Raw genomic sequence first — 72,089 nt, forward strand, 5'->3', positions numbered from 1 at the left:
GATGAGAAATTACCTACTAATTGTACAATCTATGGAAAATAACTGGACAGATAGGAAATTGATTGGCATACACCATTTTCTTAATGTTTCATCCACTCTCTATGTAATATTGGAAGATGGGACAAAATAATGAAACAGCACGCTAGCTTTACATCTTTGTATATAATGAGTTCATCAGTTTCTGTAAGACTTTGATGTTAGACATAAAAGATCTCATTACCAGACCTAGAATCTGTCCATTTCAGTCCATCAAGGAAAAAGATGGCCCTGAAGCCTGCTGAGGAAAGGACCTACTGGAACCTCAGACTGTTAGAAATGCTGTTCAACCTTGCATACACAGATTCCAGTTTAAAAGGCTTTTTTCCCCTAGGGGTTTATAGGTAGCATATTAAGCCATCCATGCTAACTGTAATCAACACCTTTCTGCTTTTGAGTGAACAAACTTATATTCATTTCCTGTATGTAAGCCCAGCATGTGATTATTTTATTAATTTGTTATGATTGATGCTTGTATCAGAATGTGTTAAACTGGGAAGAAAAGAAATGAGCTGAAAGTTTGTAGGGAATACTTTGTATGCATGGAATGGCTGCAGAAGATGGATCTTTTCAATGACTGTCATGTATTATGCAACAACCATAAACCGAATGGTAATACTTTTAGCCTGAGAAACAACACTTTAAGTTTTTTTTTTTTTCACACAAAAGGTCTGAATTTATTTTCCAAGTGGTAGGCATCAAGTATCTGTAGAAAGGAGACAAAACCTAGTAAAATTGGGAAACAAAATGATTCCCTTAAGAATGGGTTTGGAACAGGTCAGGAATCATTCTCTCTGAGCTACACAGGTCAAAGAGTTTAGATTAACCCCCTGCCCCCATGCTTCCTCACCACCCACTTTCCATGGAAACAAAAGACCACTGTCTTTCCCCCTCTCCTTACCTGTCCCCCCCAAAATATTTAAAGTCAAAGTTTAAAAAGAGTAAAAAGGAACTAATCCAGATGGGTTGGGAAGGATCTCTCCCTTGATCCTGAGGGTCAGACATGAAGCCATCAGCAGCCTTGAGGGTAGGGCTCTCCCCAAGGTCAGCCACCAGGTTTGATTCATCATTTTAGCTTCCTTCAGAGACCTGCACAGAGTAGGCACTCAGGAAATTTAATGAAGTGGATAGAGTGGGTGAGCGTGAAGGATGATGTTTCCCCTAAGAGGGAGTGGGAGGGGACCTGGCTTCTCTCTGTCCTCCAGAGAAAGGGAGCCTCTTATACCCCACAGGTGTAAACCAAATAAATAATCTTTTGAATTGCCAAATACAGTAGAATAGGTGGGCCTGGAAGAAGGGAAGGTCCATGGTAGACAAAATGACAGGGTTTCCTAGGCTGGTGGGCTTGGAGTAGGGCTCTTAAGGCACCTCGGGAGGCTAGCCTCAGTCTGAGGTCCTCATAGCAGGGCCAACTTGCCCTGAGTACAGGCTTCCTCTGTGTGTGTGTAGGGGGAGGTGGAGGAAAAGGAAAGTCTGGGGAGGTCCACATGGCTTCATTGTTTCCAGAAGGGTTACTGTAGGGGGAGGGAAGTGGTCCTCAGGGAGAACGCTGCCAAGTTTGTCTCTTGGGAAGCCCAGGCTGCTTGCTTCTTCCTTTAGCCACTGGGCAAAGGGAATGGGACAAGGGCGGCTCTCAGGATGTGGTAGTTCCCTCATTCCCCTCAGGCCTGGAACCAGCTTCCTTGTCTGAGGTGCTTATCTCCGTCTGCCCTTCTGCTCCTTGGAGTGCCAGATCGCCCATGTTCCCCGTCAGCTTCCTCACACTCACTGCCGCCGAGTCATCCTGGATGTCAGGGACGGCATTCCTACGGCCCGTTCTGTCACAGGAGATGAAGTCTGTGTACGAGGATTCAACCTCCATCACGCCTCTAACATTGCTGAGCAGGGCTGGCTTAGTTCTCTTCTCTTCCCATCACGTCTTCAGATTTTCAGCTCCTGACCAACCACTACAAACAGTCCCCGCAGGTGCTTGGAGATCCGTCTCCGCTGAGCCTAAACCCCTCCTCCTCCAGGCCGGCCGCACTAGCTTAGTCCGACCGACGGGGAGAGGGCACTCGGGTCGGCGGGGGGCGCCCCTTGGGCAGAGCCTGGAACCGACTCCCACCCCTGTGCTTCTCAGGCGCCCGGCGGCTCTGGGGCCTCCTCCGCCTCCCACTTTAAGTTTTAAATAGTGTAACTTGCAATGCAAAGCCTCTTGGGATAATCTGAGTTTGAATTCAGGTAAAAGTGTTTATGCTGCTGAGGGGTCAGCCAGGAAGATGTATGTTCCTGGGGTAATTGGAAGGAAAACCTTATGAAGATAATGGCCAAAACCTCTTAATAATAATAGTTAGCATTTATATAATACCCATGATGTGCCAGGGACTGGGCTAAGTGCTTTATAAATATTATCTCCTTTGATCCTCACAACAACCCTGGGAGGTAAGTGCTATTATTATCCTCATTTTACAGTCAAGGAAAGTGAGGCAGACATTATTTAAGGGTGACACAGCTAGTAAGTGTAAGAGGCTGGATTTGAACTCAGGTCTTCCTAACTCTAGGCCCAGGGCTCTATCCATTGTACCAGCTAACTGCTTAGGTTGTTGCTGTGTTAGTCCTTTGTTGATGAAGAAGACCATGCCATCAGAGAAATGATGACATGACTTGCACTTGACTTTGTTTTGAGGGAGGGAGACCTAAGTGAGTTCCTGAAAAGACCTTGGCCTAAAGGGACCAAGGTCTCCCATTGCATCCTGAGTCATCTTCAGTCATCCTGAGGAATATTTGGTCACTGGATTCAGATGATTCCAGAGGAGAAGTGAGGCTGGTGACCTTGCACAGTCCTCTTTCACTCAAAACAAACTGCTTAGGCAGAATCTATATGGAGATAGCTTACATTAGATTGATTCATTTGAAAAAGGCCCATGATCCCTTGGATCTCCTGAGTTCAAAACAGTGCTCCTTAATTTTTAAATATCTTTCGCTTGACTGCTTAGACAATTTGCAGTCTGTTATTGAAACTGTAAAATTTAATCAGTATATTCCTTGCAGTTTTAAGTGTGAGGTATATTTTTCTGGTGGCAATCTGGATTTGAAGGAGAAATACTTTGTTGTTTGTATTCTAAAGTTTTAGGTAGGTGTTTTTTAAAAGTTATTATAAATTTTAGTATATATTCAGATATTTAAGAAAATCTTTCATATTCTCTTGGGAGAATTCTTATTCTTAGATTATCTGTGTACCCTGTTTTCCAGGTTGGTCGTTTTTGTGTGGTATAATGCCCATAGGTGTGGGGAGCACCTCACACCTTCTACCCTAGGCTTGTAGATACTAACTCTCTAGGTTGGCTTCTTTACTCCAACCTGTTCTTGCACTTGCAGATTTAGTTTCCCAAAGAAGTTCCACCGCCATGTGGTTACATTTTAAATTCTTTTGAGGTCCTGGGGTCCTAGGTTCCTGCTGTGGGGAAAGGCAATCCCCGTCTTTACTCTTTTAGCTTTTGAGGCTCTGCTGACTCATTTCCATTTATACCAACCAGCCACTCACAATATTAACTTAGAAGAAAGGCAAAAGAAATAAAAACAGCACAAATAGTCACTCAGTAAAGCAAATGCACAAATGTGAAAATATATCACAATCCACATATAAATCTGGGTCATATTCTCCCACCAATATGCACATTTCTATAAATCTAGCGGGGAAGCACATGGGGGAGAAAAACCCATGTGCTTGGAATAATTTATAACTCTAGACTCTTAAGTTTTGATGTCATTGGACCATTCAGGAAATCAATACCATATAAGGCTGATTCTCTACTGTTTGTCTGACAGCTGGGCAAATCTTCCCTACTCAAAGGGATGAGGTATTTATAGACCCCCCCTTATCTTGAATCATCCTGAAAGGAGAGTTAGAAAAGTATTTCCTTTTATTCATCTAGCAGTTCCTTTTAAGCCAGAGAACTGAAAAGTTCATTAGATTAGCTATCTCTGGGCAAACCCAGTTAGTCATTTTGCCATTATATCATATTGTTCAGTTACACAGCGGCAGACAGATATCACAGCAAAATGTCTCCAGTTGACTCTGGTCAAGGCAAACTATCCTGTTCTGATTATTTGTTCTTTGTTCTCAAAGAGGATCAATGGCATCATGAAAGTGATGTCAGACTAATACAAAGAATTCAGAGAAATATAAGGAAGGTATGTCCTAACTGATGCAGAGTGAAGGAAGCAGAGCCAGGAGAATATTATATACTTAATATTTACAATGATGGAATAGAAGATAACACTAAAAGATAACAGAATTTAGAGCATCTGTAATGATCAAAATTGGTTTCATATTATTAATTAAGAAGTGAGTGCAGTGCAAAAAGAAAAACCAAGCATAATGATTATTGAGAGATAAAAGAACAGATAAACTTTAGAAAAAGCACCTCTATGGCCTAGACTTTGTGGTGATTGGGGATTGAAGAAAGGGTGGGAGCAAGTTCTAGAACTGGTTTGGGGCAACAGCACTCATAGCAGATGAAATGGGAAAAGTGATAAGGATCAGGTGTGGTCAATGTCAGATCTTAGGAAACCAAGCAAGAGGCTCAGTGACTTGAATTGGTGCCCAGAGATGAGAAATTTAGTAAAGTTAAAGGTGAAATCTTTTCTCCTTTCAGCCGAATTTTAAAGTGTCCTGTACCAGTTTTAAGAATCTGAAATCTCCAGGAAACTAAAGTGGTTTGGTGAGGCATAAAGTCTAGGACTGGATTCTTTTTTTTTTTTTTTTTTTTTTTACAAATACTATTAGGGGTAACCTGCAAACTCAAATGGAAAAAGAAAACAAACTCAGCAGCACCAGCAGAATGGTAAGTGAATTGGAATAAAGACTCAGAGAATCTGAATAAGAATATAGGTTCTTCATTTACTTTCTGTATGATTTCAAATTGGTATTTCCCTTCTTTGGGCCTTTTTTTGGTTGTTTTTGTTTAGTCATTTCTGACCCTTTATGACCCAATTTGAAATTTTCTTGGCAAAGATACTGGACTACTTTGCCGTTTCCTTCTCCAGGTCATTTTACAGATGAGGAAACTGAAGCAAACAGGGTGAAGTGACTTGCCCAGGGCCACACAGCTAGTAAGTGTCTGAGCCAGATTTGAACTGGCAAAGATGAGTCTTCCTGACTCAGGCTCTGTACTCTATCCACTCTGCCACCTACCTGCCCTCTCTGGGCCTCAGTTTCCTCATTTGTAAAATGACTGTATGCCCATCCTTTCCAGATGTACATCCTATGATTCTGTGATCATGTAAATAATAGTTCTAAAATTTGTTCCCAAGATAAGCCTTGGGAGATTATTTGGGAGATTATTCTAGCCTTTGAAAGTGATCATTGCTGAGTACTCTTTTTTGCCCCTGTTAGAGGCAAACCTCTGTGCTGTAAACCCTCAACCACATCTACTTTCATTTCTAGGTCAGACTCTGAGGCTGTTTTCCATTAATTCTAGCAGCTTCTTGGCTTGTCCTTTATAATCTGTGTTAACTACAGTCACATCAGTAGCAGAGAAGTATCTCTCTTCCAAACTATTTTACATTTAACTCTTTTGCATATGTTTGTATGAACTTTATATTTATGTTATATGTAAATATACATATACATACATATATATGTGTATACACACACACATACACACACATTTATATGTACTTGTCCTCTTCATTGGAGTATAGGCTCCTTTTTTTATTTTTTTATTTTTTATTTTTAATGTTCTACAACCACTACCATAAAACTTAGATTTTTTCCCCCTTATTTAACCCCCAACATCCCCCTCCTTCCCCAAGACGGCGTACAATTCTATATAGGATCTACACATACATTCCTATTGAATACATTTTCACTATAGTCATGCTGTGTAGATGAACTAAAATAAATGGGAGAAATCATATAACAAATCAAAACATAATACACACACACACACAAAAATGATCTGCTACAGTCTGCGATTGAATTCCATAGTTCTTTCTCTGAATGTGGAAGGCATTTTGCCTTAGAAGACCTTTGGGAAATTTTTTTTTTACGTCCTTGTATTGCTATAAAGATCCAAGTCTACCAGAAAAAACTCTCGCACACTGTGGTCGTTGCTGTGCACAAAGTTCTCCTGGTTCTGCTTCTTTTGCTCAGCATCAGAACATATAAGTCTTTCCAGGCTATAGGCTCCTTTTGAATGGAGATTCTTTCACTCTTTATACTTGTATTCCCATGACCTAGGAGAATGCTTGGCGTATAGTAGGCCTTTAATAAATGTTTGCTGATTGACTGATTGATTGATTGTTGACCCCAAAGGGTCAGTTCTGCTGTTCTGGAGTCTCAGAATTACACAGCTTCTCAATTCAGGCCATTGGTTGGGACTGAAAGAACAAGGCTGGAAAGAATTTCCTAACTTCTAGTAGGAGGAGAAAGAAACTTAATCTTATTTTTCCAAACCCAAGCTCTAAATGGGAGGTGGTGGGTATAGGGAGTGGGGTTGGCAGAAGCACTATTTCTCAGTTCTTTGAACGCTTATTTACTCTTACCCTTCACTCATGTCCCCGTGAAGAAGCTTCTGATGACAGAAGAACTCTTCAAAGGAATGGTGAAGGAGGAAGGGTCAGGGAAAGGGGCAAGGGTCAGATCCAGGACAGAGGAGACTCAGTTAAACCCCAGCATGCCAGAGTTTCCAGTCAGTGTTGTGCATCACCCACAGGGAACTTCCCAGTTATAATCTGAGCATCTCTGGTCAGAAAGTGTTGAGAGAAGATGAGAGGCAGATGAGACAGAGAGGAGAGGGAGAAAGGATATGGAAGAGAGAGGGGAAAAGAGTTGTGGGGGTTGGGGTTATTTTTTGTTGTAATCCTAGCTCCTTTGCCTTCCAGAATAACATATTCCAAGTCCTCTACTCCTTTAACATGGAAGCTACTAGATCTTGTGTGGTCCTGACTGTAACTTTGTGATATTTGAATTGTTTCTTTCTAACTGTTTCTAATATTTCCTCCTTGATCTGGGAGCTCTGTTATTTGGTTGTTATTTTGGGATCTCTTCCAGGAGGTAATTGGTAGATTCTTTGAATTTTATGTTACACTCTAGTTCTAAGATATTGGGGCAGTTTTCCTTGATAATTTTTTGAAATATGATGGCTCAAATTTTGTTTTTATTATGACTCTCAGGTAATCCAAATAATTCTTAAATTATCTTTCCTTAATCTGTTTTTGGGTCAGTCATTTTTCCACTTAGATATTTCATATTTTTTTCTATTTTTTTCATTATTTTGACTTTGTTTTCACTTCTAATTTTATAATTATAATTTTCAAGGAATTATTTTCTTTGATTAACTTTTCCACATCTTTTTTCCTTGATCAATTCTCTTTGTTTGTTTTAGAAATTGGCAAATTATAACTTATGGGCCAAATCTGGGTCACTGGCTTTTTATATAGTCTATGAGTTAAGAATGATTTTTATATTTTTAAACACAAAATTAAATAAAGTTGATTTTAAAATGTAAAAGGCAATTCTCAATTCATAGACCATACAAAAATAGGCTGGTTCAAACCCCCTTTTCTCTAAGATTATTGAAACTCCTATTAATTTGCCTGCTTTTAGAAAGAAGATTTGCTAAGGATAAGTGATATAAAACACCCCTTCTCTGCTTGCTCCCCTTTCTCCCTTCACCTGCCTTAGTCTGTGATACATTCTGCTACAATGTATTGTAGCAGGAAAAGTGGGCTCAAGCTTAGAAAGCACATGCGGTAAAGTTATGGGTAATTCAAAGCTCTCAGTTTCTAAAAGTCATCTCCCATTCATGGCATGCTTAAGCAATTCCCCTTAGATATGGCTGTAGGTGGGTTCTTTTGTCCTTGTTTTTGTTTGGCTGGATTCTTTGTGAAGCTTTGAATCTATATCTGTAGTAGAAGCAGGTAGATGCTACAGTAGATAGAATACTAGATTTGGAGACATTTACTAGCTGTGTGTCATAACCTCTGTTTGCTTCTGTTTTCTCATCTGTAAAGTGATGGTGATAGCATCTGCCTCTCAGGATTATTGTGAGCATCAAATGAGATCATTGTAAAGTGCTTAGTGCATAATAAGTGCTATTTAAATGTTACTTTATTATTATTATTATTTAGTCTATCCTTGGCTCCCAGTACAGACAATGCTGTGAAATGAACTGACCAAAGAATGTTACTAGGACATTGATGGGAAGATGGGAAGTCCAATATCTTCTAGACCCTTCAAAGTTTATGGGAAGCTTTGGGCTCCTCTGGCCAAAGTAGGGGAGAAGAAGGGGGAAGGAGATTTAAACCACGTTAAATACAAAGGTCTCTTCTTCTTTCCAGGCTCGTCTTTGTCAGGGATTTTATTGGAATCACATTTACTTCAATCCTATCAGTCTCCCTTCTCAATTTGCTTGATAACTTATAAAATGATCTCAAGGATATGACCAAGTTTCCTCAAGTCTATCCAAAACTTCTTCCTGTTCTATGTCACCCCAGTTCTAAGTACTTTTCCCATCTAAAGCCTATGACTGATTGATTGATTGTAACTAAAGCCTATGATTGCTATTAATTGCTTGTTTTCACCTGAATTAGACATCAGAGCATGTTATTATTTACTTTAAATGGGATGGGATGACTTGATTAAGTGAATCAACTAGCACCACCCTTTACATGATTAAATGGAATTGGCTTTTAGTCTTTATCACATTGTTTTCCAAATGCTCATAAACTGTCTCTTTGTTAATCTGTTATAGAATTATACCAAATATGTAAGTAAAGCTAAGCAGCGGTTGTATCCCTAATCCAATATTTTTTCCCCTTCTTTTTTGAGCAGTGCAAATTTGCTCATTTTATCTCCTGAAGTCATTCTCCATTACTCCATCCCTCCTCTTTATTTATGAGCAGGGGCTATGAGATTATATGTCTAAATTCTTTTAATACTCTAGAATTTATCTCTACTTATAGACTTGAATTCATTATAGCGACGAGGTACTTTTTTAACTTGGACTACAACTCTCTCTTAACATTGTTTATACCTTTCCAATTTGGAGACAAGCAATTAGGTTTATAGGATCTCAGGTATTTAGAGGTAGAAGGGGCCAGTTACTATCTGTTTATCCCCATCATTTTATAGGTGTCAAGAGAGGTTAAATAACTTCTTCAGGGTCACATAGGAAGTTGATCCGATATACCTTTAGTGATATGAGCTGTTATTGTTATTCATGCTAATTATACATGATTTTCAATGCCTCAGTAAATGGAAAAACATTTTATTAAGCATCTATGATGTGCTGAGCATTGTGCTAGGTACTGGAAATATAAAGATAAACTGAGACAGTCTCTGACTTCAAGGGTCTTACATTCTAAAAGCAGGAGACAACACATAAGGAGTCATAGAAATGTTGAGTAGAACAGGATAATCCATTTAAAATGCCTTTTTCAGAAACTGCTGATATTGATTTTCTTACTCTTTCCAAAGCAAGGGATGGAAAGTTGTAGGGTAGGGGTGTTTAGTGAGAGAGAGGAGGGAGGGAGGACAAAATGTCTCAGGAGGTTCTGCTTGGTGGATAGAAATGAAGCATGTTCTGGACGAGCAGCTAGAGTGAGCCTTCTCCTTGAGTTTACATTCACCCAACAGCCAATTAACCTCAGTCCCAGTGTAAACAAAGTTCCTGGCTTTTCTACCTCCTATGTCCATGACCTCAGACAAGTCTTCTTCTTCCTCCAGGACTGATTCCTTATTATTCGTCTGTGTTTCAAGAACACATAAATGGTTCCAATTAGTGTTCCTTTTTTTTTTTTTTTTTTTTACAAATCCAAACCAGTTATTACATCTCTCCTCTCCTTTCCTCCTTTCCCTTCCTCTCCTCTCCCGTCCTCTCCCCTCCCCTCCCCAATTCTCCTCTCCTCTCCTCCCCTCTCTCTCCTTTTCTTTAAAGTTCTCAAGTATGCATGAACAACAGTATAGCATAGTGGGTAGGCACTGAACTTCTGAGTCAGGAAGACCCTGATTGAAGTCCTGCCTCTCACACATACTGTCATTCTGGGCAAGTCACTCAATCTGTCAGTGCCTCCAGGCAATTTCACAACAGGTGTAGATATACATTGTTAGAGGGAATTCCAGGAAATGTAGACTGGCATATATAGCTGGATGAAGAAGTTATGAAGGAGAATAAATTGTAAGAAGGGAAAAAGAAGGATATAAACATTTATATAGTGTTGTTAAAGAAAAACCCCTGTGAACTGTTAAATGGAAGAAACCACAGGTCCAAAACTAGAGTGATCACAGTTTACATAGATTATAAATGCATTTATTGCTTGAGAAGAAGCAGCTTTCAAGCTGCAACAGTGAGTCAGTGCTCTTGCTTGTTGAAAGGGTAGTTGGATGGAATGAAGCATTTATACTTTTTAAACAAAGGAAGGGGAAAAGGCAGGAATTTGGGCAGATCCTAGGCAGGAAGTCCCATTCCCAAGGGGGGGATCTAGGAAACAGGGGGAATGAGGAATTCTAGGTGCCAGATCTGTGGCTCTTTGATCCACAAATCAGAAGGCATTCTTAGTGATAAGTAGTCTACCATTCAAGTCTTGAGCACAGACAACAAGATTAGGGGATGTCTCCAAAAACTATTAAACAGGATGTGTCCAAGAGTCTCATAACCAATAGCCAGGAGAGTCTCTGAAGATAAGGATGTCTCTTGTAGGTCTGCTTCACAGCTTCATTGGTTTTAGAGTTGCTTATTTTCTGCATGTACACCTGGATTTACTTTTGGTCATCACAGAGGATTCTTGGTATGTCAAGCCACTCTGTATCTTAGCTAATACAGCCAATCCTCATACAGCCTTTCTCTGTTGCCTGGATCACTGGGGATTCAAACATATCAAGGTATCCATTTTCACAATGTCTACTACATACCAGGCATTGTGCTAGTCTATGTCTTTGCATATATCTATGTCTACCTCTATACCTACACCTACATTTAGAGCTGTCTATATCTACTTCTCTTTCTAAGTCTATATTTACTGTATCTATGTCTACATTTACTTCCATGTCTTTGTAGCTGTCTCTGTCTTTATCTACATCTCTATCTCAATCATTATAATCTATATTTATATAATCTATTCTTATATATCTATATAACTGTATTTATCTCCAACACCATTGCTATGGTTATACATAGATATAGCTAGATACAATATGTCCCAAAAATCTTTGCGTAGTTTTAAGCTTTAATAGCTTCAGAAGTGGTGCAGCTAGATGGAGCAGTGGATAGAGTGCCAGACCTACAGTCAGCAATACCCATCTTCCTTTCAGTTCATATCTGGCCTCAGACACAAACTATATGATCTTGGACAAGACATTTGACCTTGCTTGTCTCAGTTTTCTCATCTGTAAAATGAGTTGGAGAAGGAAATGACAAACCACTCCAGTATCTTTGCCAAGAAAACCCCAACTGGGGTCATGAAATGTCAGACATGAATGAACAACAAACTTCAGAAATATAAATGCTACTGACTTATTATAAAAATCATTTGAAAGTTTATTTACATTTCATTTACAGTTAGTTTTATTAATTTTGATAATAACCTTTAAATTTGAATTTTCACAAGATGGAGTACTTTGTCATTATGAATTACATGTTCAACCATTTCTGGATGACAGTTTATCAGACAAGTGGCTAGGTAAAGGAACTCTTCTTGCTTGGCTACCTTGATCACCTGATTTATCTTCATTAGGCTTTTTTTCTAGAATCACATTAAAACTGTCTTGTATACATCAAACCTCATTCTTTGGATGATCTGAAGATTAGAATTACAAATGTAATCTTTTTTGTAACTGAGCAGTAGCTAATAAAAGTTTTACAAAGTTCGAAAATCTGCAAGAGCAATGTATCACACAAAGTTATGCTGAATTTTAAAAAGAAATATATAAATATTTTTAAATTTACATAATTAATCTTTAAAGTTTTTATGAATGTAACAGGACATACACTATATGTAGCATTACAAACAAGTGGTATCTATATTGCTGAAGTTATTAAAGCATAAAACTGTACTAAGACTTTTGGTACACCCTTTAAAATGCAAGACTTGATGATTTGTTTGAAAGAATTGATTAGTATCAGAGATGTAAATTTACTCACCAAAGTTCAGGAATACTTTTGCATAATTGTTAGATGGGACTGAAAAATGAATTTCATGATTTAGTGAGTGCAATGAACAATACACTTCCTTGATCTACATATCTTTGTGAAGGATCTTTTTTATCTGACAGACATCAACCAAGTATGGAAATAAACTGAACTTAGAATAGACTTTCGATTTGCTGTATTACAAAGTGTTAAAACAAGACTTTTTTCTTTTGATTATAACAAGCATTTTTTTCTCTCTCCCATTCTCCCTTTGAACAGTTCAAAAAATAGAAATAGAACTCTCATCACATATGCACAGTTTAATGAAATAAATTCCAGCACTGGCCATGTCCAAAAATGTATGTCTCATTTCACATTTTAAATCGATTGCTTCTTTAACAGGATGTGCATAGCATGCTTCGTCTTTGGTCTCTGAAATGAAATTAAAAAAGATTTCTAAAAATAATGAAGCAGCACCTTGGTTTACCCTGTTGTTCCTTCCCCTCCCCCATGGGATGTTGAGGGAGGTGAGTAGGTGGGTTTTGCACCTGGTTTTCTTTGGGGGACCCTGCACCCCAGTTTCAGGATCTCTTTGTTCTGGGGGTCTGTGCACCTGGTTTACTGCCTAGATGTAAGCCTTCTCTCTGTCCCTAACCCTTTCTTCCCCTCCTTGAGGGATTTGCATTTTCTAGTCAGTTAAGTCTCAAAGGTAAAAGAGACAACCAACTACAGCTCCTCTCCAGCCAACCCTGGAAGGCTCTGGGTCCAGTGGTTGGAGACCATGGGCCTTGGCACACCTTCCAAAGCCCTGTCTGGAAGGGTAAGTCCAATTCCCTCATTTTTCTCATCGCTAGGGAACTGGGAAAACTGCAGGTGCTCCCTTCCCTCTGTACCCCAATACTCCCTGTCCCCACACCCATGCCTACAGGATTTCCCTTCTCTCCTGGCCTGCTGGCCACCAGATCCTTGCAGCTGGACTCAGCAGGACTTCCCTGAGAGTTCCCCCTCGGTTAGCAAAAATGTGAATTTATGGATAATAATATTTTCTTTTAAAGTGCTCAGTATTGGGCCTTAGAAGTTAAAATGTTGCCACTAGTGATTATGAATCCAGATTTGATTTGCATTTTCTTATTGTATAATTTTGTATTACCTATGTTAGAAAAGCAATTTCCCTTATAATCTAGATGTTATTAGGTATGATAATGTTTAATATAAAATTTTGGAATAATCTCTTTGTTCTCTCTGAAGCAAACTCAGAGAATGCCTCTTCCTATGTCAGCAAAAGCCAGCCAAAGCTGACTCTGCATTCCTTGGAGACCTTTAACCTATGACATATCTTGAATAATGGGTCTTTCCTTTGTATCTTATTATCTATAGACACATACTATGTTATGGCGTATTAATGGTAAAGAAAATATAAACATCTTAGGTCATAATTTCTATTGAACATTGTTTGCCCCTTCCTGTGTCAGTTATCTGTGGTGGGATTTCCTTCCTTGTCACCAAGACATATGTTTACCCAGCTTGGAATCCCAACATTTGATTGACATTGCTTTGTTAATTGTCTTGTCTTACTAAATTTATGATTTGTTCAACTGGGAGAGTTCCTTTCTCACGGCAAAATGTACATAAGCCAGAAGATTTCTGCACTGGGTAGCCAGAACATTTCTGGCTCCATAATGCATTATGTAACTGTTTTCTTTATGGGGAATTGATCAATTAATTAATTAAATCATAAAATGTATGCATTTAGCCATGTTGCCTTTTCTTCAACAAGTTTTCAGGTCAACAGGTAATTATCAGATTATGAGATTCTTAACTACCAGAATTTTGGAATCATCTACTCATAAAATCTAATCAAGCCTGAGTAGTCTTCTATGTAGTAGAGTTCCTTCTGAGAGAAATTTTAAAGGCCTGGTACACTTATCGTGATAAGGCCAGTTTGATTGCGTATGTTCTTGCCTTAAGAAAAAAAAAACTGAACTCCCTCCCCAAGATAAAACACCTTTTGGTATTTAGGAATTTGTGATTACTGAGAGTTTTGGTCTTATGGCATTTTGGGGATTTGTGATACTTAAAAAGATATTTTGCACCAACTTGATTTCCATAAATCCCAGTCTTCAAGGTTTCCAACTAATTTACTTCATGAAAATTTAGTCCTTATCCCTTTTAGCTTTGGGATGAATTGTGAGCTTTTTTCGAAAGGGAAATACTTTTTACAAAGAATTGCTTTTCTAAATCTCTTTGTGTGATTCTAAAGGCCTGCTAAATTCTATTTGCAAGCTAATTTGTTTCAATTGCTTGATACGGATAACAATTATATTCAAACCGACTGTGAGTTTTCTAAATTTCCCTCCTAGGTTTGTTGTGTCCTTAAATAGGTGCTTTCAGAGAAACAATCATTGGTTCATGCTTCAGGTATCCTGAGAAAGCCCACTCTTGTGAATGTCAGACTAAAAGGTTCAATGCCCCACTCTAAATTTTTAAGGGGTGAACATAAAAGTGAAAAGTTAGAATCTTAACATATTCTGGAAGTTTTGTTATTGATCATTAAGGGATTTTGAAACTTATTAAGGAGTTTTGAAACACCTCCTTACAACCCTAGTCACTCTCTTATCCCACTTCCTTCCCTTGAGTCAAGAGAGTGAGTGAAGGAGGATGGGCCAAGAAAAAGAAGTCAGTCAGTCACTGTCTGCACTTGGTAAAATAGCCCATCCTTATAATTTTTATATGATCTGGAAATGCAACTGATGTCATCTGAAGTTTATTGTTTGTGTTTACAGCTAAAACAATTTGGTTCTCACTTATGAAAGTTTTCAGTTTGCCAGTTACAGTTTTAATGCTAAAACCTAAAGCTGGTACACTGTGTACATATGTGTAGAAAGGAAAAAGTACAGCCCCAACAACTCTAAGGAATTTGCTTGATGTTGCTAAAGTTCCTAAAGAAGAAACTTATTTTGGTAAGAATTTGAAAATACATACAAATGATCTCTAGTAATCGGCTTTTGCATCGGGACTAATTTAAAATTTGAGATGTGAGTCCTGGTAAATTTTTGATTAGTGGAACTTGCCATCTGAGGTAAAAGCTTTTGGGACTATAATGAACTATGTTTTGAGTTATCTGATAGATCATAAAAATCTATCAATAGTCAATCTACCATCTGAGAGAAATGCCACAAGCTACTCAGAGACCATTATAGGTGGAGATCTTCCTCTGGAACAAGTGAGAGGACAATTCTAGTCTTTTCCTAGGATGGGATCCTCTTGGCTCAGTTTTCCTATTGCATTTCTTTGAAAAGAAATGTTTCCCATCTGAGTATTTCTGAGTCTGACTATGAGGTGGAATTGATACTACATGTTTGCAGAACTGTGATGTTCTATCTAGTCATGTCCTTGCTTTTCCTTTTTATGGCAAATTTCTGTCATCAAGGCAAGGGGTCAGTCTAAATGGGTAGTTATTCTATAGTCTAGTTGGGTAAATTAGTACTTCTTCATAGCCATGTGAAGAATTAAATCCCTGCATTAGAACAATCTTTCTGAACGATATGGAAATAATTAGACAAAGGGAAAAGAAGTTTGTGAAAAGAAGGTACAGACACAATGTTGAATCATTATCCCATAGACTTAAGGCTGGGATATATCTGAGCTACTACGTTAAAGTGTGTGTTTAAGCTCTGGGCTATTCAGTCTAAGATTATATTCCTTTTTATATCCTTAAACAACTTAATAAATAGGTATTTGGCCTAGTCATCTGCCTATTATTAGATATATGTACATATGAAATAAGGTCTTTAATAATTGTGTATTAGTACAACAGATTGAGGGACCTAGCTGTTATTCTATTAATTACTGAAACTAGATCAAAAACATCTTCAGTTTGAGGAAAAGCGTTTCAGTGCAATTTTCTTAGAGGGAGGTAATATGGAATATTTTTGTATTAATGGAAAAGTCAACTTCATTCAAAGTTTGTTACCATTGTAGAAATAATACCTGTTTATATTGTGTGTTCTGTGGTACAAACATGTTTTATTATAAGCATCTTCCTGATACGCACTGTTTTGGAACTGATTACTTATAGATTCTCCTAAGTCTTTCATGATAACTGGAGTTAAAGTCAGTCTCTTATAAGTAAATTCATCTGTATAACTATTAAGCTCAAGTGTGGAAAGGTTCTACCTGCAAAGTGTTGTTACTTATATTTACATGTGTAGAGTTTCTTGGATGTAAGACATCCACTCCAGCCTGATATCTCCCCCTACCTCCTCCTGGGGGTCATGGTTTCTCTCCCTTCTTTCCCCTCATTGTGACCCTGTTATTGGTCATTTTACTTGCTCTTATACTTAGTTTGTGCTTGTTTAACCTCCTGGTTCGATTTGTGTCTTCTCACCCACAGCAACTTTTAGGGTACCAACCCCTGCCCTTGATGTCACCAAGTGGCTTGCCTCTCTCCACCCTGGACTCAGTTGGCACTGCATTCTGCATCCTAGGCTGATCACCTCCCCCCAACCTATTCTGGCCCCTGAAGTGGACTCTTCACCCCGTTCAGCAGGAAGCAGCTACTGAAGACAACGACTTTCCCCCCTTTTCACCCGAAAGAGTTCTAGTACCTAGCTGTTGAGTGGGGAAATGATGTGGATAGAAACAGTGCCCTAAGAGTTAAAATAATATTGATCGACTTTGTGAAGACCTTGGTGCCCTACAGTCTCCCCTTATCACATCTTCCCCTTATCCTGGACCATAAGATTTCCTGTCTCCATCCCTCATCCTGAGGAGAATATAAAATTCCCCATCCCTACCCCTCATCCTGGGAAATGGGATTTCCTTATTTTGTGAGATTCATAGTCCTCACCCTATGCCTTTATCTTGCAAGACTTACCCTAAATCTCTAACCCCTATAAGGAAAGCCTAAAATCATCCTATATAAGCCTGGTCCTTTTCCTACATCATTGCCTTTGTTTAGCTCCTTGCTAAATCTCAGACCCACTGTTTTTGTGTCAATAAAGCTCCCAATGGTTACAGAAAAGGTCTAAGTGAATTCACTCACATTTTGAACCAGCTCTTTCATCTCTCTCTCTTCAACTGTACCACCTAGCTATCCCCAATAGAAGATCAGGACTAGATAAATAGATTTGAGAGTCATTTATATAGATATGCTGATTGGAGTCATAGGAGATGAGGAGATTATCAAGCAAAGATGGGAGAAGAGAAGAAGGTTGGGGACAGAGCCTTGGAGTTACCCACAGTGCACTGTTAATGTATTTTTGCTTAATTTGAAAATCTTTCCCATCCATTAATAGGCTCATGTGACCTGCTTAAATCACATGGAAGCCAAAGTCACATGTAGTGGGAGAAGCTTGCTGAATTGGTGGAATAGGAAAGATGGAACAGAGCTGGGAGGACGTTGGTGAGAGAAGTTAGAGCAGAGGGAGAGAGGACACAGGCAGGCACAGCTAGTATTGTGAGTGTTTGCTTGTAGGAAGGCCCCAGTGTGGGGTGGGGGGTGGGGCGAAGGCTTGGGAATGGCGTTGTCCCCTGCAGTGCTAATGTGTATTGACTTCTTGGTTACTATGATGGATTTGGGTTTCTGGTATTGGGATTTGTCTTCCTGGTGTCTGAATAAATGTTTTTCTTCTGCCTTCTATATGGAAAGTCTATTATATTTTGTGATTCAGAACTATACTGGCATATTCATGGGCACCATCAATGCTGTGAATGTTGTCTTGGTGAAACACACAGGTAGCAGCTGAGACCTGGATTGAGGACCCAGCAAAGGAGATTGAGGGGTGGTCAGATAGGCAGGAGGAGAGCCAGGAGAGAGCAATGTCTCAAACATAAAGAGAAGAGTATCTAGGAGATGGTGAAAGTGTCAAAGGTTTCAGAACCTATATTTGTTCACAGTGCTCCGTGGCTCTCTAGAACTTACTAAGTTACATACCAGTTTCACACCAGAAACTTCCCTCTCTCCCCGTTCTCTGCCCCCAGATTCTTTAAAGTGTGCCTTAGAACAATCTTGTGACAGAAATGGCACTAGTATTGTAACCCACATTTTATAGATGATAAAACAGGTTGAGGGAAGTCAAGAGACTTGAGAATCTTCCAGAATTAGGCCAGTAGTAAGTGTGTGAGAATTGGAGAGGAGAAAGGAAGGGAAGAAAGAAGAGATAAGAGGGAGAAGGAGAAAGGGATGGACCAGATTAGGAGTCCCATGAGGATTTCTATATTTATTATATAATTTTTGGAGGGGAAAGCAGAAACAGAGATAGGATGTACCTGGCTTTCTAGTCTCTTCCACCTCTTTGGATCTCATTTCCTCAATTATAAAATGAGGGCATTGGAATAGATGACCTCTGAGTTCCCTTCCGCTTCTAAATCTATGATCTTCTTATTATTGGTGTTGTCATGGAATGGGAAGATAGACTTGTCTACTCAGAGGGTACCTCCACCTTTGAGGTCTTATATTTTGAGAAATTCCCAAGGCTTTAGTGGATATTTCATATATATTTCTCTTTCTGTGTGTTTTGTGGGTCCTCATTCTAACAAAGGTCTCATTCTTATTCTAAGCCAGTCTCACTGTTGCCTCAGGTCCTGTGAATGTAAATAGTTTGGTTTGGTATTGGGGGAAGATAATTAGAATTCTAATGTCAAGAGACCTACATTCAAATTTTACAACAGACATTTTTAAGCTTTTTTGATTCTGGGCAAGACAGTTGCAGAACATCAATTTGCTCATCTGTGAAATAATTCTGGTATTACTTACTTTTAAGGACTGTTGTGAGTATTTTGCAAGCAGACTCCAAAACTGTAGACATGTGAGTGGCTGCTGCTTTTGTACTTTAATTTGAATTATTATGCAATTCATAGCTAAGGTGAAATGTAGAATATTGGTAGGCCTGCAAATTGCCTTGGATTCCTATGTTTATGACACAATATCCCTTTCATGTTAGCCTAAGAGATGTGACTCATGCACATTTGCCCAATTAGGTTAATTCTGAGCCCCCATTCCATAGCAAACATAGCAAAGCGTTTACACGTACTATCTCATTTGATTCTCAGAACAGCCCTGGGAAGAGATGCTATCATTATTCCCATTTTACACATGAGAAACAGGGGAGAGAGGTTAAGTGACTTGCCCAGGGTCTCATCACTAGTAAAGAGTCTGAGGCATGATTTGAACTCAATACTTCCTGACTTAAAATCCAATGCTTTATTGACTACACTACCTACCTTACCTTGCAAAACCCTGATTTTTCTCTGAATTTATTATATTTCATTCAGTTCTAGTCACATGGCCTTGATAAAATGTAGATTCCCTAGAGGAACAGAGAGGCATGCTTGGATACTGTATATACATACTATCTTACTCTCGACACAGAACTTCTAAAAGTTATAACATAATAATATAAGACAACTTCTCCCTCCTGGATGCATGCCTACAGTCCCAGTCTGTTCCCAGATCACATGTAGGGAGGATGTGGTTTGGTTGACTTAGTTGTTTAAGCTATCTTTCCGCTTGTCTCTAAGTTCCCCAAGTTACCTTGCCAGTTACCTTGACAAGCTCCCCCTTGAACTTATGAAATTTTTAAAAACTCATGTGTATACCAATATATCAAATTATTCCTGTTAACTATGAACTTCACAGAGTTTTAGATCTGTAAGGGACTTTAGAAGCAATCTACTCCGATGTTCCCATGTGGTTTGCTGGGTATTATAGTAAATCAGTAAATTAAATTAAGTACAGTCATTTTTTATTCCAATGTCATGGCCCAGACATGAGACCTGAATATCTCTACAATTATTTAAGTCATTCTTAATTTTTTAAAGGAGTGTTTTATATCTATACAAGGGATCATATCTTCACAAGTCTTAGAAGGTCAGATCTCAGAACAAGGATTTCACTAGATTTGAAGGCCACTTTTTTTTGAGCTGATGGTCTGCTGAGCACAGTCTCTTTTCTCCCCTCCTACTTCCCCCACCCCCCAAAAAATCCCCAAACAACTCATACACACACACACACACACACACACACACACACACACACACACACACACACACACACACACACACACACACACACACACACTCCAGAGCTTTTTGGAAAAAGGTAACCTCTAGGAGAATGACCCAAATCCTTGGCCCAGCTTGCTAGAAGATATAGGAGGGGGACAATTCAGAGCAGAGAGGATGAAGAAACTGGGGTCAGAAAAGCTAAAGGTCATTTTCAAGGTCACATAGCTAGTGAATTCAAAGGCTCTTCTTAGGAAGGGAATGAAATCAATTAGGTTAACATACTCATTTTATAGCTAAGGAAACAGTACCAGGGCCATTGGATGACTTACCCAACGTCACACAAGTAGTAAAGAGCAAAATTAAAAAATACCTTGAACCTAGGTCTGCTCAGGACAAGGCTAGGGCTCTTTTCACTACATTACCATGTTTCTATTTGTTAGTTTCTCTCTCTCTCTTTCTTTCTTTTGTAAGCAGTACTTTATTTTTTCCCAATTGCATGTATTTACATTTATTTTTTATAAGATGTGAAGTTTCAGATTTTTTGTCTTCCCTCCAAGAAGGCAAGTAATCTGATATACGTTATACACATGCAATCGTGTAAACATATTTCCATATTAGTCATGTTGCATCACCAACGTTTTTAATAAATGATTTAATTTAATATAATAAATGATTGCTAAAGTTCAAGAGAAATGAATTCTGGTGGTGAGGCAGAAAATGAGAATTGCAACGGGGTGGGGTGGGTAGCACAGGTAAAGATGGGGCCCAGGAGGAGGGAGAGACAAACTTTGAAGGGAAACCAACACTGGACAGAACCCAGCCTGGAGACAGGGAGAACGTCCCAAGCAGAGACTTGGGACATGTAGCTGGAAGTGAGACAGCTGGCTTGGTTTTTCTTTTCTTTTGTTCAACATGTTTTATTGATATCTTTTCCTTGATATCTCAGTACTTGTGGAAAAAAAATGAAAAAGAAGCTTCCTTTTCCGTTCTCTCCGCTTCCTCCTCTATCCCGCCCCCTCCGCCCCCCCGCCCCCCCCCAAGACGCGAGATCGGAAACCAAACAGTGTGAACTATTCACTGAAGGTCACGTTAGGAGAAGGAAATCAGGCCCGGGTAGGGCGGGGTTTGTGGCGCACACCCAAGCTCGCAGCCCTGAAACGTTGGGGAGCAGTTGCCTGGCCGCTATGCGGTCGCCGTGTCTAGCCTTCCTGCTGCTGCTCCCCGCGCTCTCTGAGGGATGGGGAGGAGGACTGGGTAAGGAAGAACTCCTCGGGGGCAATGAGGAGGACAGGCAGGGCAGAGAGGGGACCTGATGATTGGAGTCGGTCAGGGTGGGCAAGAGATATGTGGGGCATTGTTATTCCTTTTCCTGATCGCGGACCTCCCTCCCCCGACCTTTCCATACCACTGGGAAACTTCAGGGCAGACCACTCTTTCCCAGGCTTAGCTTCCTTTTTGGAAGGGAGGGGGATAGGGAGACAGGTAGTCACTGCGCTTCCTCCCCTGCCCCGCTTTATCGTTTCTTTCTGCTTTTACCTTTTCTCCACTTAACCTCCTGTCTCTTATCCTCCTTCCCCACAGCTTCCCAGGAGCCCCTCACCTTCCAGTGCCATCTTATCTCCACTTTCTTCAATCACAGCTGGGTTCAGAGCCTGGGCTCAGGCTGGCTTGGGGATCTGGAGACCCACAGGTGGGACCCGCAGACTGAAACCATTCGCTTTCTGCGTCCCTGGGCTAAGGGTCATTTCGATGCAGAGCGCTGGGAATGGCTGAGGAGAATCATAGAAGTCTTCCTGATCAGTGTTCCACGGGATGTGCAAGACTTTGTTAAGCTCTTCAGGCAGGGGTGTGAGTCGTGGGGGTCTGGGATGCTCACAGCTCATGATTTTCATCTGGGGAGTTTGTTGGGGGGAGGGGAGGAAGAGCTTGGGATAGGCATTGTGGGCCCTCAAGACTACTAGTTGAATTCTCCCCTTGTACCGCGAGTCCCTTTCCTTCTCCAAATATGACTTTTATTTCATCACTGAATCCTTGTCCCCACACCTCCAATCACAGTCACAAATTCTCTGCCCTGACTTAAAAAACTCCCAGGTTCCTCCATTGCTCATTCGATCTAGACTTTGGAGGAAGCCAAGAGAATCTTCTTTCACTTGATCTTTACTCTCCCTGCAGCTGTTCCTGTCATTCTTCATACCGTTTTGTCCTCATTGCAGTCTTACCTGCAGAGTAGTGGAAAGGGAATTTAACTGCCTCCCAAGTCAGACCTGCTTTCTGTAGGTCCCCTTAATGATATGACAAAGAAATTGGAAATGAGGTTCAAATCCTACCTTAGGTGGTTACTGCATATATGATTGTGGGCAGATGATTTAACCTCTCTCCTCCCCATTCTCCTTATCTACAAAATGGGAGGGTATTACAAGTTAGTATCTGAGGTCTTTTCTAACTTTAGATCTGTGATCTCATGAATACTTCTATTACATTAAGCAAGTAATTTGTCTTTTATGGACCTTCATTTCCTTATCTGAGGGGCTTGACTATGATTTCTAGGGTCTCTTCCCCATTAAAATCCTGTGAGTGCAGATGGGAGATTATAATTATCTCCCACACCCATCACTACCACCATCTCCCTGCCCCACATCCAACTCCTTCCATCTCTCTCTAACTAAACTTTTTCCTCTTTCTTCCCTTCATCTTTTCACCCTTAGACCCTTTTGTGATCCAGTTGAGAGCAAGTTGCTTCCAAAAATCCCCTGTGGGCTTCTTCCAGGTGGCATTTCAGGGAAAAGACTTAATGAGCTTCCAAGGAGATTCATGGAAATCTGCTCCAGGGGCTGAAAGTGTATCTCAGAATATCTCCAGCATTCTTAACCAGGACCAGGGTACCCGGGTCATGTTACAGAACTTACTCAATCACACCCTTCCCCAATTCGTTGGTGACCTTCTAGACACAGGACGGAGAGACATTGAACGGCAAGGTCAGTCCTAAGAACCAAAAATCTCAAGAAAACAGCCATCAAGACTGGAATTTAATTCCCTTATGTTTCCTGCCATATCCTCAAATTCCCATCATTTTTTTTTTGGCCAGCATTGTTTTTAAATTATTTTAAAATTTACTACATATTTTTGTTTTTAAAAATGACTTTATTTTCTCACATAGTCTCTCTTCCTTCCTTTTCCAGAGAGTGATCTGTTAATAATCTCTGCAGCGAACCAAGTTGTGGAGGTGCCTTCTCATAGCTCTACTTTGACTGAAGTTTGGTCATTGTTATTCCTCAGCATTTAGTTTCATTTTATGGCTGTTCTTTTTATCATCCTTGTAGTGATTGTGCATATTATTTTTGGCTCTGCTTACTCCTTCAGTTCCTATAAATCTCATTTTTCTCCACAATCATCTTTTTTAATGTTTCTTACAGTGCGATAATATTCCTTTACATTTAACTGTTTTCCAGTTGACAACCACCTGTGCTGTTCCTAGTTATAGCTACTACAAAAAATAGCTTTTATAAATATTTAGGTGTATATGTAGTCTTCATTTTTATCATTAACCTCCTTAAGGTCTATGCCTAGCAGAAGGGTCTCATGGGCAAAGGATGTGAACATTTTAGAAACTTCTTAGCATTTGAAAAATTCTTTTTATATTCTTTGTTTCTACTTCCTCCTCTCACTTATTTCTTAACTCTTTACTACCTTGCTTCTGACTTCCTCCTTGCTCAACTGAAACTTCTCCAAAATTACAAGGCATCTTTCAACTCGTTCTTTAATCTCTTTTTTGAGGTTCAAGGTGTGTTGTGGGGTCATCTCGAAAGAATTCACAGACTCAGATCATTTTCAACCCAAATGAAGATATTTATTAAGAGTTACACCTCTTAGAAAGCAGGCTGGGCCCTGAGAAGGAGCCAGTGGCTTAGCAGAGCAAGATAGGGATTTTTTTATACAGCAAAAGATACAATTATATCATTATACAATATATGATTATTGAAATATAAGAGGGATTTATTGATATGGGAGGGGCCTTAGCCTTGGTGCAGCTGTGTGTACGGTTCCCCAGAATGAATACAAGAAGAGTCCTCTGAGAGGCATTTATATATTATAATAAGCATCTCTATATCATAAATTCATCTCAGGACAGTTCTTTGCTGTTACTGTGATGGTGTCCATTTAGGCTGTGATTTAGAGGTGAAACATTGTGCTCTATGTCCTGTTGGTGCTGCTTTCTGATTGTCTGGTTATTGTGATCCTGTCTGGGGCAAGATGTTTGACTGGCTGTTGTGGCCCTGTCTAAAGCTAGATGGATGTGGTTGACACATTTGCTGTTCTAGTGAGACAGTGAGGCATGTGAGGGAGGTGGAATATTGGAGGTGGGAGCAGTGGCTAGACTGGGGCTGGGGGTACTGGCTAGGCTCCATCATCGTTGTTACACTTGACGTTATTGACCACTCTTTGCTCTTGGATATTTTCTTTTTTGTAGTCTTTTATGACACTATTCTCTTCTGGTTCTCCTCTTGCCTGTCCAACCATTTCTTCTCCTCCTTTGTTGCTAATCACCCACATCACACTCCCTAATTGCAAATGTGTCCCAAGGCTTTGTCTTTGTCTTTTCTTTATATATTCTCTTGTTGACCTCACCAACTTTCATAGGTTTAATGATTAACTCCAGGTTGATTATTTCCAGAGTTGAATATCCAGCTCTGATCTCTCTCTTGATTCTCATTCTTCATCACCAAGCATTTTCCTATGAAACATTTTCAAATTAGATATAGTTCCAGAGGTATCTCTAATTCAGTGTCTAAAACAGATCTCACCAAACTTACCCTGGTACTAAATTCCCCTATTTCTGTTGAAGGTACTTACCCTCATTCTTCTAGTCTCCCAGGTTTGGTCCATTGGAATTATGTCCAATTTATAATCTTTCCCTTACCTCCCTATATCTAATCAGTTGCCAAATTCTGCCATTATCTCTCTCATCTGACCCCTTACCTCTACTTATACCAACTGCCACCTTATTTAAGGTGATATAGAGCTGAATCTGGAGTCAGGAGACCAAAACCCAAATCCTTCCACAGACATTTACTGGCTGTGTAACACTGGACAAATCATTTAACTTCTGTCTGCCTTATTTTCCTCATGTATAAAATAAGAGTAATAATAGCACTTTTCTCCCATGGTTGTGAGGATAAAATGAGATATGTGAAAACTGCTTTGTAGACCTTGAAGCATTTGTATAAATGCTAGCTCTCTTATTTTAGATCCTGGTCTTTCCTGCCTGGATTACTACAATGTTCACCTAATTGGTCTCCCTGCTTCAACTTTCACATGACTGCAGTCCCTCCTCCACAAAACTGCCAATGTGATTTTCCTCACACACAGGTCTGACCTTGTTACTTTTCTAATCCAGTGGTTCCCTATTGTCTCTAAGACAAAACACAAACTCTTCCATTAGGCTTTTAAAACCCTTCACAATCTGTCCTCAACTTAATTTTCTTGTCTCCTTGTCTCCTTCCTGTACTTTATGGTCCGGTTAAACTCTTTTCCACATGGAGCCATTGACTATCTCCATGGTTTTACCCTGCTTGTTTCTGTGATCTAAAATGCATTCGATCTTTACCTCTACCTCATAGAATCCCTCAGTTCTTTCAGGACCCAGCTTAAGCATCCCTTTAACAATTTTCTGTTAACTACTTTGCATTCAGTTTCTGAGGGACAGCAGACTATTCTAGGAGTTAAGCTCTAGGTTCAAGTTTTACCTCTGACAATTACTGGATAATTGTGTAACACTGGGCAAGTAATTTAAAATCTCAGTGACTCAGGCAGTGCTCAACAAGAATAGATTTCAATTTTAATTTAGTAGATGAATTCTCTTTGCTAATGAAATCACAGGTTTGGCCCTAAAATTAATTTTTATTTTGTTCTCTGTATACACTGCATCTACACCATATATAGCAATATTCAGAGCTCATCCTAACTTGGTCCCCCCTACCTTTCTAGTCTTTTTACATCTTACTCCCAATCACATACTCTTCTGTCCCATAAAATTAGCTCCCTTGCTGTTCTACCAAGACGCTCCATCTGGTGGCTCTGGACATTCCCGCATGATTGGAATGCTCTTTCCTCTCATCTTTTGCCTTCCTTCAAGTTCCAACAAAACTATACCTTCTATAGGAAGCCTTTCCCAATCCCTCTAATTCTAATTCCATCCCTCTGTTCATGATTTCCTGTGTGTAAGTTGTTTGTACATCCTTATTTGTGTGTTGTCTTCCCCATTAGACTGTGAGCTTCTTGAGATCAGGGAGCATCTTTTACCCCTTTTTGCATTCCCAGCCCTCTAGCACGTTGCCCGACGAAGTAGGTGCTTAATAAATGTCTATTGAGTAACCAATGAACAGATATACATGTTATCTCCTACTATAATATGTAAAAGTTTTGAGAGCTGGCACTGTCTTGTTCTGCTTTATCCTTGGATCCCTGCATGCCCAGTACAGTGCCTACTATGTAGTAGACTCTTACGAACATTTGTTAATTGCTCCAAGTTGCTTTCCAGAATGGTTGATCCAATTCATAGCTTCACCAAAAGTGGATTAGTGTGCCTATTCTTTTACAACCCTGTTCAACACTGACTATTTTCATCTTTTGTGAACAACTTTGCCAATTTCCTGGGTGTAAGGTGAGTTCTAAGTTGTTTTGATTTGAATTTCTCTTATTACTAGTGATTTGAAACATTTCCCCATATTGTTATTAACAGTTTACAATTATTCTTTTGAGAACTGTTTGTTCATATCCTCTGACCATTTATCTTAAATATTAACTTTATCAATATTAACATACTTTATATATAATTTTAACATATATGAACATAAATATAACATACTTTATATATAATTTAACATAATTCTGTTAGTTACCTTTTATATTTTGGTGATATAAATCCCTTTGGGAGATATTTCACATAAATACTTTTTCCTAATTAAGTGTTTCCTTTCATATCTTAAGTGCATTAGTTTTGTTTGTTCAAAAGGGCTTAATTTCACATTTTCCACATAATCTATTTTTTCTTTTGTTATTGCCTCTATCCCTTATTTGGTTAAAGTTTTCTTCCTACCCAAAGCTGTGAAAGGTACTTGGTGTGATTCTACTCTAATTTTTGTTATGAGATGACCTTTAATAGAAAAAAAGAGGCACGTTAAGGCACAAAGAAACTTTAAATAACTGTAAAAAGACATAAATGTGAAATGTGTCTTTTACAGGCTGTAATATAATGACAATAGCAATAGAAAACACGTACCTAAAAGGAAACTTAAAAGCAAAATCCGAGAAAACTAGTGGGTCAAAGAACAAATAATAAAAAAAAAATAATGTTTATGTGAAAGATAATAGCAATGTGAAAGATAAGACAAAATGGACTGGAATGTTTGAGATATGTCTAAAGCTATCATCAGAGGAAAAAAAATTAAATCCTTAAAACATGTCTTTACATAAGAGAAAAAGGAAGAATGAAGAACTGAATATTCATTTAATAAATCATTAAAAAAACCAACAAATAACCCTAGAATTAGCACAAAAGATGAAAATATTACTTCCTTTACCTGCTATTATTTAAAATAGTTTTTGAAGTGCTAGCAATAGTTATAAGACAAATATATCAAATATATAAAGATAGGCAGTGAAGAGACAAAACTATCCCTATTTGCTGATGAAATAATGGTTTGTTTAGGAAATCTAAAGATTTACCAAAGAAACTAATTAAAATAATTAATGCCTTCAGCAAAGTTGAAAGCTACAAAATAAACTTACAAAATAATTGGATTTCTATATTATAACAAAATAAAGGAGGCAGTAATAGGTAGGGAAGTCTCTCTCATTCAAAATAACTACAAAACACATAAAATATTTAGAAATCAGTCTACGAAAGCACATCTAATACATGAATACAAAGGCATGCTTATGTATCTGACAGGATATTCAGTGCTCATGGCTAGGCAATACTGATTTAATAAATGTGACACTACCAAACTTAATTTATAAATTTATTGCTATACCAATCAAACTACCAAAAGGATACTTACTTTACAGACCAAAATAATAACTAGACAAAAATAATAGCACAATTTGCTTGGAGCAGAAAAAAGATCTAGAATATCAAGGGAAATATTGAAAAAGGGTAGGAATAAAATAGTGATTTTAGACCCCCAACTATTGCAAAATAGCAATCATCAAAACCACTTACGACGGGTTAAAACATTTTAAAACAAATTATTGGAGCCAGGTAGACAAGGAAGAATCAGAAATTATTGAACGCAGAAACTCAGCATTCTCCCCCAAACATAAATTACATAGGAAAATGCTCTGTCTTTGATAGGAATTTCTGGGAAAACTGGAGAATAGTTTAGAATAAATTAGATTTTAAGCATATCTTTATGTTGTATTCTACAATAAATAAAGATCATATAAGTTTCATTTCTTTGAGTAGAGGATAGTTCATATATCTAAAAAGGGATGGTGGCAATTTTAAGTGCTGAAATAGATGAATTTGATTACTCAAAATTAAAAAGCTTTTGCACAAATAAAATTAACGCATGGAGGATAAAAGAAGAATAAGTTGACTGAGGAAAGTTTTTGCTTGTGTGTTGTATACATCTGATAAGGATTTGATGTGCAAAATATATAGACCACTAACAAATGTGTAAGAGCAAATGCAGTTCCCTAAGACAAAAGTGGTCAAAGGTTGTGAATAGTGTTCAAAAGAAGAATTGCAAACTATTAACAACCATATTTAACATTTTCCCAAATAAAATAAATACAAATGAAAAGAATCTTGAGGTTTCACCTTACATCTAGTAAACTGAGATGACCAAAAAAAAAAATGATAAAAAGAGTCAACGATGGAGGGGCTGTGGAAGGATTCTAACACATTGTTTATGGAGCTATGAACTGGTCCTACCATTCTGGAAACGAATTTAGAATTGTGCAAATAGTGATCCTTTGACACCACTGGGCATCTATTTTAAGGAGTTAGTTGACACAAAGAATGTTTCTATATACATCAAAATATTTTGTAACAATAATTTTTGGGAATAGCAAAGAACTGGAAACAAAGTAGCTGCTTATCTGAACAAAAAGTGTTACAAACATATAATAGAAATTGCTGTTCTGTAAGAGACAGTAAACATGATACATCTATAGAGAAGCATAGACATGTATATGAGCTGATGTTGAGTGAAGTTTAGAGCCAAGAAGACAACATAAATAATGATGAAAAGCGTAAATAACAAACAAACAAAAGAGCAATCAAGCTGAATACTGTGAAATCCAGGAACAAGCTGGACCCCAGAAAAGGGGTTTGAGAAAATACCTTTCCCATGTTTTGTTGCAGGGGTTCATGTCCATTTTATGTGACATTTAAAAAAAATGTTGATTAGTTTCACTCAATTTTTTCTCTTAATCCTCTTTTGAAAACACATTACAAAGGATCATTCTTGGAAGTAATATAAAAAATAAATTATATTAAATTATCCTTTAAAAGTATTCAAGTCACATCCATTTTGAGTTTATTGTGGTATGTCATAAGACGTTGATATAAAACTTGATCTAAAGCCACCCTACTTTCCAGTTTTCCCAAGTGCCCATAATTTTTTAAGTAACAGAGGAAGAGGCAAGTAAGGATAGTTGGTGGGGGATAAGTGTGAGCTGGAGCAATGAAGAAACAAGTTTTGAGGACAGTACGGTTTGTATCTTGGCATGGTGAAAAGAGCTTGAAGTTTAAGGATTCTAGTTTCATATCATATTTATCCTCTCCTTAGTCACTGTGTGACCTTAATAAACCTTATTAGCTCTCTGGTCTTTAGTTTCTGAATCTATGAAAATTATGAGATGATCTCAAAGGTCAGTTCTAGCTCTAAATGCTATCATTCTGTGGTTTTATGAATCCTTACATGAATCTCTCTTCTCCCTATCCTACAGTTAAGCCAGAAGTTTGGTTGTCAAGTAGTTCCACCCCTGTTCCAGGGCAGCTGAAGTTACTTTGTCATGTCTCAGGATTCTACCCAAAGTCAGTGAGGGTGACTTGGATAAAGAGTGGACAGGAACAATCAGGAACTCAGACAGGTGACCTCCTGCCAAATTCAGATGGGACATGGTATCTTCAAGTTATCCTCAAGGTGAAAGCTGGAAAAACAGCCGGTCTGGCTTGCAGGGTAGAACACAGTAGTCTCGGTGGCCAGGACCTCATCAAATACTGGGGTGAGAAATGGGGAATGGGAAGAAAGTGGTTCTAGAGTGTAGAAGAAAGGAGTAAAGGGGATGGTCACAAAACTGGGAAGAGAAGAAAATGGAGAATCCTAGACTCAGGAGGGAGGAAAACATGGAAACTTGGACCTAGGAGGGATCAAAAGGACCTTGGGCCCAAAAGGGAAGGGGATGGAGGTCACAAACTTAGGATGGAAAGGGATAGGGTAGGCTCAGGATTGATGGGATAGAGGAAAGTTTATGGTCCTCATGTGCTAATATCTCCCATATCTAGACAGAAGCTCTACCTGGCCCTTGATGCTGGGGATCTCAGTTGTGGTCATAATTTTATTAGTATTTGGAGCCCTCTGGTGGAAGAATCAACGCAGGTAAGATTATGCATTTCCCCTCACCCCATTACCTTTACTTTTCTTTCTACTTTCTTTTTCTCTCAATCCCCTTTCTCCTTTACATTTTCTACCAATATATATTCCTGCTTAGGGTCAGGAGAATACTTTCACCTTGACTCATAGGGTTGCTTACCTGTGTTCTCCCTACAGGTCATATGAAGACATTTTGTGACACTCTTTTCCCACTATGTTTCTCCATTGGAGTCAGAGTCCTGGAATCCCAGAAACTCAGCTTTGTTTAACCCAGGAGTCATGGTAGTCTGGAATATTTTGCCTTCTTATTCTCCTCTTTCTTCCAGCGGGTATTTGTAATGTGTGAGCTCCCAAAGATATAAAAATTGGCTTTCTTTCCTCTAATAACTCTTGACTTTAACTTTGGCTGTGAACACCATTCCCTGTGATCCTTCCCCAAGTACAATGGAGGGGGAGTGTTAACTGGACAGTATATTTTTTAAAATGCATTTTGTGTTTCTAACACTACACTAGACATATGAGCATACTCAAGAATAAAACAGGGCCCTTGCCTTTGAAGAGCTTGAATCTCAAAGGGGGCTGAGCACAAGGGAATACCAAAGAAAAGATAGGTAGCCTAGTGAAGAGAAGACTTTTATATGTTAGAGAGGGGAATGATTGCTGTCTTCCAAGTGTTTGAAAGTTGGCCAAGTGGAAGAAGAATTACACATGTACTACTTTACTCCAGAAATCAGAATAAAGGGCAATGGGTAGAAGCTATAAAGAGGCAGATTTTGACTCAGTTCAAGAGAAACTTACTGACAATTAGATCTGTCCAAAAGAGGAGGAGACTGCCTTAGGAGGTCCTGAGTTTCCTTGCATTAGAGATCTATAAGTGAATGCTAGATGGCTACTTGGTAGGAATAAAAACAGCATTTCCATCCAAGTACAGACCTATCTACTTCAGAGATATTGTGGATTTGGTTGTAGAGCACTGGACTATTGCAACAAAGTGAGTGAATCAGTAAGCACCCCAACATACACAGAGCGGGCCTGCTACCACAGGTTCTTAGGTCTGTATTCATAAAAGGAAAGGCAACTTTTGAGGGGTTAACAATCACTGGAATCAAGCACATGTATCTTCCTTTAACCATGCACATATATCATTCATGTGGTTCTGGGTAGTCAGCACCCTGAACTTGAAAGAAAATACAGAGAAATCAAAGATCAACAGACATGGCTTCCTCTGCCTGAATTCAACAGACAGGTCCAACTGTCTGACAGTTACTAGAGAGAAAAGCATTGACATCTGGATTTTCAAAGCTGGGGGACTCCTTAGTGGCTTTCCAGTCCTCATCTGGCCAAACAAATACTTCCAGTAAGTCCCAAAGTAAATTTTCAACTCAGAGTATACCTTTCTTAGAGCCAGACGGTATCATGACCCTTCAGAACCAGTGCCTTATTAACAAAAGGCATGTGCCTTCCCACAAATCTTCCCTAATCAAACTCCCCTTAATGGGCAAGCCCATTAATGGGTGGGGAAGATCTTTTATCACATTAAAATAATTAACAATACAAATATGTGTGTGTGTGTGTATATGTATACATATACTGTTTCTAGTTAAAGAAACTCTTGTTTCTCTACTGCTTGAAAAGACTCTTAATTGTTAAAGACAAGATTCACTAAGAGGAACTTCATTATACTAAAACAAAAACAGCAAAAGATCCTATTTTACTTCCCATCACAGTGAGTCACATGAATTTTGTGGTTTCCCAGTGCATATCAAAGTTATATTTATGCTATACTGTAATCTTTTACGTGTACAATAGTATTATGTCTAAAGAAACAATGTATATACTCTAATTAAAAAATACTCTTGCTAAAAATTGCTAACTCTCATCAGAGTCCTCAGTGAATCATTATCATTTTGCCAGCGGAGCTTCTTGTCTTGATGTTGATGGCTGCTCATTGATCCGGGTTGTGGTTGCTGAGGGTTAGGGTGGCTGTAGCAGTTTCTTAAAATAAGACAACAATGATGTTTGCCACAGTAATTGATTCTTACTTACCAAAATGTGACACAGAGGTGCTATGTGAGCACATGCTAGTGGAAAAATGGTGCCAATAGATTTACTTGACCGAGATTGCCACAGACCTTCAGTTTGTTAAAAAACAAAACAAAAAACCCCAAACTGCAGTATCTGTGAAGCACAATAAAGTGAAACACAATAAAACAAAGAATGCCTGTAGTACTTGACTAGAACATTGACAATCCGAAGCATAGTTGGAGAGTCAAAGCATAGGAATTTAAACTAGAGAGCAAATCTATATAAGCTCCTTTGGTGAATATATCATTCTTTTCTCAAATCTTTATTTTGTTTAAATGTAATCATTAAAAAGATTTGGGGGAGAGAGAGAAAACAAATGAATAGATTAGGTAAATGATATACAGAAGTAAATAAAGAGTAGAATGGTGTTATGATAAAGCCAAAGAATCTAGTTACTGGAGGAGGAGGTATTCTCTCTCTGACAAAAATTGCAGGAAAAACTAGACAACAGTTTGGTACAAATCTTTTGTTTTGACCCACACCTTGCCATGTACAACATGATAAGGTACAATGGATACATGACTTACATGTAAAAGGACATGTTATAAAAACAATTAGAGTATAAATTATTTTTTTTTTCAGATCTACAATTAGGGGGAGAAGTCATGATTAAATAAGTGATAGGTTAAGATTAATTGGACAATTTTGATCAAATTAAAATAAAACTATTGCATAGATATATCTAATGTAAAAATTAGGAGGGAAAAAAGGTAGCAGAAAAAAAATCTTTGCAACCAGTTTCTTTGACAGAAGTCTCATTTTCTAGGAACTGATTCAAAAATTTAAGACTAAAGCCATTCTAAGGATATAACAGGAGGTTTTCAAAAGAAGAAATCTAAACTCCCACTAATGACAAAAGTTCTAATAATTAGAAAAATGCAAGTTAAAGCAATTTTGAGGTTTTACCTCACACTTTTCAGTCTGACAAAGATGACAAAAGAGGAAAATAACAAATGTTGGGGGAACTATGAGAAAATAAATGCACTAGTACCCTGTTGGTGGAGCTATGAATTGGTTTGGCTACTGTGGAAAGCAATTTGGAACTGTGTCCAGAAAATTATGAAAGTATACATGCCCCTTGGCATACCACTAGGCCTGGAAATTAAAGAAATTAAAGAAAATTGAGGTAAAAGAAAAAAAAGATAAAAGTGTACATATTCATAGCAACTCTTTAATAGGAGCTAAAAAATTGAAATTAAGGGATCTCTGCCTATTGGGGAATGATTACACAAATTGTGATGTATGAATGTAATAGAATATTATTGTGCCACAAATAATGATGAAATTGACAATTCCAAGGGAAATTCTATGAACATATACAGAGGCAAGTGGAACAGAAATAGAACAATTTATACAATGATAACGATATTGAGAAAACCAACTTTGATTATAAGCAAAGCCTAGCAAAGAGAGATAGTAAGAGATACCCCATTTAAAGTAACCATAGATAGCATAATACACCTGGGACTTTATCTTCCAAGACAAACTCAGGAACTACATGAACATAATTATAAAACACTTTTTATACAAATAAAGTCAGCTTTAAATAATTGGAGAAATATTAATTGTTCATGGGCAGCCATGGCAATTATAATAAAAATAGTTCTATATAATCTACTTATTCAATGTCATTCCAATTAAATTATAAACAATTTTATTGAACTAGAAAAAATAATAGGAAAATTAATTTGGAAAAACAAAAGGTCAAGAATATAAATAGACTTAATTTAACAGATCTTAAACTATTATAAGGCTATCAAAACTATATGGTACTTGTTATGAAATAGAAAAGGTTATCAGTGGAACAGTAGATATACAGTACACAGTAGTAAATGATTATAGTAATCTTATGTTGGACAAATATCAAGATTTAAGTTTGTGGGATAAGAATTCTTTATTTTTTTTTTTTGGTAAAAAATTGTTGGGAAAACTGGAAAGCAGTATGGCAGAAATTGGATATAGAACAATAAATATCTTACACCATTTACTAAGATAAGGTCAAAATGAATGCATGAACTAGATAAAAAGGGAGCTTAAAGTAAATTAGAGGAACATGGAACATATCTTTCAGACTTATGGATAGGAGAAGAATTTTAGGAATAAACAAGCGACAGACAAAATTATAAGATGTTAAATGGATCATTTTGATTACATTAAATTAAAAAGGTTTGTATAAATAAAAGCAATGTATGTTTGTCTTTCATTGCCAAAGAGGACCATGCCATCAGAAATAATGACATGACTTGCACTTGACTTTGTTTTGAGCAAGGGAAGGCTGTGCAGATCACCAGCCTCACTTCTCCTCCAGAGCCATCTGAATTCAGTGACCAGATATTCATTGGGATGACTGGAGATGACCCAGGATGAGGCAATTGGGGTTAAGTGACTTGCCTAAGGTCACACAGCTAGTGAGTGTCAAGTGTCTGAGGTGAGATTTGAACTCAGGTCCCCCTGACTCCTGCACTGGTGCTCTATCCACTGAACCATCTAGCTGCCCTAAAGCAATGTAGCCAAGATTCGAAGGAAAGCAGAAAATTGGGGAAAAATTTATAGTTTCTCAGATAAAGATCTCATGTCTCAAATATATAACTTTGTCAAGTTTATAAGAATATAGATCATTTCCCAATTGTTAAATGGTCAAAAGATATGAACAGGCAGTTTTTTCTTTTTCTTTTTAAGATTTCATCAATGTGCTTTAATTTTTTCCCCAAATCTGTTTTTAGTTTTCAACATTCACTTCCATAAGTTTTAAATTGTCTTCCCCTCACTCCCCATGATGGCATGCAATCTTATACGGGCTCTACACATACATTCCCATTAAACACATTTTCACACTAGTCATGTTGCATAGAAGAATTACAGGAATGGGAGAAACCATGTGAAAAACAAAACAAAACAAAAGAGAAAATAGTCTGCGTCATTCTGTGCTTTGACTAAATAGTTCTTTCTCTGGATATGGATGGCATTTTGCGTCATGAGTCTTTTGGAAATGCATTAGGTCCTCCCGTTGTTGAGAAGGTCTAAGTCCATCAAAATTAGACCTTGCACATTGTGGCTGTTACTATGTGTAATATTCTTCTGGTTCTGCTCACTTCACTCAGCATCAGTTCAGGAAAGACTTTTTTTCTGAAGTCTACCTGTTTGTCATTTCTTAATAGCACAATAGTATTCCATTACATTCATATGTTCAGCCATTCCCCAATTGATGGGCATCCCCTCAATTTCCAGTTCTTGGCCACCACAAAAAGAGCTGCTGTAAATATTTTTGTACATGTGGTTCCTTTCCCCATTTTCATGATCTCTTTGGTATACAGCCCTAGAAGTGGTATTGCTGGGTCAAAGGGTATGCACATTTTTATAGACCTTTGGACAAAATTCCAAACTCCTCTCCAGAATGGTTGTATGAGCTGATAGCTCCACCAACAATGAATTAGTGTTCCAACTCTTCCACATCTTCTCCGACATTTATGATTTTCCTGTTTTGTCATGTTAACCAATTTGATAGGTGTGATATGGTACCTCAGAGTTGTTTTGATTTGCGTCTCTCTAATTAATAGTGATTTAGAGCATTTTTCCATATGGCTATAGATAGCTTTAATTTCTTTCTCTGAAAATAACAGGTAGTTTTCAATGAAAGAAATCAAAGCTATATATAGTCACATAAAAATGATCTGAATTGATTAGAGAAATGAAAATTGAAACAACTTTGAGATATCATCTTACATCTTTCAGATTGGCTAAGGTGATAGAAAGAGAAAGTGACAGATGTTGATGGAGACATGGAAAAATACTGTGAGCTGATTTAGCCATTTTGGAGAGCAATCTGAAATTATGTCCAAAGAGTTATAAAACTTTGTGTACTGTTTGATCCAGCAATACCACTATTAATCTGTTTCCAGGTGATCAGGGAAAGAGGAGAAGAACCCATATTTTCTAAAATATTTATAGCAGCTCTCTTTGTAGTGGCAAAGAACTGGAAATTGATGGGATGCCCTTCAACTGAGGAATGGTTAAACAAGTTGTGGTATATGATCGTGATAGAACACTACTATGCTATAAGAAATGGTGAACTGTTTGATTTTAGAAAAACGTGGAAAGCATTGTATGAAATAATGAAAAGTGAAATGGACAAAACCAAGAGAACATTGTATACAGCAAAATTGTTCAAAGAATAACTGAATGGCTAAGTTATTCTGAATGTTATAAAAAGTCAAATAAACTACAAAGGACCTATAAAGGAAGATGTTATCCACCTCCGGAGAAGAACTGATAAACAGAAGTACGCATAGTATGGTTTTCCTTATATCTATGTCTCTATCTATGTCAAATGGTGGCCTTCTTTAGTGTGGGTTGGTGAGGGAGAAAGGGAGACAGTTTGGAACTTAAAATATAACAAAAAATTAATTAAAAAAGAGAAAAACAACTTTGAAAGACTAGAAATCTGAACAATACAGTGATAATCCACAAATCCAAAATAATAAAAACTAAATGTGCCATTCATATTTGGATGAGTGATAAGCTTAAGGTGCATAAAAATATTTTTTTCAGATGTGGTTAATATGGCAGTTAAATTTTTGGTCTTGTAGATATGTATTAAGGGATTTTTTTGTTTAATTTGCTCAAAGAGTGTGCAGGCAATGGGAGGGAGGGATGAATAAAGAACAAATGCTTGTTACTTAAAGAAAAAATATTATTTGTTACATGAGATGTCTCTCTGGGAGGAGCAGGAATACTGGGAAGAATTTAAGTGATGTAAAAACAAAATATATTTGTAGTGTTTTTAAGAAGTTATGTTACTACTCCTAGATCATATTGGTAGTATTTGAATCCAGGTTCTCCCACTTAGGCAGTTAGGTGGTACAGTGCTGAGCCTGAAGTCAGGAAGACTCCTGTTCATGAGTTCAAATCTGGCCTTAGACACTTACTTGCTGTGTAACCCTGGGTGAATCACTTCACCCTGTTTGCTTCACTTCCCTCATCTACACAATGGGCTAGAGAAGTAAATGACAAACCAGTCCTCTATCTTTGCCAAAAAACCCCCAAATGGGATCACGAAGAATTGGACATGACTGAACAACAACCACCTCCCACTTTAGTTAAAGGAAATAGACCGAAAAATTCACATTATCCTTTTACATTGCTATGTCAGTCTACAAGTAGCTGAGCCAGTTGGAAAGTTGAGTATAAATTGCTCAAGGGTATTATGGTTAAGTACATACAGTGTAATGGGGCAGGAGCAGCAACCCACCACAAGCACTGCAGTTAACAAAACATTATTGCTACTCAAAAGGGAAGGAGAAGAGAAAAGGCCAATGGGGAATGGCCTCAGGACATGGATCCATTGACCGTAGTTTGAGGGCAGCACATAGCGGAGCTGGCGGCTGTGCATTCTCTTTCTGGTAGAAGTCCCAAGCCCTTTAGGACTCAAGTTTATATAGAGTCTTGGACAAAGAGCCAAAGTGTCCCTACTAGGAAACTGACCCAACATCTGTGGGAGAAGGGCCAGTCCTCTGGTCCATTGAAATGAGGGCATTTTCTGAATTACCTTACAAGAAATGAGGAAGAAGGGACAAAGACCCTGTGCCACACAGGGGTTGGGGGGAATGCCTGGGCACTGGCATTTAACATGTATGTATCCTGGGGGGAACTGGAGCCATAAAAATCAAAGCAGTTTTCACCGGCTCACGTTATTCTACTCAGCTGGAAATCTCACAGATGTCTTTGGATGGGAATATTACTTCGATAAATATCCAAGGTCACATAGAAGGAATTGATTGATTCAATCCTGGATAAAACAGGTCGGATTAAGTATTGGTTGGGAACAGTTATGGATTAATGAGAATGGCATTTAACACTAACTTTTTTTTTTTGGTGTGTGTAGTCTAAATCTTGCTTTGTAGTTTTATTTTTCAAGTGATATAATTCTTGAATGTTTACACTATTAATACAGAATTCTATTTTGAAAAATTGCAAATAATGTTGATTTTTTCCTTTCTCTCTGTCTCTGTCTCCCTCCTGTCTTTCCTCTCCTTCTCTTCCTTTTCCTCCCTCTCTCTCTTCTGTACCTCTGTTTCTCTCTTTCCCTTTCCTTCTTTTTCTTTCTCTCCATCTCTATCTCTCTGTGTCTGTCTGCCTGTCTTTTTTGTATTGCCCAGGCAATATTAACATGACTGAGCGTGGCTATGAATATGCCAGCATAATTCTGACTTGCTAAGTATAAAAGACTCTCCATATAAAAGGCAGAAGAAAAACATTTATTCAGACACCAGGAAACCAAATTCCAATACTAATAAGCCAAATCTGTCGTGGCAGCTGAGAAGTCAATACACAGTAGCATTGCAGGGGACAAAGGCATTTCCAATCCTTGTCCCCTGCCCCATCTTCCCATAAACAAAGACTCCTGAGCCTAAGCTGTGCCTGCCTGCCTGCATCCTTCCCAACTCTAACTAGCCTGACCAACTTCCTTCCAGCTCTGCTCCACCCTTCCTGTTCCACCTGTTCAGCAAGCTCCTTCCACTACACGTGACTTAGGCGTCCATGTGAGTTAAGCAGGTCACATGGGCCTATTAATGAAAGGGAAAGATCTTCCCATTTAAATTACCATTATAGTTATTCAGACCATATTACTGTTACCAGGGCACTCCTTCTTTGCCCTATCATGGCACCTATATTAGTGTGTAAAAAGGGCACACACTCTAACAAGTCTCATTGTGCTTGGAATTCTGAGGAAAAACCTAGCTAGAGTGAAGAAGCTCATCACTAGTTGGTGTAGGCTGGCTTCTAGGTGATGCAGTGTTTGGCCATGGCAACCCATAATACAATGATAATATGAAGTGATTTTCAGTTCTTTGCCATCCCTTCCCCTTTTGTAGTAACAGTGAAGGGGTGGGAAAAGTGGTGAAAGGTGCCAGGTTGTTGGTTTTAGACCATCTATGTATATCATCTATTGCTTCTCTAAATGTGAGATCTTTTTCCAATGGTCATCGAAGATGCATATTCATATGGGAACTGAATTATGTACATGCTGACATTTGCTATAAATAAATCCAGAAAACTAATGGCACTTGCCGCTAGATGGAAGAATAACCTACAAGTTTTCCTTGGCAAGAGTATCTATAGTGTTCTGTGTAACAAATTTTAAATTGCAAGACTGTCAAGATGGAATTTGGGTGAAGGACAAAGTCTCATACCAGGCCATGCACAGATAACTTGGGTGTCCACGCTTGGTTAAGAAGTGATCAATGAATTGTTTTATTTTGGAGTGATGGACAACATACTTGTTCTTTCTCATATATCTTTCAGGCCACACATATTTTCCTAATCTTATGTGTATACATGTTCTGTTCTGCAATTAGTTTCCACATTCTGTTGTATCTCTTTATGTATGTATGTATATACATATATAAACTATATAGATATAATTTATATACATAAGCATATGAATGTAATTATATACCCTGCATGTAGTGAAGTCTACATGCCATTGTTTGTGCCTTTCTCTCTGTCTCTTTCTGTCTTTGTCTTTCTCATCTATCTGTCTCCTCTGAATTTGTGTAACTTACTGAATTATGCATGCAGTGCAGAGGAGTTCAGATGAAGGGCAACAGAACCACAAAGAAAAAGCTTTAAACAATTTTATTTCTGTTCAGAATAGGAGGAGGACAGATGCCAGCAGGAAGAGTCTCAATGTGGGAGCCTGTGGCTGAAGTAGGCAGCACAGCACACAGGGAGGGGAACTGATATCCATGCTCCAGTCCATGGTTCAGAGTCCTTCCTAGTTGTTGCTATTAAAATGCCTATCATTTTTGGTGAGTGATATTTCTCTTTCTCCCAGACCTGAGCTTGGTTAGATCACAGATGCAAATAAAGAAGTTGGTATGATTTTAATGTGTCCAAAGATAAGAGAGAACACAATTTCGTGGGATATTACGTTATGTTGCATTATGATAAAATTTTGTAAAAAGGACATTTATAAAGAACATCATCATGGATCCAGAGAGTTAATGCAGAATTTAATGCCTCAGAAGGCAGGATTTGAACTTAGGGCCGCTACACTCTTAAGTCCACTGCTATTTATACTGTGCAACACTGATTTTTTTTCTTTTTGCAAGCTTACATCTCAAATCAAATGAAAATACAAATCAAAATCAATTTCACCGGATGAAGAAATTAAGAAATTCTATGCAGAACTTGATACAAATCCTCTATATTAAATCAACAGGGTAGAGAAAATCAGAGTCAAAGAATTACAGAACTGGAGAACTCAGTTACACATAGGCTTTTCCCTAAGTACAGTTTAGCAATCAAAGACCTCTAAAAAACTTTCAAGAAGAGAAAAGAGAGAAAAAAATGAACAGATGACACAATAAAAAACCCCTCCTTACAATTCCAGTTTTCTCATACATTTCTAGCTTATCATCTCTTTAGTAGTTCTTACCTGATTATAAATATTTTTCCTTGAGAGACTGGATAGAAAAGGCAGGAAAGCTAATCTCTTCCCTGTTGTTCCTTCATGATTTCACATTTCCTTCAGTCAGAGCTGTGGTCTCCACCTTATGGAATACCCTGTATTGTACTCCTCTTCTCCCTCCATCCTGGGAGTGAGTCAGTTAAGCTTGAAGAAAAATATCCTCAGAAAGGTATTTCCTCAAAACAAATTTCAGATTTCTGTTGAAATGAATTTAATCAAACGTAACCATGCTGCCAATTAGTTTGCCTTTTTGATGATTGTTTTTATGTTTTTTTCTTACAATGCAACTCACATATTCTTAATGAGTTGTTTGGAAATAAAAGGGTGAATGTTTTTATACCTTTACAAACTTTCTGTTGTAGAGTCATTTCTGTTGTGTCCTATTCTGTGACCCCATTTTGGGACATCCTCAGCAAAGATACTGGAGTGGTTTGCCATTTCTTTCTCCAGTTTATTTTACAGATGAGGAACTATGACAAACAAGATTAAGTGACTTTTCCAGGGTCACATAGCTAGTAAGTGTCTGAAGCCAATTTTGAACTCAGGAAGATGAATCCTCCTGACTCCCAGCCTGACACTATCCACTGCACCACCTACCTGCTCCTTTTATGGACTTATTTCACTTTAATTATTCTTCTTCCTGCATTCTATGTTCTAACTAAACTGATTTACTCTTACCAAATTCAGTGTTCCATCTTTCTTAGCAAATAGCCTATTTCCCATGCTTGGAATACACTCACTCCTCAATTCAATTAAATAAACATTTATTAAGTGGGAAACATGTGCCAGGAACCATGCTAAACACTGAGTATACATACAAAAAGAGGCAAAAACAGTCCCTGCCTTCAAGGAACTTATAATATATTATATTATATATAATATATAATGGTGGAAAAAACATACAAATAAACGTATAAAGTAAGCTATGTCCAAGATAAAAAGGAAATAAAACAGGGAAAACACTGGAATTGAAAAGATTTAGGGAAAATTCCTCACTGCAGTCTTCCAGAACACTTAGCATCCTTCAGGTTCTGTTGAGGTGCTTTCTTCTCCAAGAACAGTTAATTGGGACCCAAAGTTATTAATTCCTCCCCTCTCCTCTCCTCCCCTCCCCTCCCCTGCCCTCCCCTCTCGTCTCCTCCCCTCCCCTTCCCTCTCCTCTCCTCCCTTCCCCTCCCTTCTCCTCCCCCCTCCTCTTCCCTCTCCCCCCTCCCCTTCCTTCCCCTCCCTTATTGCAAGGCAGGAAGCATGTCTACGTTTCCCTCCAGTTAGGAATTCTTAACTTGGGGTTCATGGATAGATTCCATGGGGTCTGTGAACATAAATGAGAAAAATTATTTCTTTATTTTCCCTAACTACCATCTGAAATTAAGAATTTCCTTCACTAATTTTAGAACATTATTCTGAGAATGGGATTATTAATCAGATAACCCTTTCAAAATTCAAATGCCATTAGAGTGATTTGATGACAAAGGCCATATCTCCCAAATAATGCCTATTAGATAGGAGTTTATATCCAATTGAAATTATACTGAAATTTACCTGATGCTTCTCCTCTTAGCTGATTATGACATTGGTCTTATAGCCACCAAGATACTTGAGTTTCTTACAGAAAAGTCTTCATTTAGGGTTTTTCCTGCTAGATAATAATAATGACAAGGATAGGTTCACTTATATGAGCAGCAGTATGGCACAACAGATAGATGGTAGCCTGAGCTTTTTTTGGATTTTTAAAAGACTGCATCTGCTTATGACTCTATTGTTAAATCATAGTACTATTAAAAATAATAGTACTAGATGACACATAGGGGCTTTAAGTTTTACAAACTGGGAGTGGAGCCAAGATGGTGGAGAGAAACCAGGAATAAGTCTGAACTCTCTCCAGTTTCCTGTGGAAATGTTAAATTAAGCCTCTAAAAGAATACTGGAGTGTCAGAACCCACAAAAAGATGGAGTGAAATAATTTTACAGCCCTAGATAACTTAGAAGGCTTCCAGGAAAGGTCTGTTTCACTTGGGTTAAAAGGGAGTGCAGCCCAGCAGAGATGGTGCCTGGGCAAGCCAGCAGGAGGCTCTTAGCCACAGCACAGATAAGCAATCAGGGTCCCATGGTCCTGGCTCAGCAGTCCAGGGGCACAGTAGGCCAGCTGTGAGACCTCCGGCCCCTGCACAGCAGGCAAACTGTCAGCTCTGGAACCCAGGGCACAACAGGTGAAACTAGGCGGGGCCACCTTAGTGCAGTGGGCAAGCCACTAGCCCCAGAGGGCCCAGCACATAAAACCAGTGACCAGACCCCTGACCCCAGTGCAAGAAGCTTAGCACAGTGTTCCCTGTATTCCAGGAACAAAGTGAAAAGGATGAAAAAATGGGAGAAAATGTAAAATAGCTCATTGGAAAAACAACTTACCTGGAAAATAGATTCAGGAGAGACAATTTAAGAATTTTTGGATTACCTTAAAGCCATGATAACCACCCTCCCAAAACCCCAAAACACCTGAACAGCATCTTTTAAGAAATTGTCAAAGAGAACTGCTTAGATATTCTAGAACCAGAGGGTAAAATAGTCATTGAAATAATCTGCTGATCACATTCTGAAGAGATCCCAAAATGAAAACTCCAAGGAATATTGTAGCCAAATTCTATACCTCTCAGGTGAAGGAGAAAATTCTTCAAGTAACCAGAAAGAAACAATTAAAATATCCAAGAGCCATAGTCAGGATTCTGCTTCTACATAAAAGGATCAGAGAACTTGGAATATGATATTCTGGAAGACGAAAGAGCTTGAATTACAACCAAGGATCAATTACCCAGCAAAATCAAGCATAAGCTTTCAGGAGAAAAATGGACATTCAATGAAACAGAGGACTTTCAAATTTTCCTGATGATAAGATCAGAAGTGAACAGAAAATTTGATCTTCAAATACAAGATTCAAAAGAATCATAAAAAGGTAAACAGGAAAGAACAAAGCTACCAACAACAGTTGTATTCAATAAGGTTAAACAATTTGCATCGCTACATGGGAAGATGATACTTGTAACTCTTAAGAACTGTATCCTATTAGGACAATTAGAAAGAATATACTTAGAGGGTGTGGGTATAAGCTGACTTGGATATGATAAAATTTAAAAAAAAAATCAAGGGGAAAAAAGGATTGTACTGGGAGAAGAGGAAAGGGGGAGGCAGAATGGGGTAAATTATATCACATGAAGAGGCATGAAAGACCCATTACAGTAGGGGGAAAGAAGGGAAGAAGTTAGCATTGTTTGAACTTTACTCTCATCGGATTTGGCTCAAAGAAGGAATAATATACATACTCAGTTGGGTAGAGAAATCTATCTTACCCTATATGGAAGTAGGAGGGGAAAGGGGAAAGAAAAGGGACCGAGGGTTGACAGAAGGGAGGGTGGAGTGGGAAAAGAGGTGATCAGAAGCAAAACACTGGTGAAGAGGGACAGATTGAAAGGAGAGAGAAAAGTATAAAAAGGGGGAGAGAAGATGGAGGAAAATATACAGTTATTAATCATAAATGTGAATGTAAATGGGATGAACTCTCCCATAAAATGAAAGTGAATAGCAGAGTGGATTAAAAAACAGATTCATATTATATATTGTTTCCAAAAAACCCAACAACAACAAACATTTGAAGCAGAGAGACACAGACAGAGTAAAGGTAAAAGCCTGAAGCAGAACATATTGTGCTTCAACTGAAATAAAAAACAAAACAAAAATGGGGTAGCAATCCTGATCTCAGAAAAAAAAAATCTAATTAAAAGAGAGAGGTAAGGAAACTGCAACTTGCTAAAAGGTAACATGGACAATGAAATGATAGCAATACTAAATATCTTTGCATCAAGTGGTATAGTATCTAAATTCTTAGAAGAGATATTAAGTGAGTTACAAGAAGAAATAGATAGGATAGCAAAACAACATTAATGGGGGACCTCAACCTCCCCCTCTCAGAACTAGATAAATCTATTCACAAAATAAACAAGAAAGAAGTTAAGGAGTTAGAATTTTAGAAAAGTTAGGATAGACCTTTGGCAAAAATTGAATGGGGATAGAAAGGCATATACCTTTTTCTCAGTGGTACATGGCACCTACACAAAAATTAACCATGTATCAGGGCACAAAACCCTCACAATCAAATGCAGTAAGTCAGACATATTAGATGCATCCTTTTCAGATCATGATGCAATAAAAATTACATATAATAAAGAAAGGTAGATAAAAAATTAATTGTTAACTAAATAATCTAATCCTAAAGAATAAGTGAACCAAACAACAAATCATAGGAACAATTAATAGTTGCCTCAAAGAGAATGAAAATGTGACAGCATACTAAAGTTTATGGGATGCAGCCAAAGCAGTTCTGAGGGGAAATTTTATATGTCTAAATGCTTACATGAATAAAATAGCTAAAGAAGAGATCAATGCCATGCAACTAAAAAAGTGAGAAAAAGAACAAATTAAAAATTGTCAATTAAAGAACAAATTAGAAATTCTGAAAATCAAAGGAAAGATTAATAAAATTTAATTTGATCTAATATTGATCTAATAAAACCAAGAGCAAGTGTTTTGAAAAAACCCAAATAGATAAACTTTTGGTTAATCTGATTAAAAAAAAAGAAAGAAGAAAACCAAATTACCAGTAACAAAAATGAAAAGGGTGAATGCACCATCAATGAAGAGAAAATTAAAGCAATAATTGGGATCTATTTTGCCCAATTATATGCCAATAAATCTGACAACATAAGTGAAATGAATGGATATTTAGAAAAATATAAATTGCTCAGATTAACAGAAGAGGAAATAAAATACTTAACCTCATTTTAGAAAAAGAAATTAAACAAGTCATCAATGAACTCCCTAAGAAAATCTCCAGAGTCAGATGGATTTATAAGTGAATTCTACCAAACATTTAAAGAACAATTAATTCCGATACTATACAAACTATTTGGAAAAATAAGTGAAGAAGAAATTCTACCAAATTCCTTTTATGACACAAATATGGTGCTAAACTAGGAAGAGCCAAAACATAGAAAGAAAATTATAGACCAATTTCCCTAATGAATATTGATAAAATTATTAGGAAAGAAATTACACAATTTATCATCAGGATAATACACCATTACTAGGGATTTATATCAGGCATGCAGGGATGGTTCAATATTAGGAAAACTAGGAGCATAATTGACTATATCAGCAATAAAACTAATATAAATCATATGATTATCTCAATAGATGCAGAAAAGACTTATTGATTATCTCAGTAGATGCCCCACCCATTTCTATTAAAAAACTAGAGAGTATAAGGGTAAATGGAGTTTTCCTTAAAATGGTAAGTAGTATCTATTTAAATCCACCAGTGAGAAATATCTGTTATGGGGATAAGCTAGAAGCCTTCCCAATAAGACCAGGTGAAACAAGGATACCGATTATCACCACTATTATTTAAAATTGCACTAGAAATTCTAGTATTAGCAATAAGAGAAGAAAAAGAAAAGGAAGGAATTAGAATAGGCAATGGGAAAACAAACTATCATGTAATTTCTTTTTTTGACCATAGATTTCAGGTAGTCTAATAACTATAAATTATCTTTCTTTGATTGATTTTCCAGGTCAGTTGTTTTTCTGGTCAGACACTTTGCATTTTTTTTCCATTTTTTCATTCATTTATTTTATTGTTTATTGATGCCTCATACTGTCATTAGCTCCCACTTGCCCAATTCTAATTGTAATGAGTTATTTTCTTCAGTGAACTTTTGTATGTGTTTTTCCACCTGGCCATTTTTTTTTAAGTAGTTCTTTTCCTCAGTGGTTTTTTCAAACTCCTTTTTCATTTGATCTATTGTGCTTTTTAAAGAAGTTCTTCAGTGAATATTTATGCCTCTTTTTATTTTAACCAAGATGTTTATTCTCTTTTCATAATTTTCTTGTATCACTCAGTTCTTTCTCCATTTTTTTCTCTTTCACTCTTATCTCTTTCCTTAACTCTTCCAGAAAGTCTCATTGGGCTTGGGTCCAATAAGTATTTTTCTTTGAGGCTTTGAGGTGTTTTCTTTCTTTGAGGTATTTTTTCACATTATTGTCTTATTCTGAGTTTGTCTTCATCTTTCCTGCTACCGTAGTAACTTTCTATGATCAAATTCTTTTTTGCTCATTTTTCCAGCCTATTTCTTGACTTTTTATGGAAATTGAACTCTGTTCACCTGAGGGTAAGGAGGCACTGTTCAAAGCTTCAGGGTTTTTTCTCACTATTTTTTCAGAACCAGTTCTGTGGGTCTGCAAGTTTTTGGTGCTTCTAAAATAGTGGATTGTGGGGGGGAAATATTGTCACTGCTATCCTAGTCTGTGCTCTCATCTTTACTCCTGGTCTCTTGAAGCCACAAGTGTTAGTGCTTCACTTTGCTTTGGAAGTATGATCAGGGTCTCTGCCACTTTGGTATGGATCTCTAGAACTCCTCTCTACCCTGAAACTGAGACCTGGAATTATATAATGGCAATAGAGTTGCCAATAAGTATTAACTGTTCCCAGTGCCAGAAAAGGATTCCCTCTAATCTCTTTCTGACAGTTATCTAACCTCCTCACCATCTTTGAACTAAGAGCTCATGTAGTGCCAACATGATATTCATAGTGCCTACAGCAGCTATGAATATCCTGGCACAATTCTGAATCATGAAATACAATAGACTCTCCACATAGAAGACAGAACCAAAACTTTTATTCAGATGCCAGAAAACCAAATCCCAATACCAGAAAGCCAAATCCATCATAATAACAAAAATCTATACACAATAACAATGTAGAGAATAATACCATCCCCAAGTCTTCCCTTTGCTAGACTTCTCACAAAGCAGCTCCCATAAACAAATCACAAGCAGATTCCCTTAAACAAAATCACAAATGTTATCTTACTCACACTAGTCAACTGCCTGCTTGCCTGTATCCTTCCTAGCTCTGATTGCCCTCATGACTAACTTCCTCTCAGCTCTGCTCTAGCTCTACCTCTTCCTGTTCCATGCTCCACTCTTCTTGTTCTACCCTTTCAACAAACTCCTCTCACCACAAGCTCAATGTGACTCAGACTTCCATATGACCCAGGCAAGTCACACAGGCTTATTAGTGAATGAGAAGGATCTTTCCATTTAAATTACCACTACATCTCCCAAAGCTTCTCCTCTTGCACAGCTATTACTGCCACTACATGTGTTGGTTCTGAATAGGCCTCCACTCTGGTGTCACAAATTTGTCCTGCCAGTTTCTTAAGTTTTTTTGAGTCTAAAAAATGTCTTACACCAACTCTTTGTTGGCTTTGCCACTCCAAACATTATTTTAGCTATTTGGAGGGGAATGTTGAGAAGGTTAAACCAATATTTTTGGTTTATAAATAATAAGGTAAATAATCAGGAAAATAATAAGCTTTTTCTGTTTTGCTGTGGCAGTGTTTCCATCTTAAGTATCCTTCCTCTTGTCCATTTTGTTAAAGGTTCTTCAAAATAATTAACACAATTCTTAATAAAATGGTACATAGCAGCACATCACATGCACTGTCAGCAATAGGTAATTGAAGGCTGACAATGTAGCTACATATTAATCCACACAAATCCTATTAGTTGAATTTTGGTTTGCATTAAACGTAAACTGTAATTCTCACAAAATCCCAGTTTGTATTATTCCAACAAACATTGATAATGAATTAGATGTGTTTATTTTGTGGAGAACCACACTAATAATACTGTTACAAAAGAGAAATGAGGTTAATGTGGTATGATCTCCTTTAGAACCCATATTACAAACTTTGTGGCTATGACTTCTCATTTTCATGTTCCCTCGTTTTCATGTCTCAGTTCTCATTTCTCAAGCCATTCTATTAATAATACAAAATGGTAGAATTTTATCTAGAATCAATGACAAATCCATGAGCCTTGGTTTAAAGAATCTACCTTCTCTTTTTTGAAAATTGGAATATTTGCTCAGTTCTGTGATAGTCTTAAAATTCTCCATGATTTTTCAAAGGTTACCTATATCATCTAAGAAATCTGCCCAATCTTTCTATACTCTGCTGTGTAGCTTGTCTTATCCCAATGGTTTGAACTCAATGAGAGTAATTAGGTATTATCTTAATCCCCTCTCACTCATCTTGGCTTTTAATTTCTTGCTAATTATTTTTTGTTGTATACTTCACAGAAGCACAGAATTTCAGATATAGAAGGACCTTCAGGGGCCATCTTTAACTCAAAACGTAGTTATCTTTACAACATGTATGACAAGTTGACTATCCAGGTTTTGTCATAAAACTTCAAAGAGGGAGAGCCTATTACTTTTAGATATCTTTATTAAAGAATTGTTTTCTTATATCAGTCCTAATTTGACCTCTTTTCAGCTTCTACTCATTGCTCCAGGTTCTGTCCTTTGGAGTCAACAAAATAAAATTAATCTTTGCACATTTTTTTTTTCAAATACTTGAATTCAATATTCTTCCTTGAGGCTTCTCTTCTCCACTGGCAGATATCTCTATTCCATTTAATAATTTTTTTATGTGGCATCAATTTGAAGTCCCTTACCATCTTGGCTTGTTCCTCTGAATACTATCTTCCCAGTGTCCTTCCTAAAATATAGTCAGTTAGATGATCTTGGTTTGAGTACTGACTCTAAAGTAGTTATGTAGTCTTGGCTATTTCATAGATGGCTCTGAAGATCATTTCCCTTGGCATAGGAAACAAAACTTAAAAAAAAATTCCTATTCCAAATTCATGGTTTTCTTCTTTCTCTATGAAGTTTTTCCAGATAAAATTGATTTTTCTCTCTCCCCTTCCTGACCTCTTTCCCAAATTATTCTATTCAGTGTATTCATTAAATACTGCCTTAGACTGTTCTTTAATTTTGCATGTATAAAATTTATGTCTCTGAAAAGATTGTAATCAAATAAAATTATGAATACAAAGTGCTTTGTAATAAAAGTTTTATTATATTGTAAACACCATGAGTGCGGAGACCATGTTTTTTTGCTCTGTGGTTAGCAGAGCATTCAACATATATTACTGTAACAAGATACAACCCTGTAACAAAGACCAGGCAGCCCAAGTATAAGAAATGGACTTTGTAACAAGTATTTTTAGATAGATTTTTAATTCTTATTGAAGAGAAATGGAGTTTCACCCTGTGGTAAGCAGGAAGATGATGCCTGGGTGATCTTTCCCTTACTCTCCTATATTCAAAAGAAGTACTAGGCTTGAAATTATACCTATTACACACAGATATTTGCTGTCTAGAAGTAGGATTCTTTTAGGGGCATTCAGGTAAAAGCCATTTTACCTGGTCACCGGGGGAGAGGGGAAGTTATTCTACTCCAGACCTCAGAGGGTAACTTTTAGCTTAAACTTTTTTGGTCTAACTTCCTCTTTTCATTATACACTTATTACATAAAAGATAATCACAGATATTGATCAAACATTTTTATAGAAACAAACAAGTAAAAGAGAAAGAAGAAAGCTATGCATATTAGTTTAATGCAAAGAATACACAAGAGTAAAGGGAAGGTTCTGTTAATCGAAGGGAAATAAAATCTTAGCTCAAGGGAGGCGAGTGCAATCTCAACTGAAATATCCACTCTTAACAGTTTCTGGGAGTGCAGGCACTGGGAATCAGGGATGTTTGGGGGTCGTGGCTTCCTTTGTCTATGACTCCAAGGAGGCTTCCATTTGCCATTCAGAATTTGTGCCTTCTTTTCCTCTCCAACTCTTTCTCTTTCCCCTTCTCTTCCAAACATCTTACCCAATGAGGAATCAACTCTCTCTGCACCTACCCAGCATTATGAAGCTTTCCAGAGAACCTTCAGAGCTAGTTGGTTGGAGCCACCTTAGGGAGAGTGAAAGTTTTGATGAACTTCAGTGAATTATAAACCCCTCAAAATCAGAAAAGTCTTATCCAGCAATTTGTTGCTCTATAATTCAGTACATAGGAGTTTGATAATTATATATTGAGAAGAGGGGGGGTCAGTGGAGGGAGAAATATGAACAAACTTTTGTGTGTCAAGCTTTTGAAGTTAGGATGCAGGATGGGGGGAGGTAGGAGGAGAGAGAGTGTTTCAGGGAGGTTATTTTCTCAAAATGAGACCTTGAGAAATTCTGAGAATTTGAGAAAATGAGAAATTCTACTTGGCAGAATTGTTTTCTCTCCAAAATATTAGCATTGAGAGTGGGCTATGGAATTAAAGAGCAAAAGAGAAGAAGGAAGAAGAAAAGAAAAAGAGGGAAAAAAGGAGAAGGAAGGGAGAAAGAGGAAAAGGAAGAGGAGAATAAGGAGTAAAAGGAGGAAGAAGAAAAGAAATTATATTCTTCTATGTAATTAACTAGGTTGGACTTCAGGAAACAGACTATTTTGCTGAGACCACACTAGAAACCTTTTCAGTATGGTAGACTTGCTAGAGACTTTGCTATTTTGGTGGTTTTCAGTGAATGCCAGATTACCTCCAGACCATTATGAAGTATCAGAGCAGGACTTTGTGGAAGGTTATAGTATACTGGAAGGAGATGAAATACATTCAAATCCAGGAGGAGAAGATGCTCTCTTAGTTTACCAGGGACCAAAGCCTGAGAGGAAGTGCCCCTTTCATTTTTTTCTGAAAGAGCAAAATCACTTAGTTTTCTGGGATGGCATACCTTTCCTCCAAAAATGTACAAATATTAATACTCCCATTTTTTTATTTAATAAATTAAAAAAGCCCTAAACTTAAACTAGAAAATTGTCCTACATTGCTTGAAGAATCTCTTCATTTTTCTGGTTTCAAATTAATATAAAATGTGACTTAGAAATGGTTAAGTCTAGGATTGTTTGATGAGCAGGGGGAAAGCTCTTAAAGGATCTGTCTCCAATTGGAACGCTTATACATTAATACAAACGTATATCTGATGGGTTGGCTAAAATACAGGGTGTTACATATTTTTCTTTTTTGCTATGTAAGTTAAAAGGAATATGGATTGAACAGATGGTGAGAGTGAAGCATCATAAATGAGTAGTGTGAATCCTGTCCTGATGTTCACCAAATATTGTAGGTAAGGGAAGATTATTGTAGTTGTAGGAATATAGGGCAAAGGCAAAAAAAACTCCACCCCTCCTCCTCCAGTGTAGCTAATGTCTTACTGAGATCTATCAAAGATGAAAGGTTATTGGCACAGTCTGGGTATTAACTGACTGGTGATGATGGAAGTGAAAGGAGTTCGACCTTCTCCTTTCAGTCAGGAGTGAGGACTGAGAGACTTTTCAATGAGGGAAGGGAGGAAGTTGAGAAGAAAAGTTCTTGACAGCCACCTGAGATGATAATTTGTTGGTTGTGGAGTGGTGAGTGAGCCTTTCTAAGGAAACAACAACAAAAACAACAACCTGAAGAAGTATTGATCAGTCTTTGGTAGTGTTGGCCTAGGGGAGTCTCACAAGAGTGATAATGCTTTTTTCTCTTCCCTTACAGAAGAAGAAGCTATAGAAGCCCACAATAGCTTCATTGAAGTGACTAAATAGAGCTTTGAAGATGGAGTAGAGTGGCAATGATGAGAGAACCTACAAGGCCATGTCAATGAAAGGAAGCATGAAGAAGTGAAGCATGCAGATGTTACCTGGTCTGCTAAGCTGTACTACACTGATTATTTTGTGATGTTTGGTTTGTGGTTTCGATTATCCTTCTGATAAAGATATGTTTGCTTCTTAAAATTTTGTAACTGCAAGTACCATCCTCCTTCTGGAGGAATAAAAATGAATAGCTAGTAAGTGACTACATCTCCCTTGGTCTCAGTTTCCTCATGTGTAAAGTTAGAAGGTGGGACTAGATGACCTCTGCTATCCCCTGCTGCTCTGCATCATATGATTTTCAGGAAATGCATGGATCTATTGTGAAATAATACAAATCAAGGCCATATTTTTTTTTTAAAACTATTGTCATAAGTACAGAGAGGGCATTGCAAGCAGAAGGAATGGTACAAGTAAGTATTAGGAGGTGGAAAAGGGAAAAACGTGTCAGGAGCAGTCAGTATCCTATTTTGTTTATAGTGTATAGATGGGAAGAATAGGTAATGGGGTTGGTTGATGTCAGATTGGGGAAGACCTTGAGTATTAGACTGAGTTGTTTCCAAACTACATGAATTGTTACCAAAACAAGTAACAAAAACAATTATCTCATGTACATATGAATATACTTCCTCACTTTGGAGATACACACAAGGATCATGTGTGGACATGGAACACACATGAAAGAATATACATGTAGTAAACACATATGACCAGGAGACATGTACAGAAAGATATGGCTTTGATGTTATAGAGCAGAGGCTGACAAATTATGACCAGATCTTGTCTGCCACCTGTTCTGGTTTGGCCCTCAAGCTATCTTCTTTCCCTACCTCTCCAAGTTGCAGGGAAAGCAAGAGCCCAGCCCTCTGGTCAGATAAAACACATCAATTGGAGTTTATGAGCTAAGATTTTAATGTGGATGGTATGGATGATGACTCATGAAATGCCTTCAACCTGGGGTAACTTTTTATAAAGCTATGAGTGAGCAGTGTCCTGAATATACTAAATATTAGGGCCAGGAAGATATTAGAAATCATCTTTACCAAGGGAGCAGGGAGTGGGTGGACCTTCACCACCAAGTTTGAATGAGAAGTTCCAATAGAAAACTGGTGAATTACCGAAGCAATGGCTTTCAGGGAGTGATCAAATAGAGCCGATACTGAGATTCTCTCTACAACTGAATTTCATAGACTTGGAGGTCTGAAAGGGCTTGTTACTACAGGGTCAGCTAAATCATTAAAGGTTCCAGATGAGGACCACTTTTTGTACTTTTTTTGTTGGTTGTAATGGGATTATTCACACCCAATTGCATAAACGTGAAATATCATTGCACCTGGCTCCCCAATGGGGATTTGCAAAGCCAGGGGTGGAGTTCTTAAAAGAAATGAATAGATTGCATCTGTATAGCTCCCTGATATCCTGTTAACTTATAGGCTTCCAATTAGACACCATTTTTGGGTGGAGCCCTATCAGAATACACCTCCCTTGCTATACAAGTATACTTGCTACAGGAGTAGGCTGCTCAACTGGGGAAATTTGAGCAAGAGGCTGGGATCTGTATGGCTTAGAGTAGAGAGATACTGCTCTGATTGTGAATGTTGTTCATCCTTCATGTAGAAAAGGACTAGTGACATCCAGCGGTTATGTCCATACGCATATGGATTGAATTTAAATGAGGCAAAGTTGCATGAAGTCATCAGCTTCACTATCTTCCAGACTCATCAAAATCCAATGGTAAAGCGAAAGTCAAAAAGAACTGGTGATGGCTCAGGATGCAATTGATGACGCTGACATATTTTATGTATGATAAAGCCATAAATGCCCCACTGCTCTAGGTAGTCTTCATGGCCATTGGAACAAATAATTCTCTTCCACTCATTCTGCAGAGGAAAGTCTTCATATACTTTGGGTAGATGTCTCCCTAACATGTTCATGGATTTGAATGTTTCCTGAAACCAGATTAAAATGGAACTGGGAAGTATTTAACAAAATAAAACATAGATGACATTAATTTATGGTTTTTCTAAATCAATATGTTGCTTAAAGGGAGCCTTGTGTACAATTCAGTGGCCCCAGTTTCTGTTTGAGTTTGAGCCTTAGTTGCAACTGAACTAATGACGCATGATTATATGATCACTCTATGTACAGAACTGACTATTATAGATTGGGTGCTGCAAGATGGTCTGTCTAATAAACAGGTTAGATAGAACTCAAGAGACTTCTATTACTAAATGGAAATAACATTAACATTTATGCTTGTCTTGGTCATTCTGGTGTTAGTGCCGTTTGCAAATAACTAGTACCTATGCCAAAGACTAAGGCCTCCAATCTAGGAAATGAAACTCCTCCTCTTCTGGTTGCCCAATCATCCCCACCTATAAAGAGGTGGCTCCTGAGGGCAACAAAGGATGATCCACAGCCTGCTAGTAGTCTGAACTGCCCCAAATGGGGACCCAGCTGGCCAGTTCTAGTTGGGCAACTCAGTGTGTCCCCTCCTCTTCCCTCCTCCTCCCTCTTCTCCCCATTTTCTCTTCCCCTCTTCCTTTCTCTCCTTCCCTCTCATTCCCTTCCTTCCCCTTACCTGAGAATGTTCTGCCCAAAGGAAGGTTGATTTTGATGACCAAGACCTACCTAGATAACTTGGGGTTTACTGGCTAGATTTCTCTCTCAAAGACCATACTTTTAACCCAATTCACTCTGGATCTCATTGATAGGACAACAATAAAGTCCTGCCCAAGCACTGCTTAATACTTTTCTTTGGGGGGCCTCCTGGCTTAGAGTGAGGGTAAATAGTAACTGTTTCTCTTTTGGCCAGCAACCCTAAGTGTCCTCCCCTCCCAGTTTGATTTTTTTTAGGGTTAAAGGAGCTATCCCTTGACTCAATGTTTAAAGGCCTGTTCACTGAATGGGCATTGCTTCAATCAAAGTGAAAACTTGAAAAGATCTTTGCCTAAAAAGGCTAAGGTCTCCCACTGCATCCTGAGCCATCTCCAGTTGTCCTCATATATATCTGGCAACTGGACCCAGATGGCTCTGGAGGAGTGAGTGAGGTTGGTGACTTTGTACAGCCCTTCTTCACTCTAATCCAATTCAATTGCAAGTCATATTATCAACTTCTTGATGTCATGGTCCTCTTCAAGAAAGAAGGTTGAACAATAATACATAACTGGACTTTATCAGCTACTAATCCAATAATAGAAGATATCCTAGAGAAATCCTGGCAGATTCTAGTGAGTTGAACTCCAGTCTGAATGACCCATATGTGAAAGAATCTTGAAAGATAGGGGAGAGGAAATCTTCACCTACGTTAATTCTTGGATGGTGGCCATGGGACTGGCCAAGAAGTCTGGGGCCTGGATACCACAGGATAGGACAATCAAAGGCTCTTCTTTTTGGAGTCACAACCAGTTGAGGTATTTTGCTATTGTCTTAATAGTTTATGTTAAGTCAGTAAGCATCAGAGATATCATATGATGAACAAACAGGCTAGAGCCTTTACAATAATAACAGAGGTTAGGAAGTGGGTCCTTTTCTTTTTTTCATATTTATTTATTTATTTTTAGTTTTCAACATTCATTTTCACAAAATTTTGAGTTCCAAATTTTCTTCCTATCTCTCCTCTCCCCCCACCCCATAATGCCTTGCATTCTGTTTACCCATTATCTCAATATGCTGTCCCTTCTATCACACCCCTCTATTCTCTTATCCTCATCTTCTCTATTTTCTTGTAGGGCAGGATAGATTTCTATATCCCATTACCTGTATTTCTTATTTCCCAATTGTATGTAAAACCAATTCTTAACATTTGTTCCTAAAACTCTGAGTTCCAACTTCTCTCCCTTCCTCCCTCTCCATCCATCCCCACTGAGATGGCAAGCAATTCAATATAGGCTATATATGTGTAATTTTACAAAAGATTTCCATAATAGCAATGTTGTATAAGACTAACTATATTTCCCTCCATCCTATCCTGCCCCCCCCATTTATTCTATTCTCTCTTTTGACCTTGTCCCTTCCCAAAAGTGTTTACTTCTATTACTCCCTCCTCCCATTTGTCCTCCCTTCTATCATCCCCCCACTTGTCCCCTTCTCCCCTTCTTTTCTGTAGTGTAAGATAGATTTTCATACCAAATTGAGCGAGCATCTTATTCCCTCCTTAAGCCAAATGTGAAGAGAGTAAGCTTCGCTTTTCCCCTCTCACCTACTCCCTTTTCTCCTCCATTGAAAAAGCTTTTTCTTGCCTCTTTTATGAGAGATAATTTGCCCCATTCCATTTCTCCCTTTGTCTTCCTGATATATTCCTCTCTCACCCCTTAATTTTATTTTTTAGATATTATTCCTTCTTATTCAACTCACCATGTGCTCTCTGTCTCTCTGTCTCTGTTTCTCTCTCTATATATATGTATATATAGATGTGTGTGCTCGTATAATCCCTCTAACTACCCAAATATTGAGAAAAGTCTCAAGAGTTACAAATATTATCTTTCCATGCAGAAATGTAAACAGTTCAACTTTAGAAAGTCCCTTATGATTTCTCTTTCTTTTCTGTTTACCTTTCTATGCTTCTCTTGATTCTTGTGTTTGAAAGTCAAATTTTCTATTCAGTTCTGGTCCTTTCATCAAGAATGCTTGAAAGTCCTCTATCTCATTGAATGACCATTATTTTCCCTTGAAGTATTATACTCAGTTTTTCTGGGTAGGTTTCTTGGTTTTAATCCTAGTTCCTTTGACTTCTGGAATATCATATTCCAAGCCCTTTGATCCCTTAGTGTAGAAGCTAATAGATCTTGTGGTATGCTGATTGTATTTCCACAGTACTTGAATTGTTTCTTTCTAGCGGCTTGCAGTATTTTCTTCTTGACCTGGGAACTCTGGAATTTGGCTACAATATTCCTAGGAGTTTTTCTTTTTTGGATCTCTTTCAGGAGGTGATTGGTGGATCCTTTCAATATTTATATTGTCCTCTGGTTCTTGAATATCAGGGCAATTTTCCTTGATAATTTCATGAAAGATGATGTCTAGGATCTTTTTTTGATAATGGCTTTCAGGTAGTCCCACAATTTTTAAATTGTCTCTCCTGGATCTATTTTCCAGGTCAGTTATTTTTCCAATGAGATATTTCACATTGTCTTCTATTTTTTCATTCTTTTGATTTTGTTTTGAAATTTCTTGGTTTCTCATGAAGTCATTAGCTTCCATTTGCTTCATTCTAATTTTTTAATAACTATTTTCTTCAGTGAGCTTCTGAACCTCCTTTTCCATTTGGTTAATTCTACTTTTCAAAGTATTCTTCTCCTTATTGGCTTTTTGGACCTCCTTTGCCAATTGAGTTAGCCTATTTTTAAAGGTGCTATTTTCTTCAGCATTTTTTGAATCTCCTTTAGCAAGCTGTTGACTCACTTTTCATGATTTTCTTGCATTGCTCTCATTTCTCTTCCCAATTTTTCCTCCACCTCTCTTACTTGATTTTCAAAATCTTTTTTTGATCTCTTCCCTGGCCTGAGACCATTGCATATTTATCTTGGAGGTTTTGGATGCAGAAGCCTTGACTTCCTCTGATGGTTTGCATTGTTCTTTCTCATCTGAAATGATGGACGAAAATACCTGTTCACCAAGAAAGTAACCTTGTATAGTTTTATTCTTTTCCCCTTTTTTGAGCATTTTCTCAGCCAGGTACTTGACTTTTGAGTCCTTTGTCAAGAGGAGGGTATACTCTGAGCACCTGTAAGTTCTCAGTTCTTTCAAGGTGGCACAATCAAGGGAGAAGAGTTTACTGCTTTCCTGGCCTGTTCACTGGTCTGAGAGCAACCAAAAACTTCTCTGCCCAGAATCTGAAAGTAGAATTCCCTCTCCACAACTGCCTCCACCTCCACCATGCCAGCACTCCTCCTCACCCCAGGGTCAGCTCTCAGAGCTGAGATTCAGATCAGTGGCTCAATTCCCCCAGGGCCTTTAGGGGGAAGGCTGGGTCCTTTTCTCATTGTTGTTGTTTGTCTTTTATTCTGGAAAAGGACTGATGACATCAGAAAGGTGATGACTTGAATTGCAAGTGAATTGGATTTAAGTGAGACAGGGCTGTGCGAAATCACCAGCTTCATTCACTCCTCTGGAGCCATCTGGGTTCAGTGACAAGCTATAGATTAGGAGGACTGGAGAGGGCTGTTGATGCAGTGGAAGACCTTGGCCTTTTTAAGCTAAGATTTTCCCAAGAATCAGTTTGTCTGAGGCAATGGCCCTTCAATGATTAAGGCTTGATAAGAAATGAGGCAAAAAATATCAGTCTGGAAAGGGAAGGATTTCTGGTCAAAACAGAAGCAATTGCTATTTACACTCACCTTGAGCCATCAAAATCCCATGACCAAATCAGGTTTGGGTTGGAAAACCAGAGTGATTTGGGTTTAAGGCATAGTTGTTAAAAAATGATTGAATAAATAAATAGGAAAGAGAAAAAAAACAAATCTAACCTATAAACTCAAAGATACCTTGTGAGGTTTCATAGATCAAAATTTATAATCCTTTGCACAGGTGAGGTTATAATTCCTTACTACAGACCTCACTCCAAGTATCACCCCCGCCCCCCAAAAAAGAAAAGAAAAATGTGGAGAACAAAATCCAGAAATCCTAGGTTTTTCCTCCCATTTGGAAGGACTGAGTCTCAAATCTCAATAATCTTGAGGGAGAGTAGAGAGGAGAGAGAGAGAGAACGGAGGGAGGGAAGGAGTCTTTGCTTATATGAACATTAGGATGATCATACTTTGTTGTACATGAGCAGTTAGTTAGCACAGTGGATAGAGTGCCAGTATTGAAGTCAGGAAGGCTTATTTTCCCAAGTTCAAATCTGGCCTCAGACATTTACTAGTTGTATGATCCTGGGTAAGCCACTCAACTCTGTTTGCCTCTTCTACTCATCCGTAAAATTAGCTGGATGAGAAAATGGCAAAACACTCCACTATTCTTGCCAAGAAAACTCCAAATGGCATCACAAGGAGTCAGACATAACTGAAGTGACTGAGCAAAAGCAATTATGTTGTATAGGGCATTAGATTATATATTGCTGTAACTAAAGGTAATGCTTCTCTTTCCATCTGGGCTTCTTGTGCCCTTGCTAATCAATAGTTGCATCAACACACACCCAGGTAAAGTATCCAACCTTTGGACAGTCACGCCTGTGACAAATTGATGCCATCCAAGGAAGGGGAAAATGTCTCTGGGCCTGTGGTTCTGGGATCTGGTTTCCAGATAGGCTTGTCTGATAAAAATGTACTGTTTTGGGATATAATTCCATATGACCCTCTCTGCCTCTTTCTTTTTCCCTCCCTGTGGTAGAGATTTTGGTGTCCAGGTTCTTCTCCCCTCAAAGGGCTCTGTACACCCTGGAGAAATAACCCATGTTCCCCTCAATTGACAGGCTTTCTTTCCTTTGGGATGATTTGAATAGCTTCTTCCTTGAAAGGAGCTGGGGGACCAAGGAATGGTATTGTTGAGAGGTGACTTATTTTCTAATCGTGTAGTGAGGGGGATGAGACCATTGTTATATAGCTAGAAATCTGTCTTGGTGGTAATTCTAGATTCTGGGTTGGGTCTATGGAAGATTACATATTTAGACTTCATGGAAGATGAGAGAAGGCTTTCCACAGAGGCCTCTAAAGGGACAAACATTTTATATTCTACCTCCTTATGTCACTTTCAGCTTTGGCAAGGCGGTTTTTTGTTTCTTTGGTTTTTTTTGTTTTGTTTTTGGTGAACCATGGAATACTAATTAGGTGTTAGGGTTGAGAGAACCTTGTTATCAATTTAGATCCTGGGACAGGATTATATGCAAAAAGTTGTGACTTCTTAAGCCTCTTAACTACAGATGACCCTGATTTATAATGATGAACCTAGAACTGCTGGAGGTGTCATCATCTGTGCTATCCCTGTTATTCACAGTGCTCTTCCAGCTCATCCTTACCACCTTGTATTAGGAGACTCATTGTGAACCGCAAAGATTTGGCTTCACCTATCACAAGGACCAGATCATTGACATTTGAGACTTGGTCCTTCCAAATGGGGAGGAAAACCTAGATGTTTTTTGTTCTCCTTATTTTTCTTTTCTTTTTTTGTGTGACCCTTGGGGTGAGGTCTGTAAATTTTTTGTTCTTTTTATTTTCCCCTTTAGTACTATCTATGCTGAGGAGGATTTTCCAGTAAAAGCCCTGAAAACAAATAGTGGAAGGTTCTCTAGAAGATTGTTAGGACCTTGCTACCATGGGCGGTATGTGAAAGGAACTTTATCTAGAAGGGTTCCTTCCCTTCCTTTTTTCTTCTTCCCCCTCTTCCTTCCCTCCACATGGGAAAAGGGAACAAGAGCAAGATTTGATTGACTTGGGAATGACAAGACCCAGGCTGTGCCTCCACTAATGTAGATTCTTGGTAGTCTCTGCTTGTGTTGACTGGTTTCCTGGTCTTGTAAGGACTTGAAAGATTCCACCCATGTAGTTGGAGCTCCTTAATCTTAGTAGATGTCTGAAGACCACTGAAGTCATCCCAACATTCCCTGCTACCCAGGAACATTTCTTAACGGAGATGAGATGAGCTGGATGGCTAGATCTATAGGAGCTAAGGACAATTGTAACCTTATTGCATATCCTTTCCATTTAGGTCTAAGTAAACCTTTTATTAATTATACAGTGACTGACAAGTACTTTACTTAGTCCCAACATTGAATCTGAACTAATAAGATGTTAACATCAGACCTATTTCTAAAAGCAATTTGTGACACATCCAGGGGAGTTGTGAGGTTCAAATTAGGTGATAGATGTAAAGTGCTTTGGAAACCTCAAACTGCCAGATAAATGCTATTTATTATTTATTATTATTACTATAGTTATACTTTCCGCATTGGGACCTTCCCCATCATGGTTTCAATATATTGTGGGTTGGCATAAGAAATGAAATGGGAATTTTTTGAGAGCAGATGACATGTAAAAAGTTTAGAAACTCAGAAATTCACAAAATATATGTATAATATTGTATCATATCAACTCAAATTTTATAATAAGGTACTGTAAACACTCCATAAAAGAAAAAGAAAAAAATTCGGACTTCTTCTCTGGTACAAAGGGAGGGCCAAAAAGTTTTACGTGCATTTTCCTGTTCACAGGGGTGCAGTGCCCCTAACCCCCACAATGTGGAAGGGATAACTGCATTACTGCCATTCTTATTATTTTCCAATCACCAGATCTCCAGTGCAGAGATAACTTCAGTCCCTGAGCTTGCTATTGCATTCCTGCTGAGCTCAAGCACTGTTTACAGAGCAAAATGGGGGTGTGTGCACACTAAAAAGTATTTCATTAGACTGGAGGGGATGGGAGGATTCACATACATTTAAAAATTTTACTTGCATTATAAATAGAATCAATTCTCAATTTTCGCAGGGTTAATGTTCCTAGAAAACACAGAGAAAGTAAAAAGACATGAATGTTGATACGATATATTTAGCCTATGGGAAATAGAGGGGTTAATTTTCCTCTACCACTAAAAACTGTAATCTTGTGCTAGAGGCTGCTGAAAATGCACTTTTCTGCATACAATTCTTTATAACAAAACTCTAATTCAGATAATATGCACTTTCCCTAAGATAATAACCATAAAATAACCCAAACAATGCCCCTGCCGGGCAGTATGTCAGAAGAAACCCAAGGTAAAAAGGGAAAGGGGAACCTGCCATTTCTGACCTCCTTTTCCACATTGTTGTGGAACTGATGTGGATACAAACAGTACTGTAAGGGTCAGTAAGGGTCACTTTCCCAGGCTTTCTGAGGGGGACTGAGGGTCATTCTATAGCCCATCTTATAACTTGCTGGTATTCTAATGCCTTTTCCCTTTATTTTGAAATACTATGCAACTTATACCAAAAGAATTGCTTTTGTCCCCCTTATCCTGTGTTTCTTATACTGTTACTCATCTTCCTCATCCTGTGTCATGAAAACTTTTCCTTGTCTCACAAGCAGCCACCTTTCTCACCTTGTTTGTACTTATCCTGTCCCTCAGTCTCCATCCCCCATTAGAAATCCTAAACATTACATCATCATCCTATAGGCTGTGTAGCTTTCTGTCTATATAAATCTGGTTCTTTTCCTATATCAGGGCCTCTGTTTAGCTGCTTTTGGGTCAATAAAGCTCCCATTGGCTTCTAGAGAAGGTCTAAGTGAATTCTTCAAATTTGAACCAACTTTCCCAACTCTGAGCCCTTAACAAAACTGTTCCCTTGGGAGAATCACATGGCTCTGGGTGAGTCCAGGGCCCCAGTCTGAGCTTGGAACTCCTGCTGGGGAGCTCAGACATGCTCTCTGCAGGCAAGAACCCTGCTGCATGGACAGCAAGGGAGGTAGGATGCTCACTCCTAGTGGGAGCACTAAAGAAAGCGTGGGGGTAACCACAATCTCATTTATCCAGAAACTTAGCCACTTTTCCATTTTTTCAATTTTCTTATCCCTAGAGGTTAATTTAGCACTTTTGGGGAACACTTTTACAAATACTTTCCTCAGCATTGTAAATTTAAACTTACCCACATCATGCCCCTCATCCCCTCCTTAAACCCCACTTCTCCAAGACACCTGGGAATAAGCCTGTTTGCCAACAGGAAAGTAAAAATGAGGTTATTAGTAAAATCAGGCTAAGGCTTGAAGTCATGAAAATTAATCCAAAGAACATTGAGTATCAACTACTTCCTTATGTGTAGAAATCAGGAAAACAAGAAATCAAGCCCTGATTTGTGGCTATTACTGATTTATGAAGTATAAATCCTCACACTAAAAACTGGACAACTTTTTCCAAGCCTCTTAAAGCTGACTCCAGCACATCCCTCCCTATATGCCAGCTTGCAACCTTGAGAAGAAAAATGTTAACAAGCTCTACTTATTTTCACTGCTTGCCAGGTTGGTGACCAAGTACCAGTGCCTGTTGCCCCAAGGTTGAATCCCAATTTTGTTGGCAGCTTTTGTGGGTGAGGGGAATGTGGGATAATAATCTTGTAATGATGAAGTTGGCAAGAAGGATTTGCACTTAGTAGGCATTTAATATTCATTTGTTGAATTGTGTAACCTGTTTACATTGTACTTTATGCTTTACGAAGGGCATCTGTCAAAATAGTTCAGTGAGGTTTATATTGCAAAGGTTATGATTATAATTTTACAAATGATGATCCTTCAACCACTCAGAAGAAATATAGCCTGACCTCTACCCAGCACTACTGAATCCCTGGAGGGAGAGGGAGAAGGAGGCTGGAGTTTCCACTCTTCTGGCTTGATGATTGCTGTAGCTCTGGAGTCACTGCCAAGCTCTTTTTGGGAACCATACCACCTTCTCCCTATTTCCCCCTCCCCTAACCCCACAACAGTATCTCTCACTGCTAAGTCCCTGTTGAATCTTGTCTGCTCAGCAATTTAGTTCTTCCTTTAACAGAGTTTGTTTGGAGAATGAACCCAGCTCTCTCTATTGTGATTAGGAGCCAGGGTGGGAAAGAGTGAGATTTATGGAGTTGATCTATATACATAAATATACTACTAAACCCTAGCTAAATTCCTGGGAGGGAATATTGGCTTCCTGCATTCAGAAAGGCTTTGCTTTGATACTTATTACAGGACAGTAGGGGTCAATCAGGCATTTTTTCCAAGTTGCCCCCTATCTTTCAGAAAAAGAAGGAAAGCAGAGCCTTTGGAAAGAATTTGGTTCAGTTTCCACTCTTTTCCTTCAGGGCCAATTAGTGGCAGTTTTTGCCAGTCTTCTCAAGTCCCATCTCTGGGACCTTGGCTCATTATGGAATTAGGACAGAGTCTTTGGCCAGAATGAGTCTGGTCTGGCTGCCAGTCAGTGAAACAAATCCATGGATTGTGCCTTTAAGATTGTTACACTCTTTTTGATACCTTTAGGACAAGATAAAAACTTCTCCATTTAGTCTTGAAAACCCCCAACCAGTTTTTCAACTTCAGCAGACATTATTCCCTGTCCTGTACTCTCTGATTTGTCCACACTGGCCTCCTTGTTCCTTACATATGACATACTATTTCCCACCTCTGTGTTTTTGTAGTGGTCCCTGTGTTTGTCCTTCATTTTCTCAGAGGACCATGACATCAGGGAAATGATGTCTTGCTGTTGACTTTGATTTGAGTGGAGGTCTGTGCAAGGTCACCAGCCTCGCTTTCTCCTTCAGAACCATCTGGATTCACTGAACAGATATTCATCAAGATTCCTGGAGATGGCCCAGGATGCAACGGGAGACCCTGGCCTTTTCAGGCTAAGACCTTTTTAAGAAATGAGTCAAGGGATGTCTCCTTTAATTGGAATAAAAAAGATCAGACTGGGAGGGGAAGACCTTCAGGGTTACTGTTCCAAAGAGAAATAGTTACCATTGACATTCACTCTAAGCCAGGAGGGCCCAAAATACAGCCATTAAATGGAGCTTAGGCAGGGAAGTATTGTGGTCTAATCTATGGGCTTCAGAGTGAACTGGGTTTAAGGTTTTGTGAAAGGAAAGGAAGAAAGAAAAAAAATGAAAAAGCAAGAAAGGAAGAAAGGAAGGAGGAAAGAAAGCAATCTAGCCAGTAAACCCCAAGTTAACTGGGCAGCTTCTAGTCTTCAAAAATTAACCTTCCTTTGGAGAAGAGAAGGAGACGGTGAGGGAGAGGATGAGCTGAGTTACCCAGCTGGCTGGGTCCCCATTCTGGAACGCACTTTCTCCTCCCCTCTCCCATTCTTGGTCCTCCTAAACGACTTTGTTAATGCCCTCCCTCCCAAACTGTCTTGAATTGAACTATTTTGCATAGGTCTGTATTTATTCACTTTGTCCTTACATATTTAGTTATATACTTGCTTCCCCATTAGAGTATAAGCTCCTTGTGGATAGAGATTGCTTTATCCTTAATACTTGTATATTCAGAACTGGGCACATAATAAGTATTTAATAAATACTTGTTTATTGATTGTTTGATTGATTGGATTGCCTTTGTGAGGATAAACATCTGGAACTTTCCTCCATGAATCAAAGAGTCCTTTCCAACTCTTCCATGTATGGCCTTATCCTAACCTGTCCACTACCTCTTTTGACTTTTTTAAACATTATTTCTTATCATAGAAACACCAAATTCTTAATCTGGAAGGGACTTTAGAAATTACCTACTCCACCTCCTTGTTTTTACAAATGAGGAAACTGAAACTCAGAGACTTGCTCAAGGTTGTATAGCTTACTAGTGGCAAAGCCAACTCTCAAACCCATTTGTCCTGATTCCTAGCCTACAACTTCTCCACCATAGTACTTAACCTCCAAAGATCAGATCTGGAGCCAGGAAGGATCTATAGACCATCTGGTCCAAATCCGTCATTTTATAAATGACAACTAAACAATAGAAGCAAGATTTGAATCTGGGCCCTCTGACTTAAAATTCAAGTGCTCTTTCCATTGTATATTTACATATACAAATATATAAATATATGTGTATATATTTATATATTCATTATATATTTGGGTAAATTTCCATAGATCCTGTGTTTGTTGAACCTTCTTACAAATTATGCTTTCAGAAATATTGGGAGCATTTAAGTATTTTGGGGGTTGAGTAGGGCAAAATGAGTTTCATTTTAGGATAACAGATTCAAAACCTTAGAGAACATCTAACCCATTTTCATCTATCTTTATCTCTATCTATCTATCTGTCTATCTACCTACCTATCTATTTATCTATCATCTATCTATCCATCTGTCATCTATTTCTGTTTCATTACATGAAAAGCAATTTTTAATCACTCACTTTTAAAACTCTGAGTTGCAATTCTTTCCCTTCCTCCATCCTCACCCACTTTGTTGAGAAAGCAAACAATTCAGTACAGTTTATACATGTGTAGTCATGCAAAACATATTTCTGTATTAGTCATGTGAAAGAAAACATAGACCAAAAAAAACCCTCAAGAAAAATAAAGACAATAAAATAAGTATGCTTCAATCTATACTCAGACCAGCAGTTCTTTCCTTGGGGGTGGATAGCAGTTTTCATCTTAAGTCCTTTACAGAGTTGTCTTGGATCACAGAATTGCTGAGAATAGTTAGGTCATTCACAGCTAATCATCTTACAATATAGCTGCTACTTTTTGTATACAGTATATTTCACTTTGCATCAGCTCACGTAAGTCTTTCCAGGTTTTTCTGAGAGCATCCTGATCATCATTTCTTATAGCACAATAGTATTCCATCACAATCACAGCACAATTTGTTTAACCATTCCACAACTGGTGGACTACCCTCAGTTTCCAATTCTTTGCCACCAGTAAAGAGCTGCTATAAATATTTTTGTACATATAGGTCCTTTTTCCTTTTGCTTTTTATCACTTTTTGCATACAGACCTAGTAGTGGTATTGCTAGGTCAAGGGATATACCTTTGGGTGTAGTTCCAAGTTGTTCTAAAGAATGGTTGAATCAGTTCATAGCTTCATCAAAAATACATTAATATCTCTTTTTTCCCACATTCTCCCCTACATTGGTCATTTTCCTTTTCTGTCCTATTGGTCAATCTAATAGGTATGAGGCAGTACCTCAGAATTGTTTTAATTTACGTTTTTCCAGTCAATAATGAGTTAGAATATTTTTTCATATCACTAAAGATGGCTTTGATTACTTCATCTAAAAGCTATTCATATTTTTGAGTCATGAGTGGTTCTTATTTTTATAAGTTTGACTCAGTTCTCATTTGAGAAATGAAGTCTTTATCAGAGAATTGCTTCAAAATTTTTTCACAGTTATGATTGCTAAATGTACTTCTATCCTTCCCAATCCTCCTCACTATTTTTCTATTCTCTCTCTTTTCCCCCTGTTCCTCCTCAAAAGTGTTTTGCTTCTGACTACCCCCTTCCCCAAATCCACCCTCCCTTTTGTCACCACCCTCATTTCTTTCCCCTCCAACTTTCCTGTAGGGCAAGATAGATTTCTATACTCTATTGAGTGTGTATGGCATTCCATCTTTGAGCCAATTCTGATGAGAGTAAGGCTCACTTAGTCCTCCCCTTCCACTATAAAAGTTTCTTCTTGCCTCCTTTATGTGAGATAATTTGCTACATTTTACCTCTCCCTTTCTCTTTCTTCCTGTACATTCCTCTCTCACCCCTTAATTTTATTTTTTAGATATCATCCCTTCATATTCAACTCATACCTGTGCGCTCTATCTATATATTCCTTCTAACTTCCCTATAAATGAGAAAGTTCTTATGAGTCACAAGTAGCATCTTCCCATGTAGGAATATAAACAGTCTAACCTTATTAAGTCCCTTATGATTTTCCTTTCCTGTTTACCTTTTCAGGCTTCTTTTGAGTCTTGTAGTTGAAAGTCATAATTTCTATTCTACTATGATCTTTTCATCAAGAATGCTTGAAAGTCCTCTATTTCATTGAATATCCATTTTCCCCTCCAAAGGATTATACTGAGTTTTTCTGGGTAAGTGATTCTTGGTTATAATCCTAGCTCCTTTGCCCTCTGGAATATCACATTCCAAGCCCTCCAAACCTTGAAACTGCTAAATCTTCTGTTATCCTGACTGTGGTTCCACACTACTTGAATTGTTGCTTTCTGACTGCTTGTCATATTTTCTTCTTGGCCTGGGAATTATAGAATTTGGCTATAATATTTCTGGGAGTTTTTGTTTTGAGATCATTTTGGTGGATTCTTTTAATTTCTACTTTACCCTCTGGTTCTAGAATATCAGGGTAGTTTTCCCTGATAATTTCTTGAAAGATGATGTCTCTAGGCTCTTTGTTTTTTGATCATGGCTTTCAAGTAAGTAGTCCAATAATTTTTAAATTATCTCCCCTGAATCTATTTTTCAGGTTAGTTGTTTTTCCTATGAGATATCTCACATTATGTTCTTTTTTTTTTGTACTTTTGGTTTTGTTTATTTTTCTTGATTTCTCATAAAGTCATTAGATTCAATTTGCTCAATTTTAATTTTTAAGGAATTATTTTCTTTACTGAGCTTTTGTATCTCCTTTTCCATTTGACCAGTTTTGCTTTTCAGGGCATTCTTTTGTTAATTAGATTTTTGTTCCTCTTTTACCATTTTGTCTAGTCTGTTTTTAAAAGTGTTATTTTCTTCAGTATTTTTTTTTGTATGTGTCTCCTATACCAACCTGTTGACTTATTTTTCATGATTATCTTGAATCACTCTCATTTCTCTTCCCAATTTTTTCTCTACCTTTCATACTTGATTTTCAAAATAATTTTTGAACTCTTCCATTACCTGAGGCTTTGTGTGTAGGAGCTTTGACTTTGTTATCTTCTTCTGAGTGTGTTTTGATATTCTTTGTCACCATAATGATTGTTCACCATAGTGATTGTCTATGGTCAGAATTTTTTTCTGTTGTTTACTCATTTTTTCCAGTCTATTTCTTGACTTTTAACTCTTTGTTAAAGTGGGGCTCTGCTTCTGGGGTGAAGGGAGCACCGTCCCAAGCTTCAGGGGTTTTGTGTAGTTGTTTTCAGAGTTACTTCTAGGGACCTGTAAGTTTTCTATTCTTCCAAGATGGTACAATCTAAGGAGAGGTGTGTTTACTACTCTCCTAGCCTTTACTCTGGTCTATGAGTGACCACAAGCTTTCTTATCTGCCCTGGAACTGTGAGGAGGATCCCTGCTTTACTGTGAATGTAACCTGTGATGAGCTAGTGCTCCTTCACATCTTGGGATTGCTACCCAGGACTGCAACCCAGATCTAAGTATGGGCAAAGGAACAGAGGCCTGCCCCTAGTGCCAGCAAAGAGACTCCTGTAATCTCCTTCAGATCAGTTGTTTGACTCCCTTACTGTCTGTGAGTTGAGAGCTCTGGAAGCCGCTGCTCTGAAGGCCTGCTCCTGGTTTGTTGGGGTCTGATCTCTGTTGGCCTGGCCTGTGCTGGACTGTGATCTTCTCTCACCCAGGTATGACCTTTCCTGCTGACCTTCTAACTTGTCTTTGGTTGGAAAATTATTTCACCCCATCCTCTAGGAATTGTTTTATGGCATTATCTAAGGGTGTTTGGAGGGGTTTGGGGGAGAGCTCAGGTGAAAAGCTGCCCCTTCTCCACCATTGTGGCTCTGACACCTATCCTCATCTTTAGATTAGAAAACAGACCCAGAGAGGTTGAGAGATTTGCCCATGGTCACGTAAATTTTAAATATAGCTAGGATTTGAACTTGGGCCCTCTGAATCCAAGTCCTTTGTTTTTTCCACTAAGCTGTGCTGAGGATCAAATCATACCCATAAGACAATGGAGCATGTTTATGATGCTGTGTAGGATGACTGACATTATGTGCTCTTTTCCAGGGTAGAAGGGAGAGAGAGTGCCTTGAATGTTTGAAGAAACAACCCTGTGGCATGGTGGGGAGCATGCCTTAGGCCACTTTCCCTCCACTTTACAAATTAAAACTTGACTCCTTCAGATCAGCTTGGCAGAGGATGGCCTCTGGAAGACTCTCTTCAGTGCTGCTTTCACCTCCTGATTCCTCAGGCTGTAGACAAGAGGATTGAGCAAGGGAGTCACTACAGTATAGGTCACTGCCACAAGCTGGTCCTTGTCTGATGCAGACTTGGATTTGGGCCGGAGGTAGATAATGGAGGCACATCCATAGTGGACGATGACTACAGTGAGATGGGAGGCACAGGTGGCAAATGCCTTACGCTTCCCTTCGGCTGATGGGATCTTAAGGATGGTTTTGACAATGAAGCCATAGGAGATTAAGATTAGGACAAAGGGAACCATAATAACCAGGATGCTGAGACTGAATAGAGCTAATTCTTTCACATGGGTGTCTGTGCAAGCCAGTTTGATAACAGGTGCCATGTCACAGAAGTAGTGATTGACCCTGTTGGGGCCACAGAAGGGCATGTCACAGATCAGGTTGGTGGCCACCAGGGCAATGAAGAATCCCGTTGCACCAGACACAGATATCAGTCCCAGTCCCAGCCTCTTGTTCATGATGATCATGTATCTCAGGGGGAAGCAGATGGCTACATAACGGTCATAGCCCATCACAGCAATGAGGAAGCAGTTGGTGCATGCAAAGCCGAGAAAGAAGAAGAGTTGGGTGGCACAGGCCATAAAAGAAATGGCCTTGATGTCAGAGAGCAAGTGGTCCAGGAGCTGGGGGATGATGACAAAAGTATAACAGGTTTCAGAAAAAGAGAGGATGAAAAGGAAGCCATACATAGGGGTGTGGAGGGACCGGCTGCAGCGGATTACAGTCATGATGGTGGCATTGGCCAACAAGATTGTCATGTAGAGAAGTAGGAAGATCACAAAGAGTAGCATCTGTAACTCACCCAGGCTGGAGAAACCCACAAGGATAAACCTGGTGACCCTAATGGTTTGGTTGATTCTTTGCATCTTAGCAACTTCTTTCTAGGAATAAGTTGAATCAATGATTTAGAGTTGTCATTATCATAATTTTCGTTATCACCACTATACACTTTAACATTGGAAGGGACTTTATACATCCTCAAGTTCAACTTTGGGAGGTGACTTACACAGGGGATGTAAAGATAAAGCACCATAGAATGATGAGAACTCATCTTCTATAGTATGGGAAAGTTTAAAACAATATTTTATATACAATAAGCCCAAGATGAGGAACTGAGTAGTGAACAGAGTAGAGAAAGAGTAGTAAAGGACTTGGACCACACCAACCCCCCCCCAAAAAACTAGCTTCAGATTTTGATTTTGTGATTTATTAACTGTGTGATTTTGGGCTAGAAATGAGAAGGCATAACCTCAGTTTCCTCATCTATAAAATGGGGATAATAATGCTTATAATTTATAGGATCTCTTAAGTGTGTCCCAACATACCCTACTTTATAGGGTCCCAGAAAGTGGCAAAGCTGGGATTCAAACCCAGGAAGGCTTCTTGTCTCCCATTTTAGGGTTCTATCCCTTGCAACACACTTATTCCCTTCCCAAGTCCTTATTATAAGTACGAGTCATAGTATACTAAGAATTATAGCCAACTTTTGATAACTTATTTGTGGTTCTGGTGAATAAATAAAAATTCAGAAGTGCATTCATTAAATGCTTAACCATGTTCCCATCAGTAGAGATACAAATATAAAAAGAAAGATAGTCTTTGCCTTCAAGGACCTTATATTCTAATAAGAAAAAAAGAATACATATAATAGAGTGGTGACCAGAGAGGGGTATTTTGGACACAAGGATGGTGAATTGAGT

General features: G+C 38.3%; 2 protein-coding genes, 1 long non-coding RNA gene and 1 pseudogene across 3 annotated transcripts; 2 read left to right on the forward strand and 2 right to left on the reverse strand.

The window, feature by feature from the left end:
* Nucleotides 1–682: 682 nt before the first annotated feature.
* Nucleotides 683–2,186, reverse strand: LOC140528977 (cAMP-dependent protein kinase inhibitor gamma pseudogene; annotated as a pseudogene).
* An 11,148-nt stretch (nucleotides 2,187–13,334) lies between these two features.
* LOC140528978 (uncharacterized) lies at nucleotides 13,335–17,788 on the forward strand. Its single transcript, XR_011975379.1, has 2 exons — nucleotides 13,335–13,941; nucleotides 16,543–17,788. It is a non-coding gene; the product is annotated as an uncharacterized lncRNA (long non-coding RNA).
* A 3,424-nt stretch (nucleotides 17,789–21,212) lies between these two features.
* LOC140528979 (antigen-presenting glycoprotein CD1d-like) lies at nucleotides 21,213–32,636 on the forward strand. The gene is made up of 6 exons (XM_072647344.1): nucleotides 21,213–21,410; nucleotides 21,738–22,004; nucleotides 22,862–23,131; nucleotides 30,111–30,389; nucleotides 30,670–30,763; nucleotides 30,935–32,636. The coding sequence occupies exons 1-6, from the start codon at nucleotides 21,341–21,343 to the stop codon at nucleotides 30,954–30,956; spliced, it is 1,002 nt and encodes a 333-aa protein (XP_072503445.1). The 5' UTR covers nucleotides 21,213–21,340; the 3' UTR covers nucleotides 30,957–32,636.
* Nucleotides 32,637–70,027: 37,391 nt separating this feature from the next.
* On the reverse strand, nucleotides 70,028–71,255 carry LOC140524065 (olfactory receptor 10T2). The gene has a single exon (XM_072638571.1). It carries the CDS (start codon nucleotides 71,253–71,255, stop codon nucleotides 70,308–70,310), a length of 948 nt encoding a protein of 315 aa, XP_072494672.1. The 3' UTR covers nucleotides 70,028–70,307.
* Between the last annotated feature and the right edge of the window lie 834 nt (nucleotides 71,256–72,089).

Source organism: Notamacropus eugenii, chromosome 2 (assembly GCF_028372415.1).
Source record: "Notamacropus eugenii isolate mMacEug1 chromosome 2, mMacEug1.pri_v2, whole genome shotgun sequence".
NCBI classification, from domain to species: domain Eukaryota; kingdom Metazoa; phylum Chordata; class Mammalia; order Diprotodontia; family Macropodidae; genus Notamacropus; species Notamacropus eugenii.

Excerpts from the sequence above, each read along its gene's own strand:
- LOC140528979 (XM_072647344.1), top strand. The coding sequence starts at position 21,341 with ATGCGGTCGCCGTGTCTAGCCTTCCTGCTGCTGCTCCCCGCGCTCTCT. Across the intron at positions 30,390-30,669 it reads GGACCTCATCAAATACTGGG|ACAGAAGCTCTACCTGGCCC; the intron begins GTGAGAAATGGG and ends TCCCATATCTAG. Across the intron at positions 30,764-30,934 it reads TGGTGGAAGAATCAACGCAG|GTCATATGAAGACATTTTGT; the intron begins GTAAGATTATGC and ends TTCTCCCTACAG.
- LOC140524065 (XM_072638571.1), bottom strand. The coding sequence starts at position 71,255 with ATGCAAAGAATCAACCAAACCATTAGGGTCACCAGGTTTATCCTTGTG.